This window comes from Salvelinus namaycush, chromosome 16 (genome assembly GCF_016432855.1).
Source record: "Salvelinus namaycush isolate Seneca chromosome 16, SaNama_1.0, whole genome shotgun sequence".
In the NCBI taxonomy this organism is placed as follows: domain Eukaryota; kingdom Metazoa; phylum Chordata; class Actinopteri; order Salmoniformes; family Salmonidae; genus Salvelinus; species Salvelinus namaycush.
In genome coordinates, this window is record NC_052322.1 from 32532901 (window position 1) to 32604207 (window position 71307).

The 71307-nt window shown below is 46.9% G+C and overlaps 2 protein-coding genes across 5 annotated transcripts; one reads left to right on the forward strand and one right to left on the reverse strand.

The window, feature by feature from the left end:
* Positions 1-5329: 5329 nt before the first annotated feature.
* LOC120060767 (urotensin-2-like) lies at positions 5330-6430 on the forward strand. Its single transcript, XM_039010184.1, has 4 exons — positions 5330-5432; positions 5905-6030; positions 6154-6197; positions 6317-6430. The coding sequence occupies exons 1-4, from the start codon at positions 5330-5332 to the stop codon at positions 6428-6430; spliced, it is 387 nt and encodes a 128-aa protein (XP_038866112.1).
* A 20985-nt stretch (positions 6431-27415) lies between these two features.
* LOC120060769 (calmodulin-binding transcription activator 1-like) lies at positions 27416-40967 on the reverse strand. 4 transcript variants are annotated; one of them, XM_039010186.1, is made up of 12 exons: positions 40809-40961; positions 40378-40574; positions 40081-40159; positions 39576-39906; positions 38931-39418; positions 37984-38162; positions 37472-37703; positions 36543-36614; positions 36302-36322; positions 35742-35941; positions 30786-30860; positions 27416-27479 (listed from the first exon to the last, which is right to left on the reverse strand). In XM_039010186.1, the coding sequence occupies exons 1-12, from the start codon at positions 40959-40961 to the stop codon at positions 27416-27418; spliced, it is 2091 nt and encodes a 696-aa protein (XP_038866114.1). The 4 variants fall into 4 exon arrangements, with proteins under 4 accessions (XP_038866114.1, XP_038866117.1, XP_038866116.1 ...); XM_039010187.1 differs by lacking the exon at positions 36302-36322 and adding an exon at positions 30379-30409 and having other exon boundaries at positions 27447-27479; positions 38931-39121; XM_039010189.1 differs by lacking the exon at positions 36302-36322 and having other exon boundaries at positions 40809-40967.
* Positions 40968-71307: the final 30340 nt, after the last annotated feature.

Below are 71307 nucleotides of genomic sequence, written 5' to 3' on the forward strand. Positions count from 1 at the left end.
TGCTGAGCGGCCTTTCAGGTTATGTCGATATTGGACTCGTTTTACTGTGGATATAGATACTTTTGTACCTGTTTCCTCCAGCATCTTCACAAGGTCCTTTGCTGTTGTTCTGGGATTGATTTGCACTTTTCGCTCCAAGGTACGTTCATCTCTAGGAGACAGAACGTGTCTCCTTCCTGAGCGGTATGATGGCTGCGTGGTCCCAAGGTGTTTATACTTGTGTACTATTGTTTGTACAGATGAACGTGGTACCTTCGGGCATTTGGAAATTGCTCCCAAGGATGAACCAGACTTGTGGTGGTCTACAATTCTTTTTCTAAGGTCTTGGCTGATTTCTTTTGATTTTCCCATGATGTCAAGCAAAGAGGCACTGAGTTATAAGGTAGGCCGTGAAATACATCCACAGGTACACCTCCAATTGACTCAAATGATGTCAATTAGCCTATCAGAAGCTTCTAAAGCCATTACATCATTTACTGGAATTCTCCAAGCTGTTTAAAGGCACAGTCAACTTAGTGTATGTAAACTTCTGACCCACTGGAATTGTGATACAGTGAATTATAAGTGAAATAATCTGTCTGTAAACAATTGTTGGACAAATGACTTGTGTCATGCACAAAGCAGATGTCCTAACCAACTTGCCAAAACTATAGTTCATTAACAAGAAATTTGTGGAGTGGTTGAAAATCGAGTTTGGGGGGCGCTAGAGAGCGTGCTATGGAGTAGATGTGCTTTGCTCGAGCTCCGCTCTATTTTGAAACAAATTAGTATTTATCTTAACCTCTCACAACCTATAACTTCAAACAAATATGACAAAGGGAAAAGGCACCAAAAAAGGGGGCGCTAAACAAGATAATTTGAATGAGATAGACAACGAACCAATTTCAAGTCGCCGACCCACTAGGAGTTAGCTGAAGGGGCTAGCTTCCAAGAGTTCCCCACAGATCCTACTCAAAGTTACATACTGGCTGCCATAAACTCACTAAGCAAGAAGGTGGACACAAGGTTGGCTGATATCTCAAAGAGTATTGGGACTTTGGCCGAAACTGTGAAGGCAACTAAGGGAAGGGTGCATGAGGTTGAGCAGACGACAGTCGATCACGAGGCCAGGCTACAGGACATAGAGAAACTGTGCGCAACGCTAAAAAATGTCAACAAAACCCTGAAGGCCCGACTGGAAATGCTCGAGTCGCATTCAAGACGCCAGAACATCCGAATATGTGGGATCCAGGAGGACACTGAGAAAGGAAAACCCACTGAATTTGTCTCGGAGCTGATACTGGCATTGCTGGCGAGTGAACACTTCAAAACGGCCATCCTGATCAACCGCGCAAACAGATCTCAGGCAACGAAGCCGACCAAGGGCGGGCCACCAAGGCCATTCATTGTACGGCTGCACTATCCCCAGACCAGGGATCTCATCCTCAAGCTGGCTAGACAAAAGTTCACCCTTAACTAAAACAGAGCCAGGGTGTCTTTCTACCCAGATCTTACCTTGGAGGTGAGGAACCAACGGAAAGAGTATGATGAGGTACGCAACAAATGCAGGGAGGCCAACATCCGATATGGATTCCTCTTCCCAGCCTGGTTTAACGTGGCAGTCGAGGGATCAACACGTACGTTTGACAACCCAAAAGAGGCCGATCTGTTCTTGACAAGCAAGCTCCCTGGCTGAGGATACAGAACGGCTGTGTCAGCCGGCTAAATGGCCAAATACAGGCCAGGAATGTGTTTGAATTTCCGGCCTATGTCTTTTCGATCAGAAGATCAGAAATTGGGACTTATATGATAGGTGAGATGTTGTGGCTAATTGTTTAGCATATCATGTTTTAGCGCCACTCACCCCCTAACGTGAGAGTTAAGTGTTATTTAATATTAGTTTATATGCAGAGCATCTATAGACGATGAGTTAGTTCAAGCTGTATGTCTAGACACCCTAAGGTTTGTGTGTTAGCCAAGGAGTGCCAAAGAGTCACTCAGTAATGGGACGGGAAGGGGGATGGGGTCTGTGTTTTATGTTCACGTTTATTAATACAGGTGGCATGACAAGCTCCCGCAAGGCGGGACGTTTTTCTTCTAGGTTTTGTATGACAGCAACAATTTGCTCTAAAATAAGAAATGCCACATAGTGACAGAGCACAGAGTAGACCAGGTGGAATAAAGATAGTCAGCTGGAACTGTAATGGCTTAGGGCATGTCGTGAAACGAGCTAAGGTTTTTTCTCATCTTAAATCACTGGGGGCTGACATAGTGCTTCTTCAAGAAACTCATATTAAACGCTCCGCTCAGGCCAAGCTACGAGTCGGCTGGATCGGTCAGATATACCAGTCTAACTTTGATGCGAAAGCGAGAGGGGTAGCAATCCTGATAAGGAAAAACATTCCTTTTGTTTACTCATCCTCGATTTCAGATCCTAATGGTCGGTATATTATTGTGGCTGGTACACTGAATTCAAAACCAATAACCTTGGTCAATTTATATGGACCCAACTTCGATGATCCATTATTTTTTCAACGGGTATTTAAGGCCATACCAAATATCTCGGATACAAGTGTTATTGTTGGAGGTGACTTTAACTGTACGTTAGATCCTCTTTTAGATAAACAGCTATCAAAGTCACTTCAACAATCAAATGCCAGTGTCTGTCTAAATACATTGATGACAAACCTTAACGTTGTCGATATTTGGAGACTGACGCACCCAACAGACAGGGATTATTCTTTCTTTTCATCAGTTCATAAATCATATTCCAGAATTTACCATTTTTTGTTGGACTCCAAACTAATTTCAGCAGCTGAGTCGGTTACCAATCTACCCCGTTTAGAACAGCGAGGGACAAGTTCACAAGCCTTGGTATTGTAGTGACAAGAGACCTTGATCAGCGATTGCAAGCGAATTGGTACTTGAAAATATATCAGCTTAAACAAAATATAGATTTTTGGAAAACTCTGCCTATTTCCTTGGTTGGTCGTATAAACGCTATTAAAATGGTTGTCCTACCCAGGTTTCTTTACCTCTTCCAATGTCTACCCAATTTCATACCACAAAGCTATTTTAAGAAACTGGATTCAATAGTAACTCCATTTTTATGGGATAACAAGGCAGCCAGAATTTCAAAGAAGCATTTATGCAAGTACAAGATAGAGGGAGGCTTTGGCCTTCCTCACTTCAAACTGTATTATTTGGTTGCTAATCTGAACATTGTGTCTTTCTGGAGGGAAAGTTTACCTGGGAAGCGACAGAATGATATGCCTTCATGGCTTTTGATTGAGCAGGCCTCCTGTCAACGTTCCTCACTCCCTGCACTTGTTAATAGCCCATCATATGTGAAAAACGACACTTATGACTCTAATCCAGTCATTTGTCATACGCTTAGGATCTGGAAACAGATTAGGTATTTTCTTAACATACCCACTGTTTACATAGACAGCCCGATTAGCCTGAATCATGCTTTCCACCCTGCATTGGATGATGTAGTGTTTTCACAGTGGAGGGAGAAGGGGCTCACAACAATTGGTAATCTATACATAGATGGTCAGTTAGCTTCATTTCAACAATTACAGGGAAAGTTCAACATGCCAACAACACATCTTTTCAGATACCTCCACATCAGGAATTTCTTAAGGACACATATCCCACAGTATGGCATAAAGCCAAATAGTCCTACATTAGCTGGCTTGATCCTTGTCAAACCCCATTCAAAAGGGTCGGCCTCTAGACTGTATGATCTGCTACAGGCCCACATAGAGGTATCCACAGACACCATTAAAAGGGCTCGGGAACAAGAACTTGGTTCAGAAATCTCAGATGAGGACTGGGTAGAAGCTCTCAGGAATATAAACCACAGTTCAGTGAATGCCAGACACAACATTGTACAGTTTAAGGTGATACACAGGTTACATTACTCAAAAGTAAAACTGCATAAAATATTCCCAGACACCTCACCACTGTGTGAGAGGTGCAAGCAGGATGAGGGGACGTTGACCCACTTATTCTGGACATGCCCTAAGTTACATGCTTACTGGGCTCTCATTTTTGATGACTTATCTAAAGCCTTTGATAGAGTTCTAGCCCCAGACCCATTGATCACTCTGTTTGGTACAGTTGATGGGAATAACCAGGAAGGGAAAGCTGTCTCTCTTTGTACTCTATTAGCCAAAAGGCTCATATTGCAATTTTGGAAATTGGAGACTGTACCTACCTTTGAAATGTGGAAAAGATTTGATACAATGCCTCCAATAGGATTTAGTTTTATTTTGTGTATGTGTGAGTTAAGTTTTGTTTTGTCCTCTAAATTGGCCATCCCATTCAACAGTACAATGAATGTCATTGTTTCTATTGCTGTCTTTTTAATTGTATTTTTATTGGAAAATAATAAACATTATAAAAAAAATTAAAAAAACAACGTTTTAATGACTCCAACCTAAGTGTATGTAAACTTCAGACTTCAACTGTATATGTAAATATCTTTGTTAGAAATAATACTATATTTCCCTTGATGGAGTAATGCTGAATGTAAAATACCTCACCTTACCCCACTCTCCCCTCACCTTACCCCACTCTCTTCTCACCTTACCCCACTCTCCCCTCACCTTACCCCACTCTCACCTCACCTTACCCCACTCTCACCTCAACTTACCCCACTCTCCCCTCACCTTACCCCACTCTCACCTCACCCCACTCCCACCTCACCTTACCCCACTCTCCCCTATATAACCTCCCACTAACTGCTTTCAATGCATTGAACAGCGACCAATGAGTCCTGTGTTTGGGTAGGAAGCTGGGGTGAAGGAGCTAAATGCTATTCCATAAAGCCTGCAAGTCACGCATTGAGTCGGTTAATTTGATGAATGTGAAGTCACAGAGCATGTTGATTAATTAATAAAATAAACAGCCATTTGTCTGCCCTAGTCTATCCACCTGATCCCCCTCCACAGGCAGATGAGAGGAGGGCGTTCTGAACACCTGAGCAAATCCAATTTACAGATTCAGTAAAACTAGTCAATCAATCCACCGGGATGGTAAAATACGTCTTTGGCCCTGACGCATAGACCCACGGCCCTTTTTATAGTTCCCAATAACTCACCTGAGTGACTGGATGTTGATTTATCATACAGAGAGAGAGAGTGTGAGATCAGATGGGCCTATGGTAGTGTCACCCTATTGTGGTGACACTAAGGACGGCGTGGGGACGTGAGGTGGAGTGGGGGCAGTCGATGGGGTATATAACCTATTGGGGGACAGAGCAGAGAGAAGACCACTCTCTCCAGACCTCAGGAGGACCCATCACCCACCCAGAAAACCCAGACACAACCGGCCCGTGGAAATTATGTGTAACCTGCTCCTATCATGGACCTTCCTGCTGGTAGCCTCTGGCTCGCTATTGGCCCATCCCATCACAGACTCTGCAGAGATGCCCTACCTGGGTCCTGGTGAGTACCAGATCCTCCACCCTTATAAACGTACTCCTCAACAGGCCACGCTGCTGGGAAAGTCTATTGTACTATGAGGTTATTAGGCAGAGTAGTTCAATAGTCACAGATGTAATTAAGGCCTGTGTGAGTCTTAATTAAACTTCAATCAAACAAGTTGTAATCAGTGACCTTCTGTTATGGTATAATTGCTTTGAGACCTGGTTGATTGTGTCTGAGAACTGTAGCAGTGTTCATATCGAATGTGCAATATGATGTTTTCACTTTTAATGCCATCAAAGTGTCGCTGCTTCTTAGTCATTAGTCATTAATCATCATGGTTGGATTAACATAAACACAACTGTACCCTTATCATCGATTATTCAGTGGAGAGTGAAGAGCCAGAGTGTATATCTAGACTAGAATGCTGCGTGTTGACTGTGTATTGACTGTGTGTTAACTGTGTGCTGACTGTGTTTTCCTCTGTGCTCAGTATCTCTGGAGGATGGTGGTGCAGGTAGTCCAGACGAGCTGTCTTTCTCTGAGCAGACATACCTGCCCCAGTCTGGCCCTGGACTCAGATACTCATCCCTACTGTCTGGAGAGCTGAGCAGAGATGGTGAGATCACACAAACTAGTTGGACACCTGCCTAAACAGTTACATCATAAGTGTATAGACTGTGATACTTCAATTCAAGAGAAATATTACAACACATCCTCTCTCACCCTTCGTCTCCCTCAGGTCTCAGTGCAGCTGGACTACTACCAAGACAGATGAAGACAGATGTGAGTTTTTAAACTAATAGAAGATAAGAAGCATATATTGAGATACTATCATGTTTTTTTTGGGAACACCTGTTTGATGACTCATGAAGTACTACAGCTGTAATTCTTCTCTGTTTCAGGTGTTGCTGGAAAAACAGAGTCACCTAAGTCCCGTCAGTCGCTTCTTTGGCATCAGGAAGCCATTCAGAAAGAGAGGAGGCAACTCAGACTGTTTCTGGAAGTACTGTGTCTAACACAGTCAACCGTCCTTAGAGAAATGCATTCCCACCGTACATTATGACAAAGAGATGGGGCTTGTACTGAGACACAACCCCTCTATTGCACACGAAAAAGCATACACATACGCACATTTGTAAATACACACACACACACACACACACACACACACACACACACATACACGGATGCTGCACACAGACAGTGATGGACTGAATCAATATCCCACAGGTTGATATATTCTACAGTAGGGTTGAGGACTGTTTAGTTTTGATGCAGTTTTCTATATTTCCCTGTCATGCCTGTATGTTTAAAATATAACTGTTTGATGTTGCAACGTGACCAGGATGAAGAACTAAATGGCTGTATATTAAACAGAAATAAAATCATCTATTTGGAAAAGCTTTTGGTTGGATGTCTGGTCCCTGAAAAAAATGTCTGTTTTTAAAAGAGATTTGAATTGTTTTTCAACATTCAATGACTCATTTAACTACCAAATGCAATTACGCACCGTCTAATGTGACAAAATAATAATTGAAAAGAGATGTAAGAAGAACATGATATAATATCTACATTAGTCTTTATTTCAATCATAAGTGTATGTGGTTCAGTGTAGAAGACATGTAAATAAGTCCTACTGTTTACTGTAGTTCTGAGAAGCAGATATTTCGAATATCAGGTGAATTAGTAAATGATACGGAGATATAATCTCATTGTGTTGCAAGGCAGTCCATCGACCCCGGAAACAGTCCATCGACCCCGGAAACAGTCCATCGACCCCGGAAACAGTCCATCGACCCCGCAGGGATTCGACCAAAACGCAGCGTTGTGAAATGACATGGTTTTAATGAACAAGACGAAAAAAACACGAAACGAAATACACTTGAATGATTAACAAAATAACAAAACGGAGTAGACAGACCTGGACATGGAACTTACATAAATACACGAAGAACTCACGAACAGGAACAGACTACATAAACCGAGACAGTCCCGTGTGGCGCGACAAACACTGACACAGGAGACAACCACCCACAAACAAACAGTGTGAAAACACCTACCTTAATATGACTCTCAATTAGAGGAAATGAAAACCACCTGCCTCTAATTGAGAGCCATACCAGGCAACCCATTAAACCAACATAGAAACAGAAAACATAGACTGCCCACCCAAACTCACGCCCTGACCGTCAAACACATACAAAAACAACAGAAAACAGGTCAGGAACGTGACAGAACCCCCCCCTCAAGGTGCGAACTCCGGGCGCACCCCTAAAACTCAAGGGGAGGGTCTGGGTGGGCATCTGTCCGCGGTGGCGGCTCTGGCAGCTCCTGACTGGCTGGCGGCTCTGGCAGCTCCTGACTGTCTGGCGGTTCTGGCAGCTCCTGACTGGCTGGCGGATCTGGCAGCTCCTGACTGGCTGGCGGATCTGGCAGCTCCTGACTGACGGGCGGCTCTGGCAGCTCCTGACTGACGGGCGGCTCTGGCAGCTCCTGACTGACGGACGGCTCTAATGGCTCGGGACAGACGGGCGGCTCTAATGGCTCGTGGCAGACGGATGGCTCAGAAGGCGCTGGGCAGACGGATGGCTCAGAAGGCGCTGGGCAGACGGATGGCTCAGAAGGCGCTGAGCAGACGGATGGCTCAGAAGGCGCTGGGCAGACGGATGGCTCAGAAGGCGCTGGGCAGACGGATGGCTCAGAAGGCGCTGGGCAGACGGATGGCTCAGATGGCACTGGGCAGACGGATGGCTCAGACGGCGCTGGGCAGACAGATGGCTCAGACGGCGCTGGGCAGACAGATGGCTCAGACGGAGCTGGGCAGACAGATGGCTCAGACGGAGCTGGGCAGACAGGCAGTGCAGAAGGCGTTGGGCAGACGGCCGACTCTGCCCTGCTGAGGCGCACAGTAGGCCTGGTGCGTGGTGCCGGAACTGGAGGTACCGGGATGACGGCACGCACTTCAAGGCTAGTGCGGGGAGCAGGGACAGGGCACACTGACCTCTCGAAGCGCACTATAGGCCTGGTGCGTGGTACTGAGCTGGGGCGGGAAGGTGGCGCCGGATATACCGGACCGTGTAGGCGTACTGGCTCCCTTGAGCACTGAACCTGCCCAACCTTACCTGGTTGTATGCTCCCCGTCGCCTGACCAGTGCGGGGAGGTGGAATAACCCGCACCGGGCTATGTAGGCGAACCGGGGACACCATGCGTAAGGCTGGTGCCATGTAAGCCGGCCCAAGGAGACGTACTGGTGGCCAGATATGTAGGGCCGGCTTCATGACATCCGGCTCAATACTCAATCTAGCCCTGCCAGTGCGGGGAGGTGGAATAACCCGCACCGGGCTATGCACACGTACAGGAGACACCGTGCGCTCTACTGCGTAACACGGTGTCTGCCCGTACTCCCGCTCTCCACGGTTAGCCTGGGAAGTGGGCGCAGGTCTCCTACCTGCCCTAGACCCACTACCTCTTAGCCCCCCCCCAAGAAATTTTTGGGTTGTACTTGCGGGCTTTTCGGGCTTCCGTGCTAGACTCGTCCCCTCATAACGCCGGTTCCTCTCTCCGGTTTCCTCCGCTCTCCGAGCTGCCTCCAGCTGTTCCCATGGGCGGCGATTCACTCCAACTTTAGCCCATGGTCCTTTTCCTTCCATGATTTCCTCCCAAGACCATAAATCCTGCTTCGTGCGCTGTCCGTTAACCCGCTGCTTGATCTGGGTTTGGTGGGTGGTTCTGTAACGGCTTTCCTCCTCCTCTTCATCCGAAGAGGAGGAGCAGGGATTCGACCAAAACGCAGCATTGTGAAATGACATGGTTTTAATGAACAAGACGAAAAAAACACGAAACGAAATACACTTGAATGATTAACAAAATAACAAAACGGAGTAGACAGACCTGGACATGGAACTTACATAAATACACGAAGAACTCACGAACAGGAACAGACTACATAAACCGAGACAGTCCCGTGTGGCGCGACAAACACTGACACAGGAGACAACCACCCACAAACAAACAGTGTGAAAACACCTACCTTAATATGACTCTCAATTAGAGGAAATGAAAACCACCTGCCTCTAATTGAGAGCCATACCAGGCAACCCATTAAACCAACATAGAAACAGAAAACATAGACTGCCCACCCAAACTCACGCCCTGACCGTCAAACACATACAAAAACAACAGAAAACAGGTCAGGAACGTGACACCCGGCAACAGTCCATCCACTCCATTGGAAAAGCAAATATAAACTATTGGAACCAAGAATTAAAAATAACTGATATTGACACAAGATGGAGTGTTGGAACATAACTAATGAAATTACAGTTAACGAAAATGTACGCATCCAGTATGAACTAATGTATATAATGTATTATACAATAGACAAAGTTCACCAATTCTACATCACAAATGCAGAGTCATGTCTTAAGTGTAAAATGAACAATGACTCAATAATTCATGCCTTCTGGAATTGCTTTAAAGTCCATAAGTTATGGGCGGAGCTAGAAAGTGGAGAGTTGTCTGTCGGGAGTTTTACAATGTACATGTACTTTTAATCCATCGATCTGCATATTTCAAGACATGGCATATGATGGTGCGGTGAGATACCCAATAGGTTGGACCATACTTTTCTCGTCAATAATTTTGAAAAAAACGTTTACTTAAAACCTGGGAATCAAATGATCCTTCATCGTTAAGACAGTGGAAGAATCAAATGCATTATTATTTAAATATTGAAAATGTGTGGGCGATAGAGAAAAACAGAACAGCACCATTTGAGGCCATACGGCATAGAGTCTTACAAGCACTGGAGATAGATGCGGTGGGAACATGTGGGTCTAGGCGGGTGTGATGTCGTTGATGTTTGTGTGCATCTGTCTGTTGTCTTTTGTCTGTATATGTAAATAAATGAAAAGCAGGTTGAGACTTCTGGACAAGGGAAAGATAAAGAGGGGGAGGGAAGAATGGAGGGAGAGAAGGAGAGAGAGACATTCTAAGAGAGAGAGATCGTGAGCAGGAGAGATTATGAGAGAGAAACAGAGAAACAGAGACAGAGAGAGAGAGAGAGTCATTAACAGTAATTAAAATCAAGATCCTCTTTAATATGCATGGTGGTTGGACCACTTACAAGTACACATTACATAATACAAGTACAGCATTAATGTTATTTGTTGTTATGTTTGTCTTTCTGACCTGCTGCTGAGAAAGGCCTTTTGTATATAGAGACACCCAGCCTTGGGAGATCTCTCTTCTGCTAAGCACTGTGCCATGCTTCATCCTCACTGGTTGTCTCCAGCATGGTCCCCTCTTCACCTGCTGGCACCAGAGAGCCACTGACTGGAGGAGCTCTAAAAGCTATGAGATAGAGGCATGGACAGAAAGGGAGGGAGGGAGGGAGTATGGGAGGGGGAGTATGGAGGGAGTTAAGAGGGGAGGGGGAGTATGGAGGGAGTTAAGAGGGGAGGGGGAGTATGGAGGGAGTTAAGAGGGGAGGGGAGAGTATGGGAGGGAGTAAAGAGGGGAGGGGGAGTATGGAGGGAGTTAAGAGGGGAGGGGGAGTATGGGAGGGAGTTAAGAGGGGAGGGGGAGTATGGAAGGAGTTAAGAGGGGAGGGGGAGTATGGGAGGGAGTTAAGAGGGGAGGGGGAGTATGGAGGGAGTTAAGAGGGGAGGGGGAGTATGGAGGGAGTTAAGAGGGGAGGGGGAGTATGGGAGGGAGTTAAGAGGGGAGGGGGAGTATGGAGGGAGTTAAGAGGGGAGGGGGAGTATGGAGGGAGTCAAGAGGGGAGGGGGAGTATGGAGGGAGTTAAGAGGGGAGGGGGAGTATGGGAGAGAGTTAAGATGGGATGGGTGAGTATGGGAGGGAGTTAAGAGGGGAGGGGGGAGTATGGGAGGGAGTTAAGAGGGGAGGGGGAATGTGGAGGGAGTTAAGAGGGGAGGGGGAGTATGAAGGGAGTCAAGAGGGGAGGGGGAGTATGGAGGGAGTTAAGAGGGGAGGGGGAGTATGGGAGAGAGTTAAGATGGGATGGGGGAGTATGGGAGGGAGTTAAGAGGGGAGGGGGGAGTATAGGAGGGAGTTAAGAGGGGAGGGGGAGTATGGAGGAAGTTAAGAGGGGAGGGGGAGTATGGAGGGAGTTAAGAGGGGAGGGGGAGTATGGGAGGGAGTTAAGATGGGAGGGGGAATATGGGAGGGAGTGAAGAGGGGAGGGAGAGTATGGGAGGGAGTAAAGACGGGAGGGGGAGTATGGGAGGGAGTTAAGAGGGGAGGGGAGGGAGTATGGGAGGGAGTTAAGAGGGGAGGGGGGGAGTATGGAGGGAGTTAAGAGGGGAGGGGGGAGTATGTGAGGGAGTAAAGAGGAGAGGGAGGGAGTATGGAGGGAGTTATGAGGGGAGGGGGGAGTATGTGAGGGAGTAAAGAGGGGATGGGGGAGTATGGGAGGGAGTTAAGAGGGGATGGAGGGAGTATGGGAGGGAGTAAAGAGGGAAGGGGAGTATGGGAGGGAGTTAAGAGAGGAGGGGGGAGTATGGGAATGAGTTAAGAGGGGAGGGGGGAGTATGGGAGGGGGGTATGGGAGGGAGTTAAGAGGGGAGGGGGAGTATGGAGGGAGTTAAGAGGGGAGGGGGAGTATGGAGGGAGTCAAGAGGGGAGGGGGAGTATGGAGGGAGTTAAGAGGGGAGGGGGAGTATGGAGGGAGTTAAGAGGGGAGGGGGAGTGTGGAGGGAGTTAAGAGGGGAGGGGGAGTATGGAGGGAGTCAAGAGGGGAGGGGGAGTATGGAGGGAGTTAAGAGGGGAGGGGGAGAATGGAGGAAGTTAAGAGGGGAGGGGGAGTATGGAGCGAGTTAAGAGGGGAGGGGGAGTATGGGAGGGAGTTAAGATGGGAGGGGGAATATGGGAGGGAGTGAAGAGGGGGGGGGAGAGTATGGGAGGGAGTAAAGACGGGAGGGGGAGTATGGGAGGGAGTTAAGAGGGGGGGGTATGGGAGGGAGTGAAGAGGGGAGGGGGAGTATGGAGGGAGTTAAGAGGGGAGGGGGAGTATGGAGGGAGTTAAGAGGGGAGGGGGAGTATGGAGGGAGTCAAGAGGGGAGGGGAGTATGGAGGGAGTTAAGAGGGGAGGGGGAGTATGGAGGGAGTTAAGAGGGGAGGGGGAGTATGGAGGGAGTTAAGAGGGGAGGGGGAGTGTGGAGGGAGTTAAGAGGGGAGGGGCAGTATGGAGGGAGTCAAGAGGGGAGGGGGAGTATGGAGGGAGTTAAGAGGGGAGGGGGAGTATGGGAGAGAGTTAAGATGGGATGGGGGAGTATGGGAGGGAGTTAAGAGGGGAGGGGGGAGTATGGGAGGGAGTTAAGAGGGGAGGGGGAGTATGGAGGAAGTTAAGAGGGGAGGGGGAGTATGGGAGGGAGTTAAGAGGGGAGGGGGGAGTATGTGAGGGAGTTAAGATGGGAGGGGGAATATGGGAGGGAGTGAAGAGGGGAGGGGAGAGTATGGGAGGAAGTAAAGACGGTAGGGGGAGTATGGGAGGGAGTTAAGAGGGGGGGTATGGGAGGGAGTTAAGAGGGGAGGGGGAATATGGGAGGGAGTGAAGAGGGGAGGGGGAGTATGGAGGGAGTTAAGAGGGGAGGGGGAGTATGGAGGGAGTTAAGAGGGGAGGGGGAGTATGGAGGGAGTCAAGAGAGGAGGGGGAGTATGGAGGGAGTTAAGAGGGGAGGGGGAGTATGGAGGGAGTTAAGAGGGGAGGGGGAGTATGGGAGAGAGTTAAGATGGGATGGGGGAGTATGGGAGGGAGTTAAGAGGGGAGGGGGGAGTATGGGAGGGAGTTAAGAGGGGAGGGGGAGTATGGAGGAAGTTAAGAGGGGAGGGGGAGTATGGGAGGGAGTTAAGAGGGGAGGGGGGAGTATGGGAGGGAGTTAAGAGGGGAGGGGGAGTATGGAGGAAGTTAAGAGGGGAGGGGGAGTATGGGAGGGAGTTAAGAGGGGAGGGGGGAGTATGGGAGGGAGTTAAGAGGGGAAGGGGGAGCATGGAGGGAGTTAAGAGGGGAGGGGGGGAGGATGTGAGGGAGTAAAGAGGAGAGGGGGGGAGTATGAAGGGAGTTAAGAGGGGAGGGGGGAGTATGTGAGGGAGTTAAGATGGGAGGGGGAATATGGGAGGGAGTGAAGAGGGGAGGGGAGAGTATGGGAGGAAGTAAAGACGGTAGGGGGAGTATGGGAGGGAGTGAAGAGGGGAGGGGGAGTATGGGAGGGAGTGAAGAGGGGAGGGGGAGTATGGAGGGAGTTAAGAGGGGAGGGGGAGTATGGAGGGAGTTAAGAGGGGAGGGGGAGTATGGAGGGAGTCAAGAGGGGAGGGGGAGTATGGAGGCAGTTAAGAGGGGATGGGGAGTATGGAGGGAGTTAAGAGGAGAGGGGGAGTGTGGAGGGAGTTAAGAGGGGAGGGGGAGTATGGAGGGAGTCAAGAGGGGAGGGGGAGTATGGAGGGAGTTAAGAGGGGAGGGGGAGTATGGGAGAGAGTTAAGATGGGATGGGGGAGTATGGGAGGGAGTTAAGAGGGGAGGGGGGAGTATGGGAGCGAGTTAAGAGGGGAGGGGGAGTATGGAGGAAGTTAAGAGGGGAGGGGGAGTATGGGAGGGAGTTAAGAGGGGAGGGGGGAGTATGGGAGGGAGTTAAGAGGGGAAGGGGGAGCATGGAGGGAGTTAAGAGGGGAGGGGGGGAGGATGTGAGGGAGTAAAGAGGAGAGGGGGGAGTATGAAGGGAGTTAAGAGGGGAGGGGGGAGTATGTGAGGGAGTTAAGATGGGAGGGGGAATATGGGAGGGAGTGAAGAGGGGAGGGGAGAGTATGGGAGGGAGTAAAGACGGTAGGGGGAGTATGGGGGGAGTTATGAGGGGAGGGGGGAGTATGTGAGGGAGTAAAGAGGGGATGGGGGAGTATGGAGGGAGTTAAGAGGGTAAGGGGAGTATGGGAGGGAGTTAAGAGGGGAGGGGGGAGTATGGGAGGGAGTTAAGAGGGGAGGGGGAGTATGGAGGAAGTTAAGAGGGGAGGGGGAGTATGGGAGGGAGTTAAGAGAGGAGGGGGGAGTATGGGAGGGAGTTAAGAGGGGAAGGGGGAGCATGGAGGGAGTTAAGAGGGGAGGGGGGGAGTATGTGAGGGAGTAAAGAGGAGAGGGGGGGAGTATGAAGGGAGTTAAGAGGGGAGGGGGGAGTATGTGAGGGAGTAAAGAGGGGAGTATGGAGGGAGTTAAGAGGGGAGGGGGGAGTATGTGAGGGAGTAAAGATGGGAGGGGGGAGTATGGAGGGAGTTATGAGGGGAGGGGGGAGTATGTGAGGGAGTAAAGAGGGGATGGGGGAGTATGGAGGGAGTTAAGAGGGTAAGGGGAGTATGGGAGGGAGTTAAGAGGGGAGGGGGGAGTATGGGAGGGAGTTAAGAGGGGATGGAGGGAGTATGGGAGGGAGTAAAGAGGGAAGGGGAGTATGGGAGGGAGTTAAGAGAGGAGGGGGGGAGTATGGGAATGAGTTAAGAGGGGATGGGGGAGTATGGGAGGGGGGTAAGGGGGGGAGTTAAGAGGGGAGGGGGAGTATGGGAGGGAGTTAAGAGTGGGAGGGGGGAGTATGGGAGGGAGTTAAGAGGGGAAGGGGGAGTATGGGAAGGAGTTAAGAGGGGAGGGGGGAGTATGGAGGGAGTTAAGAGGGGAGGGGGGAGTATGGGAGGGAGTTAAGAGGGGATGGAGGGAGTATGGGACGGAGTAAAGAGGGAAGGGGAGTATGGGAGGGAGTTAAGAGAGGAGGGGGGGAGTATGGGAATGAGTTAAGAGGGGAGGGGGGTATGGGAGGGAGTTAAGAGGGGAGGGGGAGTATGGGAGGGAGTTAAGATGGGAGGGGGGGGAGTATGGGAGGGAGTTAAGAGGGGAGGGGGGAGTATGGAGGGAGTTAAGAGGGGAGGGGGGGGGGAGTTAAGAGGGGAGGAGGGAGGATGGACGGAGTTAAGAGGCGAGGGGGGAGTATGTGAGGGAGTAAAGAGGAGAGGGGGGGAGTATGAAGGGAGTTAAGAGGGGAGGGGGGAGTATGTGAGGGAGTAAAGAGGAGAGGGGGGAGTATGGAGGGAGTTATGAGGGGAGGGGGAGTATGTGAGGGAGTAAAGAGGGGATGGGGGAGTATGGAGGGAGTTAAGAGAGGAGGGGGGGAGTATGGGAATGAGTTAAGAGGGGATGGGGGAGTATGGGAGGGGGGTATGGGAGGGAGTTAAGAGGGGAGAGGGAGTATGGGAGGGAGTTAAGAGTGGAGGGGGAGTATGGGAGGGAGTTAAGAGGGGAGGGGGGAGTATGGGTGGGAGTTAAGAGGGGGAGGGGGGAGTATGGAGGGAGTTAAGAGGGGATGGAGGGAGTATGGGACGGAGTAAAGAGGGAAGGGGAGTATGGGAGGGAGTTAAGAGAGGAGGGGGGGAGTATGGGAATGAGTTAAGAGGGGAGGTGGAGTATGGAGGAAGTTAAGAGGGGAGGGGAGTATGGGAGGGAGTTAAGATGGGAGGGGGGGAGTATGGGAGGGAGTTAAGAGGGGAGGGGGGAGTGTGGAGGGAGTTAAGAGGGGAGGGTGGAGTATGTGAGGGAGTAAAGAGGGGGTGGGGGAGTATGGGAGGGGGTGATATGGGAGGGAGTTAAGAGGGGAGGGGGAGTATGGAGGGGGGGAGTATGGGAGCGAGTTAAGAGGGAAGGGGGGAGTATGGAGGAAGTTAAGAGGGGAGGGGGAGTATGGAGGGAGTTAAGCGGGGAAGGGGAGTATGGGAGGGAGGTAAGTGGGGAGTGGGAGTAGGGAGGGTGTTAAGAGGGGGAGGGGGAGTATGGGAGGGAGTTAAGAGGGGAAGGGGGAGTATGGGAAGGAGTTAAGAGGGGAGGGGGGAGTATGGAGGAGTTAAGAGGGAGGGGGGGAGTATGGGAGGAGTTAAGAGTGGAGGGGGGGGTATGGGAGGGATTAAGAGGGGGATGGGGGAGTATGGAGGAGTTAAGAGGAGGGGGGAGTATGGAGGAGTTAGAGGGGAGGGGAGGGAGTAAAGAGGGGAGGGGAGGGTATGAGGGAGTTAAGAGGGAGGGGGGGAGTATGGGAGGGAGTAAAGATGGGAAGTGGGGGAGGGTATGGAGGGAGTAAGAGGGAGGGGGGAGTATGTGAGGGAGTAAATAGGGGGGGGGGGAGTATGGGGGGAGTTAAGAGGGGAGGGGGAGTATGGAGAGAGTTAAGAGGGGAGGAGGGAGAGTATGGGAGGGAGGTAGTAAGATGGAGGGAGTATGGGAGGGAGTTAAGAGAGGAGGGGGGGGAGTTGGGAGGGAGTTAAGAGGGGAGGGGAGTATGGAGGGTGGGTATGGGAGGGAGTTAAGAGGGGGGGGAGGGGGAGTATGGGAGGGGGGGAGTATGGGAGGGAGTTAAGAGGGGAGGGGAGTATGGAGGGAGTTACGAGGGGAGGGGGAGTATGGAGGGAGTAAGAGGGGAGGGGGAGTATGGAGGGAGTAGTTAAGAGGGGAGGGGGAGTATGAGGGAGTAAAGAGGGGAGGGGGAGTATGGATGGAGAAGAGGGGGGGGAGTATGGGAGGGAGTTAAGAGGGGAGGGGAGAGTATGGAGGGAGTTAAGAGGGGAGGGGAGTATGGAGGAGTTAAGAGGGAGGGGGAGTATGGGGGAGTTAAGAGGGGAGGGGGAGTAGGGAGGGAGGAGTTAAGAGGGAGGGGGAGTTAGGAGGGAGTTAAAGAGGGGAGGGGGAGTAATGGGAGGGAGTTAAGATGGGGAGGGGGGGGAATATGGGAGGGAGTGAAGAGGGGAGGGGAGAGTATGGGAGGGAGTAAGAGGAGGGGGGAGTATGGGAGGAGTTAAGAGGGGGGGTATGGGAGGGAGTTAAGAGGGGAGGGGGGGTATGGGAGGGAGTTAAGAGGGGAGGGGGAGTGGAGGGAGTAAATAGAGGGAGGGGGGGGTATGGGAGGGAGTTAAGAGGGGAGGGGGGGAGTATGGAGGAGTTAAGAGGGGAAGGGGGGGGATATGGAGGAGTTAGAGGGGAGGGGAGAGTGAGGGAGTAAAGGGGGAGGGGGAGTATGGGGGAGGGTAAGAGGGATAGGGGAGTATGGGAGGGAGTTAAAGGGAGGGGGATATGGAGAGTTAAGAGGGAGGGGAGTATGGGAGGGAGTAAGAGGGGAGGGGGAGTATGGGAGGGAGTTAAGGGGGGGGGGAGTATGGAGGGGGGTATGGGAGGGAGTAAGAGGGGAGTGGGGAGTATGGGAGGGAGTTAAGAGGGGGAGGGCGGAGTATGGGAGGGAATTAAGAGGGGAGGGGAGTATGGGAGGAGTTAAGAGGGGAGTGGGGAGTATGGGAGGGAGTTAAGAGGGGGAGGGCGGAGTATGGGAGGGAGGTATGGGAGGGAGTTAAGAGGGGAGGGGGAGGATGGGAGGGAGTTAAGGGGGAGGGGAGTATGGGAGGGAGTTAAGAGGGGAAGTGAGGGAGGATGGGAGGAAGTTAAGAGGGGGAGGGGGGAGTAGGGAGGGAGTTAAGAGGGAAGGAGGGGAGTATGGGAGAGTTTAAGAGGGGAGGGGGGAGAAGGAGGGGGAGTAGAGGGAGGGGGGATATGGGAGGGAGTTAAGAGGGAGGGGGGATATGGGAGGGAGTAAGGGGGAGGGGGAGTATGGGAGGAGTTAAGAGGGAAGGGGGAGTATGGAGGAAGTTAAGAGGGGAGGGAGTGGGAGGGAGTTAAGAAGGGGAGGGGAGGAGTATGAAGGGAGTTAAGAGGAGGGGGGAGTATGGGAGGGAGTAAGAGGGAGTGGGGAGTAGGAGGGAGTTGAGGGGAGGGGGGAGTATGTGAGGGAGTAAAGAGGGGGGGTGGGGGGAGTATGGGGGGAGTTAAGTTAAGAGGGAGGGGGGAGTATGGGAGGAGTTAAAGATGGGAGGGTAGTATGGGAGGGAGTTAAGAGAGGAGGGGGGCGTTTGGGAGGGAGTTAAGAGGGAGGGGGGGAGTATGGAGGGGGGTATGGGAGGGAGTTAAGAGTGGGGGGGGGGGGAGTATGGGAGGGAGTTAGGAGGGGAGGGGGGAGTATGGGAGGGGTGAGGGGAAGGGGGAGTATGAGGGAGGGAGATAAGAGGGGAGGGGGGAGTATGGGGGGGGTAAAGAGGGGGGGGGGAGTATGGGGAAGATTAAGAAGGGAGGGGGGAGTGTGGGAGGGAGTTGAGGGGAGGGCGGAGTATATGGGAGGGGGTTAAGAGGGGAGGGGGAGTATGGAGGGAGTTAAGAGGGGAGGGGGAGTATGGAAGGAGTTAAGAGGGGAGGGGGGGTATGGGAGGGAGTTAAGAGGGAGGGGGGAGTATGGAGGGAGTTAAGAGGGGCGGGAGAGTATGGAGGGGGTAAAGAGGGGCGGGGGGAGTATGAGAGGGAGTAAAGAAGGGAGGGGGGGAGTATGGGAGGGAGGGAAGAGGGGAGGGGGAGTAGGGAGGGGGTTATGAGGGGAGGGGGAGTATGGGAGGGAGTTAAGAGGGGAGGGGGGAGTATGGGAGGGGTTAAGAGGGGAAGGGGGTATGGGAGGGGAGAAAGAGGGGAGGGGGAGTAGGAGGGGGTAAAGAGGGGGGGGGGAGTATGGGAAGGAGTTAAGAAGGGAGGGGGAGTGTGGGAGGGAGTTGAGGGGAGGGCGAGTATGGGAGGGGGTTAAGAGGGGGGGGGGGAGTATGGAGGGAGTTAAGAGGGGAGGGGAGTATGGGGGAGTTAAGAGGGGAGGGGGGGTTGGGAGGGAGTTAAGAGGGAGGGGGAGTATGGGAGGGAGTTAAGAGGGGGGAGAGTATGGAGGGGGTAAGAGGGGGGGGGGGATATGAGAGGGAGGTAAGAGGGGAGGGGGATTATGGGAGGGGGTCGAGGGGAGGGGGGAGTATGGAGGGAGTTAAGAGGGGAGGGGGGAATATGGGAGGAGTTAAAGCGGGGAGGGGGAATATGGGAGGGAGTTAGAGGGGAGGGGGGAGTATGGAGGGAGTTAAGAGGGGGGGAGTATGGGAGGGAGTTAAGAGGGAGGGGGGGAGTTGGAGGGATTATGGAGGAGTTAGAGGGGAGGGGGAGTAGGGAGGGAGTAAGAGGGCAGGGGGAGTATGGAGGGAGTTAAGAGGGGAGGGGGAGTATGGGATGGAGTATAAGAGGGGAGTATGGAGGGAGGTAAGAGTGGGGGGGGGGGAGTATGGGAGGAGTGAGTGAAGAGGGGGGGGGAGTATGGAGGGAGTGAAGAGGGAAGGGGGAGTATGGAGGGAGTGAAGAGGGGAGGGAGGGGAGTATGGGGGGAGTGAAGAGGGAAGGGGGAGTAAGGGAGGGAGTGAGAGGGGAGGGGGGAGTATGGGAGGGAGTGAAGAGGGAGGGAGTATGGGAGGGAGTGAAGAGGGGAGGGGGGAGTATGGGAGGGAGTTAAGAGGGAAGGGTGGAGTATGGAGGGAGTTAAGAGGGGAGGGGGAGTATGGGAGGGAGTAAAGAGGGGAGGGAGAGGAAGTAATTTGCCTATGTAACGTCTTTACACAAGCTACAGTCAATAATCCATTTAATAAAGCAGTTCTAATAGACTAACCACTGTGTTCCATGACATATTAAGCCAGAAACCTTGTTTAATATGTCATCCATGTCCATAAACAAGATTTGAGTCAGGATAAGCTCAGTCTTTGAATCGGTCTGCAACGGCTTGCCATCACATATCCAGAGGGACAGCACCAACAGTCAGCATTCCCAGCTTCATCATCTCTTCTTTGATATAAAGAGGAGCATCTCAAATGATCAGAGTCCTCAACACAAAGTATAGGTAAAATAGACATGCTCCATAGGCCTACTAGCATAACTAATATCAAGGCAGTAAGTACAATATAAACTTTTCCTTTCTAATACAGATAGAAGAACCCAATATAGTCCTACCTGAGTCACCTGTGTGTTGTTGATTATCCTGAGTTCTTGCTGATTGCAGTAGTGAGTTCCACTGAAGTTAAGTGAAACCTTGGTACCCCAACATTTGTTTTATAGTCTCCCCTGACCAATCCCTGAGACTCCTGGGCCACCCCTAGGCAGGTGATCTCTCAGCCCCTCACTGCATCCTGACGTGACGCTGTACCTGCCACATTCTCAATTAATCTACAGTAGACAACTGCCTATTCTCCTTCTCCATCCTGGACTGAAGAACTGCAGTCATCAGTGGGGACATTGACTGTATTACTCCAGTGACTCAGAACTATAGTAAGTGGGACCTCTGTGGATCAGTTAGTCCATAGTTTTGACCCCCCTGGCACTAGCTTGACTGCCTGACGGGCTAGTTTGGGACAGGCCAAGGTCACACAGAAAAATGGGCTGAGTAAGAGGTTTTGAGGGAAAATCATTGGGGCAGCAAAAGCAAGAGCTGTCATCTCTCTATCTAGTCAGAGCCCCCAGAAAGAAAACAAAATTGCATTTGACTCTTCCCACCTCCCCCACGTTGAGTTCTAGTCCCTAGCTTCCATCTGGCCGCAAGTAGAGACAACGAAAAGCCAGAAATGAGTTTATTCCAAATGCAATAATGCAACTAAATCAGATGTTGGACTAATCACACATTAACCTGTACATGTAGTATAATCAACATTTGTATGAAATTGTACTCATCCAGCCTACTGACTTGTAATCACCCTTTGCTATTCTGATGTTGTTTTTAAATATGTATTTTTCATCTGTATGTATTGTGTTTAGTGCAAAATGAATTGCCTCATTGAGGACATTCAAGTTTTCTGAATTTGAACCTTATCAACTGCGATTTGAGGTAAAACACCATATGCGTTTTTATTGCCACATTCTAGTCTACTGAATAGGATAATACTCTGTATGGGTGTGAAGTGAGTATCAGATAGACAGAATTCCATTATTCATGATATTACCCATATAACAGTGCATGTAAAATCTGAATTTACAGTACTAAAATGATGCTGTGTTAATATACTGCAGAACAATTAGTAGGCATGTAAATAAGTTGGCTGTGGGTTATTACAACAAAATGTGGCTAAAGTACAGGCAGTGGACGATACTGTAGAGGGAAAAGTACAGGCAGTGGACGATACTGTAGAGGGAAAAGTACAGGCAGTGGACGATACTGTAGAGGGAAAAGTACAGGCAGTGGACGATACTGTAGAGGGAAAAGTACAGGCAGTGGACGATACTGTAGAGGGAAAAGTACAGGCAGTGGACGATACTGTAGAGGGAAAAGTACAGGCAGTGGACGATACTGTAGAGGGAAAAGTACAGGCAGTGGACGATACTGTAGAGGGAAAAGTACAGGCAGTGGACGATACTGTAGAGGGAAAAGTACAGGCAGTGGACGATACTGTAGAGGGAAAAGTACAGGCAGTGGACGATACTGTAGAGGGAAAAGTACAGGCAGTGGACGATACTGTAGAGGGAAAAGTACAGGCAGTGGACGATACTGTAGAGGGAAAAGGAGACAAAATCAAACTTTGTTTGTTTTCTTCATTTTTTTCTTTTTTTATTATTTTACAGCAGAAAGAATATAAAGCATTCAGAAAACATCTTCCATATTTTAAGGGCATTTCAAAACGTTTTGCATGGCTTCAGCAGCTGAAATCTCTTATTATTATTATTTTTTACATATCCATCGAGTCAGTGACACTTGTACATGCACAATTACAAAAACAAAACTAACAAACAAGAAAGAGGGGGAAGAAAGAGGAGAAAGCAATACACATTAGGTGAACGTAAAAAAGGAGTGGTTGAAATAATAGGGGAAGGAAAGAAAGAGAGGGTCACAACAGGGAAAGACAGAGAGAAAGACAGTTATAGAGGAGAGGAAAATGTATCTAACACTAGTTCACATGCAAAGTGTCGAGGAACCACGACTTTGTTTAAAGAAGGGCCATTTTTTTTCTTCTTGGTTTGTAATTGATGAAAACGTGCAGTTCGGTAAAGGGGGCCATATAATTGCTGTCCATAAACTACTGAATGCTTGTCTTGCAATACTGGCATTTGCATAAGAGTACGTCAACTAAATGTGTCCAATCATTTTTATCTTCACTAGGTCTATAGGTCTCCACAAAATAATGCTTATTGCTCTGTGTCCACAAGTGGAAAACGTTGTGAGATGGTTTCTGCTCTGTGGTCCTGATGTGCCTACCTTTCAGTAGTTTGGGTGCATTGACAAAGGTAGAGGAGGAAAGGTAGTCCCTCAGGTCAATTAGCAGAGTGTAATGAAGGTAATCAAATCCATATGAAGTGCCTGTTTCTATAGCTAACCTGTCATACCATCCAGAAAATGGCTGTCAGCCATTCCTGAAGGGCTTTTTTCTGAAACAACTGTCCCTTTAATATCTGGTCATCTTCAACTGCCTCAAAGTCTCAGGAAGACCCCACTCAAATGTTTCAACATGTCATCACCCATATCTTAACTGAGATGAAATGTATAACTGAGAATAACTCGATAGACTATTTGAAGCTGTGTGTGATATTTTTATATAGCAAGTCCTTGTTTTACTGAGAAACATCAAGTCAGAGGAGGTCAAAGGTTGAAATGTTACTATACTCATTAGCATAGTCTATAAAAGAAAGTTAAGCATTTCCATTAGACTTTAAGCCATAGTGTCCCATAATGCAAACTCCTTTCTGTCTGAGCTATAGCCAAGACAGAAATAATTGACCGTACTGTCAATTGTGATCAACTTGTCTCAATTATAATTAGCTACACTACAATGTTTTGTATCCCCTATTTTTGATTTAGTGTCCTTACATCTCTCCTCAGTTCAGCTTACTTATCTGAGAGGAAATGGATAACAGCAATGTATCCAGGATCATAGTAATAATTTGCCTGTCTTGACCAGAAAGCTCTGTTGAGGGGCGTTGCATCTTCCTATTTCAATACAGTATGTCCTCTCTCTGCAGTGAATCACCAATCAGTGTCCTGCTCCACTTCCTCCTCCCCATTTTGGCACCCTGAGTAAAAGACGGAAGGGAGGTCAGCCGTTCCCTAGGACTAGGAGCAGGCTAGGAAAATAACACATGATGAGCTCCATCTGCTGAACTGTGTACAAGTGATACTGACTGTGCCTTGACATACCTATCTGTATATCTGGATGTGTCCAGTGCAGTGTACTGTTTCCTGTGTGTGTGTGTGTGTGTGTATTGTTGTCTAGTAAAATACTTGCAGTATACTGCCAAAAGAGTGTCCAAACTGTTCAGGTATTTGAAGTTGAGAGCACACTATCTCTAGATCCAAATGAATGACAAATAAAATGTGTTAAAAAAAAGTTTAAACTTGCTTCTAGAAAAACTTGCCCTCATGCTACCCCTGGAAATATGGTCAGTAAATACTGCAGATTGATCATAGTTTGTATTTTAAGGGTTCTCCTCTTCCCTCCAATCACATGCCCTCCGTCTTTCAGAGTTCTGTGACACGTCAAACCAACGTTCTTCGTTTTACAGAACAGCAAGTCTTTAAAAGTCTGACTACCGATTCTAGAAAAATAAGCATGCTTTGGGTGCAGTTCAGTCACCCAGTTAACTATTTTACCCATGCAAGCATAATAAAACCTTCTCATATGGCCACAGCAGTGTATTGGCTGGCATTCTTACCACTACCAGAATGATGAATGCAAGGCAATAAAACCACAGAAGTTATGGAATCTAATTCTCATGGTTTCAACAGGCAGTTCCAATAGAAAATGAAAACGCTTAGAATGTTGACAAGATGGAACGCGCTCCGTGGGTTAAGGGAACACTGCCACCTGACTGATTTTGGTGATGGTTTTGGATTGATATATTGTATGTACTTGATATACAGTAGTCCTAAAGAATGATGGATCACTTGCTATTGGTATCTCCAAAGCCATGTTTTCCTCCTTAGGTACCTTGCATGCTTCCTGACATTGGCTTTGTGCGATCAATCAGGATATGATTAGGCACTTTCTACATAAACACTCTGAAAATAGGTTTACATATCAAGTCTCTGTGAAATAAACACAAACATACAGACAAATAAACCCAGAGGTACATAAAAATAAAAACATCAGAACAGCCAACAGTGTCTGAGATGAAATTCAGCAATTAAAACATCAAAATGTAATTGTCCAATGGCATGTTCTTATAGGAATATAATATATTTCAGCAAAACTGCAAGAACCAGCAGACACTTATGGACTAGGATGAATACCATTGGATAGTCTCTATCATGCATTCATAGATACAGTATAATCAACTGGTATCAATGGGTCTGTTCCCACATCCCACATTTCATTTCATCATCTTTCAAACACTGCCCTCACATATCCCATTATGAACCAGATACATACATTGTATTCTTCCTCAGAAGTTGCTATAATAGTAGTGGTGCATCTTGTTACGTTTACAGATCACTCCCTTTGGCTCATTGACTTAGCTGCAATGATCCATAATGGTTCATGTGTTTCCCCATAACCCCATCCGTTCTTTTTTTTTTAGCACTTTCGATTGTTTAAAGTGTTCCTTCTGCAAGTAAATGACTCATTTACTTTTACAAAGAATACCAGCGATGCTACACATCATTCACTGTGGCCACATTACATGTTGACAATAAATAATTCTGGTCTGTCCAGACCCTGACAGCCTTGGTAAAGTTAAGCTTCAGCCCAAACTTAAAAACAAATGTCTTGTGTCAGCAGTTTGATAAGTTGATATCGTCTATTTCATCACCTGTGAGTTGTCCTATGAAACACATGTTCAATCAACCTCAATTATAAAAAATAAAAAAACAGGGCTGAGATTCCCATAGACAAGGTTGCCATTTACAATCTTTATATGAACACAATCCATACGAACATGCTAAGAGACATTGACACCACAACGCTTCTCTCATACGGATAAAATAAAGCACACATTTCTTTTGCATTTGAAATGTTACTGACAAAGTGATCCCTGTGTATTTGGTGATGATGGCAAAATAATCTTGGGTTGTTCTGACGTGTGATAATGGATAAGAAACGAGAGACTTAAAAGTTGCTGTAGAAATATTTCTCCCTCTGCAATGTGTATCTCTATCTGTGATTCGCTGCCAGTCGTGATGGGACCTTGTGGTCTTCAATGCTAGTGTCTATTTCATTGTATGATTATCTGTTCTGATAAGATTAACTTAATTCTCTTGTTAAGCAATATAGCATTCACATTACTTGGCACCATTGGCAAAAGATTCTTGGTAGCCCAAAACAAAAATGTAAACATAACCATAATTGTCTTAAGATAATTTTGCAGATTTCTCCTATCTCTAAATACATTATATATATTTTTTTTACTTTTTAGTATTCGCAATAATGTCATGCTTTAGCAAAATGTTCTTCTCAAGAACAATCAAAATAAAATAAAATACTCTTATAGTGAAATAGTTAGAATCATTTTACAGAGCATAGCCACTACTGCTTTTGTTTAGTGTTTTTTAAACCTTTGTTCATGTTTTTCATGCACATAGCTCATTTTTATCCCAGGTATTTACACTATATACAATCAATACAACCATACTTCTTAGGCATTCAAACAAAACTATACAAATATTCTGTTTTTGTCTCGTACCTGTTTTTGACCCCTTTTTAATGAATAAAATAATATATTTCTAAAATACAATCCCCTTTGGGTAAATGTTTTCCCTACGTACCTTCAGCCTTCTTTATATACAGAAACCGCTCAATTGTCAAAAATATGGATTTGTCTAACCCCTATTTTGGGACTAGCTTAGGGACCCCTCAAAGAATCTCTAAGACGTCAAGGCAATGTATGTGATCTTCCCCTCAAAAGCCCTCACAGGCCCTGAAGTTCATTTAAAAAGAACAACAATAACCTTCATGACTGTTATCATTACAACACAAAAGAGGCAAGTTTTCTTTCTTTTTAGAATACTGAGTAAACAAATAAGGCAAATAAAAAAGAAAAGAAGAGGACAATGTTGGTATCATTCAGTAACTAGAGGGTATGAATGACTCTTGGGGAAATAGGTGGGTACATGGGAGACTCTGTTGCATTTTAACATGAAGACAAACGCAAAACATTGAAAAACAGAGGTTACAGACCTAATTTCAAGCACGCAGGCGAAGACTTTCACCCATAGGCATGCACATTTGATAAAATAGACAACACATCATTTTTAGGAGACAAGTCAGTTATACCGGTAATGGGTATAAGCACGGAACAGATTCAAGCAAAGAGGAATTAAACATATATTTTTTTAAAACCACACAATTGAATCCCTTTATCTCTTGCCTCACAGTGCCCCCTAAACGAAGATAACAAAATAAGTCATTATTTTAATAAGCCCCGCCCATTCCTTCTCACACCCCTCCTACATTCATATGCAGCCCCACCCCTTCGGACTGACTGGCGGAGTAGAACACAGCGTAACAGAAGGACGCTTGATCTATTTTCAGTTACTATACTGAATGTATTCACCTACTGTTGATAGGGAGAGTAAGTTTGCAAATGGATCAATATATTACCGAGAATGTTTGGTTCATTAGATGACATGTTTTCTCCTTCAAATGGATGAATCAGTTCACTTAAAAAATTATGAAATACAATTAGAGCCATGTCCCAATGTGTTTCTGTAATGTTTCCTTATGTTCTGGCCGGCGTCTGTCCTCCATCCTAGGTGTCCTCCATCTTATCCTTTTGGTTTGATCCACTGATGGCAGGGTCCTTTTCAACATGTCCAACATTCCTCTTCCTTTACCATCTAAAAACCTAGACTCCGATACTCCCAAAAAGACAAAACAATCCATGAAAAAGTGCAAAAAATGTCATGAAGCTAATGTTCTGCCCCCCACAGCTTCTTCTCCTTTACTTTAGAATTCTACAGAAGAAGTTGCCACTCTCCAACATACACAACGATAGATAAACGTGAAAAATGCTGTTGTTGTTGTACATGTAATAGAAGTGGAATCAGTCACGCTGCCATAGTCGTAATAATAATCGCAGTGTTTTCACTGAACTGTTTATTTTCTTCTCTTGTAAAATGTCTTGGGTACAAAGGGGGGAAAGAAAAGGAGGAGAGTGATGTCACATTGTGAGGGGGCTCTTCTGAGGGTTCTCATGTTCCTTGGCCCTTTTCGATTCGTTCACTCTGAAACACAGACGGAGAGACAGACGTCATTTAAACAGGGGTCTATGATCACCGTCACAGATCAGCTCTCACTGGATGGTGATGTACTCTAATGTCTCAAACCATTCTCCTCCATAGATGACACCATTCCCCTCCATAGAGGACACCATTCCCCTCCATAGAGGACACCATTTCCCTCCATAGAGGACACCATTCCCCTCCATAGAGGACACCATTTCCCTCCATAGAGGACACCATTCCCCTCCATAGAGGACACCATTCCCCTCCATAGAGGACACCATTCCCCTCCATAGAGGACACCATTCCCCTCCATAGAGGACACCATTCCCTCAAGAGAGGACAAGAGACATGGAGATCGACACAGCCCTCGTCAATGGGAGCTGGTGCTGGTCTGGAAAGAAAACACTGATAAATCTGACAACTATCAACATTGATAAAGACTTATTTGGATAAGATCTCGTTCAGTCTAAATGATTCTGTTGAATCACTAAGTCTTACAGCTCACTGAACCCATTCCTTCAATACTCTAGATTTTCTAACAGGTCAACATTGAAACTTGAAAACGATTCTTAAAGCAGTTTGATTTACTTTTAGACTCTTGAGAATATAATGTGATTGAAATAAGGTGTCTTGATAATTTACCTCTCTCCAAAACAAATCTCAAGAGAGGAAACAGTCCCTTGACAATTCCACCAAATATTTTTTGGGCTGAAAGAGACCATCAAGGCAGGCAGAGGTTAACTAATTGGTTTGTATTTGGAACATTGCTATGCACCAAATAAATGACTTTATCACTCCAGAATTGTGTTTAAATGAGTTTAATCAGAGGACTGTATTATCGTGTCTATCACTAAATGATGAACTACTAACACAATTGAAAACGTAACGCATTCAATTTGCGAAAGAGGAGAACATGTAATAGATATATTCAGACAGAAATATCCTATCCAATCTTGTATTGTGTTTGTATTGCATTATGTACACTGGGAAGTGACAGTACCTTGGCATTCCACTTGTGAACCATGTCCAAACTGAGCCAGAGCCAAACTGACGGCTCAGTAAACACCACACCTAATCAGTGTGTACAATGGACTCAGTAGATCTCACCGTACTGTAAGTCATTAGCCAATTACTGTGTTATATCATAATCAATATACCTACTGGCCCGTGGTGCTTGTACTGCTGACCACAGGAACACTATGACTGGTGTATTTGCTCTGTCTGGCTTTACCTTCTATACTGCTTCTGAGAAAAGTCTGCTCACATGCATTTAGGATGAGTGGACAATGAGTGGATAGGACCAAGGTAATGTCCGTTTTTTACCATTCAGGACCACATTTTTATCACCAAGGACCAGTTTTTACCACTGAGGACCAGTTTGGAAACAAGTGTTTTAACTTGTACTTTTAAGTGCTGTCCTCTGGGAATATATTGTACATATTGTTGTATATGTTTTTTACCCAAATAAATTCAATTCGGAATGCGTTACATTTCACATGGGTTTACACGTGTATCAACCCAAAAGTCCTTTAACTCTACAGAGCTCAGTGGTGAGCCCCCACCCACACTGCTATTTCTGTAGGTTTAGTGATTCTCAGTGTGCTACTTCCTCTTCCCCTGGGGTGTGAATCCATTACTGGTACCACTACTGCTGTTCTAACTCCCTGGAGGTGCATGGCAGGGACTTCCCATCGTTTGCTTGGTACTGCTAGTCTGACCTATTTGTGCTATCACATCTTTATAGTACTGTAGCTACCTCACCTGCTCTCAAAGCACAGTAACCCATACCGTACAGTAAGGATTTTTCAGATACAGAGGAAGTTAAGTTATCTAGGGTATAGCCTTATCAACCTAGCAATTTGTCATATAGAGATTGTGCTGATATATTACAATGAATTGATTCACACAATGAATTGATTCATACAATGAATTGATTCATAAATTCAAAATTCCCCCTTGTCTAAGAAGATGAACGACAGTGTTTGTGAGTCATAAAGATGATGACGCTGATGATAACCGTCACATACTGTCGGTATTTTTGTCAATATGCCCGAAGACTTTCCGGGGGAGTAGTCGGACAGACAAACCGTTTCCACCCATGAAGAATTTCTTAAATATTTTCAGTGATGATGCAAGTGTCATTGAACCAGGCCTGAAATAGTGACAGATACCAATGCAATGCCGAAAGGAGCTCGTACAAGACAGTTTCGACAGTTTGAGTGAACAAAACCAAAGGGGATCAAGCCCTCCCTCAACTCTGTCATGTGGGACGCAACAGGACAGACAGTAAGACAGACAGCTGTTTGGGAGAGAACATCCGGTCCATAGCATGCCTGGGGGTACATGTTAAAGAGCAAGGCCCGTAGAGTCATGCAACATAGTAAACATGACAGAGAAAACAACCTTCCGTTCTGTAAATAGGCATTTTCACAACCACATAAATAAAACAGAAGAACAATTCAACTCCTTTCCAGAGAAGAGACAGAGGTGCCTGTTAAGTGTTGCGGTGACATAGTCATTCATAAGCGGTGGTTAGTTGGTTTAATAAGAGTAAAGTTACGTCTGCTCTGACTCTGAGCTTCTCAGTCAGTCCACCTGTGGCTCCAGTAGGCAGCCATCATGCAAGCAGGCATCAAGCAACAGTGATGGACAAGATACAGGGAGGGGGAGAGAGAGAAAGAGAGAGGGAGAGAGGGAGGGAGAGATGAATGGAAAGAAAGTGAGAGAGAGAGAGAGAGAGAGAGAGAGAAAGAGTGAGAGAGAGAGAGAGAGAGAGAGAGAGAGGTCAAGGACTCAGGATATATAACTGTATTGTTAGATAGAGAGAGGCAGAGACATACAGTGTAGACAGGGAGGAGAGAAAGAGAAGGACGAACTGAGTTGCTGAGGCTGCACTCACCCGCTTGAACAGTCTATGGTCCATCAAGGGGCTTCGCATAAACAGCAAAACAATACCAGACAGCTATTAGCACACAGTAGGCACTGTGAGGGAAGGAATGGGGGCGAGGAGAGGAGAGGTGGGGGCCAAATACAGTGGAGGGGAAGAGGGGGGTGTCTGAAGTGTTGTATATAACCCACCTAGACCTTTTATCAACCCCAAAATAAATAAAATAGACAAATGAAAACAGAGAACTGTCCCTCTCATCTGTGCAGACTCCTTCTTGCCATCTAACGTGTAGTAAACCATTCATATATCTTGCAAATCCCTACACTGAAAGAAGGTATGTATTTGGTAGTGTGTGTGTGTGTGAATATAACAAACATATTTGGAAACCCATACGAGTTAGTGTTGTGGGCGGGGCTTACCTGTGGCGGCAGCGGCGTAGAAACCTCATGATCTTCCTGGCAGCCTGATCCTGCCTCTTAGTGAGCAGACTACTTCTACAAGACACAAGACAAGAGGGAACATTGGCGTTTGAGAGGGTCCACAATATTCAAAGATACTGTGGTTGTTTGGAGCTAGTGTAGTTTACAATGCTTGTGCTCTTTTTCAACCATGCTTTTAACCTTGACTTTGGAGATTCTGTATAGCATGGATACTGTCCTCTACAGTACTCCAGAGCCTTGGTGTCTTCATCAATATAAAACATATTTACAGAAGTCGTATGTTCAAAATCTCAACCAATTATGCATGAACACAGAAGGCCACTATGATCCTAGGGACTGCAAATGGGACTGCGGTCGTTCGTCCCTTATAAATTGATTTCCCCAAGTGAAGTCTGCAACGTTAAAGCGGCAGTCAGCAGTTCCCTTCTCCCCACCCCTGTTCCATAAAAAAGCTGAGGGATGGAGCTGGAGAAATGTATCACTCTCAAATTCATAGATGAACTAAGCTCATGAGGCATTTATAAGTTATATTCTTCAAGAATCATCGGTATATATCATTCATTTATAAGTCCCAAAATAGATGTAACAACTGCAGACTGCCACTATCCTGTAATGAGGCCCGCCTCCTGTATCTGTGTATTACTGTGTGTGTATCTGTGTATTACTGTGCGTGTATCTGTGTATTACTGTGTGTGTATCTGTGTATTACTGTGTGTGTATCTGTGTATTACTGTGTGTGTATCTGTGTATTACTGTGTGTGTATCTGTGTATTACTGTGTGTATCTGTGTATTACTGTGTGTGTATCTGTGTATTACTGTGTGTATCTGTATATTACTGTGTGTGTATCTGTGTATTACTGTGTGTGTATCTGAGTATTACTGTGTGTGTATCTGTGTATTACTGTGTGTGTATTACTGTGTGTGTATTACTGTGTGTGTAGCTGTGTATTACTGTGTGTGTATCTGTGTATTACTGTGTGTGTATCTGAGTATTACTGTGTGTGTATCTGTGTATTACTGTGTGTGTATCTGTGTATTACTGTGTGTGTATCTGAGTATTACTGTGTGTGTATCTGAGTATTACTGTGTGTGTATCTGAGTATTACTGTGTGTGTATCTGTGTATTACTGTGTGTGTGTATCTGTGTATTACTGTGTGTGTATCTGTGTATTACTATGTGTGTATCTGTGTATTACTGTGTGTGTATCTGTGTATTACTGTGTGTGTATCTGTGTATTACTGTGTGTGTATCTGTGTATTACTGTGTGTGTATTACTGTGTGTGTATCTGTGTATTACTGTGTGTGTATCCGTGTATTACTGTGTGTGTATTACTGTGTGTGTATTACTGTGTGTGTATCTGTGTATTACTGTGTTTGTATTACTGTGTGTGTATTACTGTGTGTGTTTTACTGTGTGTGTATCTGTGTATTACTGTGTGTGTATTACTGTGTGTGTATCTGTGTATTACTGTGTGTGTATCTGTGTATTACTGTGTGTGTATTACTGTGTGTGTATTACTGTGTGTGTATCTGTGTATTACTGTGTGTGTATCTGTGTATTACTGTGTGTGTATTACTGTGTGTGTATTACTGTGTGTGTATTACTGTGTGTGTATCTGTGTATTACTGTGTGTGTATTACTGTGTGTGTATTACTGTGTGTGTATTACTGTGTGTGTATTACTGTGTGTGTATCTGTGTATTACTGTGTGTGTATTACTGTGTGTGTATTACTGTGTGTGTATTACTGTGTGTGTATTACTGTGTGTGTATCTGTGTATTACTGTGTGTGTATTACTGTGTGTGTATCTGTGTATTACTGTGTGTGTATTACTGTGTGTGTATTACTGTGTGTGTATTACTGTGTGTGTATCTGAGTGTGTGTCAATGCGTTTAGCTACTTGAGGTTATGCTGCTGTATGTTTGTGTGTGTGTTATTTTAATCAATAAGGCATGAGGGGGTGTGGTATATGGCCAATATACCACGGCCAAGGGTTGTTCTTACGCACGATGCAACGCGGAGTGCCTAGATACAGCCCTTAGCCATGGTATATTGGCCATATACCACAACCCCTGAGTTGCCTTATTGCTATTATAAACCGTTTACCAACATAATTAGAGAAGTAAAAATAAATGTTTTGTCATACCCGTGGCTGTCAGCCAATCAGCATTCAGGGCTCGAACCACCCAGTTTATAATGTGTATTTAACTACCTGAGTTTGTGTTGCTGTGTTTCAGTGTGAGTGTGCTACTGTGTGTGTGTGTGTGTGTGTGTGTGTGTTGCTGTGTGTGTGTCACGGATCCCCCCGGTACTGCTGCTAATTCTGTTCACCAGTTCCGGAGGTCGACGTCACCGGCCTTCTAGGCTGCACTGAACTGTGTTTGTATAAATGTGCCCTTAGTTTCCCCATTGGCTGTTGATTATTGTTCCCATGTCCGTTGGTCGTGTGAGTACCTATGCATTGTCTCAACCTGTGCTGCGTGTTTTGTGCATTGTGTATTACGGGTCTCGTCCTGTGTCGTTCTACGAGGTTTACCCTCGCTCTTCTGTTTGGGTACAGCCCAGTGTTTTGTGCATTGTGTATTACGGGTCTCGTCCTGTGTCGTTCTACGAGGTTTACCCTCGCTCTTTTGTTTGGGTACAGCCCAGTGTTTTGTGCATTGTGTATTACGGGTCTCGTCCTGTGTCGTTCTACGAGGTTTACCCTCGCTCTTTTGTTTGGGTACAGCCCAGTGTTTTGTGCATTGTGTATTACGGGTCTCGTCCTGTGTCGTTCTACGAGGTTTACCCTCGCTCTTTTGTTTGGGTACAGCCCAGTGTTTTGTGCATTGTGTATTACGGGTCTCGTCCTGTGTCGTTCTACGAGGTTTACCCTCACTCTTTTGTTTGGGTACAGCCCAGTGTTTTGTGCATTGTGTATTACGGGTCTCGTCCTGTGTCGTTCTACGAGGTTTACCCTCGCTCTTTTGTTTGGGTACAGCCCAGTGTTTTGTGCATTGTGTATTACGGGTCTCGTCCTGTGTCGTTCTACGAGGTTTACCCTCACTCTTTTGTTTGGGTACAGCCCAGTGTTTTGTGCATTGTGTATTACGGGTCTCGTCCTGTGTCGTTCTACGAGGTTTACCCTCGCTCTTTTGTTTGGGTACAGCCCAGTGTTTTGTGCATTGTGTATTACGGGTCTCGTCCTGTGTCGTTCTACGAGGTTTACCCTCGCTCTTTTGTTTGGGTACAGCCCAGTGTTTTGTGCATTGTGTATTACGGGTCTCGTCCTGTGTCGTTCTACGAGGTTTACCCTCGCTCTTTTGTTTGGGTACAGCCCAGTGTTTTGTGCATTGTGTATTACGGGTCTCGTCCTGTGTCGTTCTACGAGGTTTACCCTCGCTCTTTTGTTTGGGTACAGCCCAGTGTTTTGTGCATTGTGTATTACGGGTCTCGTCCTGTGTCGTTCTACGAGGTTTACCCTCACTCTTTTGTTTGGGTACAGCCCAGTGTTTTGTGCATTGTGTATTACGGGTCTCGTCCTGTGTCGTTCTACGAGGTTTACCCTCGCTCTTTTGTTTGGGTACAGCCCAGTGTTTTGTGCATTGTGTATTACGGGTCTCGTCCTGTGTCGTTCTACGAGGTTTACCCTCGCTCTTTTGTTTGGGTACAGCCCAGTGTTTTGTGCATTGTGTATTACGGGTCTCGTCCTGTGTCGTTCTACGAGGTTTACCCTCACTCTTTTGTTTGGGTACAGCCCAGTGTTTTGTGCATTGTGTATTACGGGTCTCGTCCTGTGTCGTTCTACGAGGTTTACCCTCGCTCTTTTGTTTGGGTACAGCCCAGTGTTTTGTGCATTGTGTATTACGGGTCTCGTCCTGTGTCGTTCTACGAGGTTTACCCTCACTCTTTTGTTTGGGTACAGCCCAGTGTTTTGTGCATTGTGTATTACGGGTCTCGTCCTGTGTCGTTCTACGAGGTTTACCCTCGCTCTTTTGTTTGGGTACAGCCCAGTGTTTTGTGCATTGTGTATTACGGGTCTCGTCCTGTGTCGTTCTACGAGGTTTACCCTCGCTCTTTTGTTTGGGTACAGCCCAGTGTTTTGTGCATTGTGTATTACGGGTCTCGTCCTGTGTCGTTCTACGAGGTTTACCCTCGCTCTTTTGTTTGGGTACAGCCCAGTGTTTTGTGCATTGTGTATTACGGGTCTCGTCCTGTGTCGTTCTACGAGGTTTACCCTCGCTCTTTTGTTTGGGTACAGCCCAGTGTTTTGTGCATTGTGTATTACGGGTCTCGTCCTGTGTCGTTCTACGAGGTTTACCCTCACTCTTTTGTTTGGGTACAGCCCAGTGTTTTGTGCATTGTGTATTACGGGTCTCGTCCTGTGTCGTTCTACGAGGTTTACCCTCGCTCTTTTGTTTGGGTACAGCCCAGTGTTTTGTGCATTGTGTATTACGGGTCTCGTCCTGTGTCGTTCTACGAGGTTTACCCTCGCTCTTTTGTTTGGGTACAGCCCAGTGTTTTGTGCATTGTGTATTACGGGTCTCGTCCTGTGTCGTTCTACGAGGTTTACCCTCGCTCTTTTGTTTGGGTACAGCCCAGTGTTTTGTGCATTGTGTATTACGGGTCTCGTCCTGTGTCGTTCTACGAGGTTTACCCTCACTCTTTTGTTTGGGTACAGCCCAGTGTTTTGTGCATTGTGTATTACGGGTCTCGTCCTGTGTCGTTCTACGAGGTTTACCCTCACTCTTTTGTTTGGGTACAGCCCAGTGTTTTGTATACGTGTTTGTTTTGGGTGTATTAAAAACCCCATTGTGTATTCCTGCACCTGTCTCCAAAATCCTTTATACCAGCGTGACAATGTGTTTAGCTACCTACGTTTGTGTTGCTGTGTGTATGTGTGTGTGTGTGTGTGTGTGTGTGTGTGTGTGTGTGTGTGTGTGTGTATACATACCTGAGTTTATGTTGCACCAGGGCGGCGGCGGCTCCTCTGCGGTGGGGCCTGAGCCTGCCAAACTCCTTGTAGCCGCGGTAGTATTGCTGGATCAGCACGGCCGCCCGCCTGCTCTGCTGGAACTTCTTCTGCTCATGGTAGCTGCGGAACTTACTCTGGATAAGAATGGCGGCCTGCGTCATCTTCTTATAAAGTGCATACTGCCACCGAGAGGACCAGAGAGAGGAGGAGACGGAGGGTCAGGAACAGGAGGTTTGGAAACGATGGCCTCAAATGCACACATCTCTTGTCTGATTCACACTATATAGCCAAATCAAGTCAAGCCAAACTGGGCTGACCTGGTGACGCATTCACTCTAGTTGCTGGAACCGTGCTGGAAAAGATAGACTAGCCAGTACGGTTAAGGTTGGCCCTAGAGTGTGAATCAGGCACAATACTATATAACTGGACTTAGGAAAGGTGCTGATGTAGGTTGAGTATCAATATAACCAAGTCAAGTGTGATGATCAAGTGAACTTAGGTTGCATTGTAAGCACTCTGAGACAGTGAAAATATGTTACCTTCAAGGCTATCCATGTAAGCTTGCAAACAAAGAAAATGTGAGATTGTGAATCACGAAGAGACATGAACAAGGTTCAGTCTGCGCCTAGAAAAACAGACTAAACTGAATAAAGTTAAAGGCTTTCTAAAAATCCCTAATAAATGTACTGCAATCAGTCCTACATCTATCCACTGTCTGTAAGATAATGCAATATGTAAAAGCATCCAACTATTGAATCTCCATGTGTGTGCCCAGCCTACCTGTTTGTACTTCTTGTAACAACGCTGAATGACGGCCGCAGCTACTTCCTGTTGATCTCTGAATGGGCGTCCCTGTGAGAGAGTAGGAGAGGTCAGAAGTCAGAGTATAGGAAGTGGCGTAGTCTATTATAGAGTGCCACGGCTCCCTGAGGTCTCTTCCTGGGCCCAGGGCCCTGGTTGTCTGGAGGACAGAGGGAGGACCTGGGGTTGAAGAGGCTGCGGGAGAGGCTCCATCCTGGGCTGGGAGAGAAGAGAGGTAGGTGGTGGTGCCAGCCCAGAGTTCTTCTCCTCCCCAGTGTCAGCTGGCAGAGGGGTAGAACAGATGACAGTGAACGACAGTGAACAGTTTGAGACGTGGAAACTCATTAAAGCCAGCCATGGGGGGGGTAGCAAGGTGAGGCGTGGGGAGGCTGGGCAGGGTATGTGGAGCTGGTTAAGGACAGGAAGCAGCGGGCTCCACACACATAATTTAGAGTAAGAGAGAGAAGAGAAAGGGAGAGAGAGCTTACAGGGAGCAGGGAAAAGGGAGCAGTGCAGGCGTTCCTTAAAGCAAGGCCATGCTCTGCTCAAAGCAGTCCTTTCCCATGCTGAAACCACAGGGACCACAGAGTTTGAGTGTGTCTTAGTGAGACACGCACAGAGAGAGGAAGATATGAGTGTTAATTAACATAATCCATTGATGATTACTGGGTGAGGGTCCTCACAGCAAAGATAATGTCTTGTGCACTCAGCACACTCTGACACAGACCAGGACATAGTTCTGTTCATATAGCAACCTTTCCAGATTCAAGGGACCCATTCATCATTTCACCTGATAACATTAAGGTCAACACCACATCAACATAGAGTGCCAGTCCTAACAGAGATGCTGTACATTGTTTAGGACAGCAGGTATGATACTGTGTGTGGTACCTCATCCAGGCCTGTACCTTGTACTTGCGGAAAGCAGTTTGGACCAGACGGGCGGCCTCGTACAGCTCCCTCTGCTCAGGGTCGGACAGGGTGAGCTGGGCCAGGTCTCTCTCCACCTTGCTGTTGGAGGCCTGGAGGAACTCGCTCCAGTCGGCCGGGGGGGGCAGGGTGGGCCTCTCCATGGACCCCTCCCTCAGGGGAGACCCCCCTGGGCTGGAGGACGGAGCGAGAGGTCCACTGTACAGAGATCTGAAGGAAGACAGAGAGGGAGGGGCAGGGGGTTGGAGGTGACACTTTAAAAAGTAATCAGCTAAGCATTGCTGTCAGAAATGTAGAACCAATACACTACTGCTATGCCATGCACAGGAAATCTTCTGCAAAACATTTATGGTCCGTTTCCCAGATCAGAATTAAGCCTACATATTCTCCATTGAGCATGCTTTTTAGACTAGATATAGACTTAATCTGGGTACAGAAAACCAGACCAGATCACATTCAGTCCAGAGTGTGGCTCTGCTGTGTTGCTTACCGTAGATGTATAATGCTGGGCAGCTGTTCCACGTCTCCGAGGTAACTGGCCAACCAGCTCATGGTGTTGCTGACCCCAGTACTGTCCAGGGGCACCCCGTCCAGGGCCACAAAGTTCTCCCTCTTGATCCTCTCTGGGGTCGCCTCAATGATGTGCTCTGCCAGAGTCATCATGTTCACCTGCAGGGGGAGAATCCCCCAGGATTGAGTATACTGCAGATCACACACTTAGCATATTGGTAACTTATTGTCTGTCGGTTTGTTCTGTTGCTTTACAATGACGTGCTTTTTGGTTCCGGTGCATCACAATGTGGCAGGAAGGATGCGTCATTACATCCCCATTTCATCTTAGATGTTTGCAAGTTTAGAATGACTTCTAAGAAACAATGAACATTAAACATGACAACGATCGTGATCGTGACAATGAAGACGATGGTTGTTATTGTTGTGCTTCCCTCCTCTGCCCCTCATCTCCCAGGCTCAGCCTCAGTGTGACTGTGATGGATGGCAGAGGGCTCTCTTGGCTGTGAGAGCCGATCAATGGATGGAGTTTATTATGTGGTGATGGAGGTCCACCCACTGCCGGAGAGGCCTGTGTATGTGGGTGTGTGTGTGTTGACTTCACACGTCAGGGGATCCAGTGGCACGGCCCAACAGAGCTGCCAGCGGTCAATCACAATCTTCTTGTCATGTATATTCACTGGTAGTCCAGATCTACAGACGTGAGGTCCATACTATGACGTGCTATGGATAGTGTTGTCTGGTAAATAAGTGTGAATGTCTGTGCAATGAGCAGGCCAATAGACAGGGTTGGCAGTGCAGTGAGTGGTAAACAGTAGAGTCACTGTCTTGAGTAAATATATGGTAAAAAGCAACTATCTCCAGTAAAGATATGATAAAGAGTAACTAGAGTAAAGAGACAGTAGAGAGTAGGGTGAGTTAACTGACCTGCAGGTCGTTCATCTGTGTCATACAGTCCTGGTTCTCCAGATCTTCTCTGTAGGACAGCAGCTCAGTGTCCACCATCTCTCTCTCAGCCATCACCAGCATGTTCCCCAGCTGTTCCCTCTGTCTCAGCCTGCTAGCCAGCTTCTCCTTTCCCAGGCTGCTGCCCCCAGAGCCCCCCGAGCCCTTCCTGCCTGAGCCCCCACTGGAGAAACCCTCCCTGGAGCGCCACTTGGCTCCTCCAGCTTCTCCAGCACTTCCCCCACCGGAGAGGCTCTTGTCTGGGCTGAGGCCCTCATGGGACAGGCTCTTGGGGCTGAAGGACAGCTTGTGTAGCTGCTGCTGCTCCAGGCTCAGTGGGACAGACATGGCCTTGTCGGGCCGGGCCTGGAACATCTCTGGGTTGGGCTTGTGTTTCTTGGCCAGGGGCAGGTCTCGCTGGCACTCACTGCTGTAGTAGTTGGAGGGCTCGGATCGTGGCCTTCTCAAGTCTGCAGAAGGGATACAAGATACTATTTTAGAGACATTTAAACAAACAATATTTCCAAAACTATTTTGTCTAAAGCTCTTTTCTATTGTCCCTTAACCCCACTGATACCAGTGTGGGGCCTCAGTTACTGCCTCTCCTGTCCTCCAGTCTGCTCTGACCTGGGTTGAGGTTGCTCGAGGTGGCGCCTCCTTTCTTCCCGCCGGGCGCCATTACGCCGTCGCTGGCCCATGTGACCATCCAGCTGTCTGAGGTGGGAGCGTCGTGGGGGGTGGGGGAGAAGGACATGCGTGTGGTGGGGGGCAGAGGTGCAGGGGGCTGCTGTTCCTCTCTCTGCAGCTGCTCCAGACACTCGGCCAGCTTGGTGTGGCCGCGGGAGCGGGCGATGGACAGGGGCAGGCGTCCCAAGGAGTCAGGGATGGCCAGGGCCCGTCGGTCCCATTTATACAGGACCACTGCCGCTTCCAGGTGACCTAGGGCACACGCCCACATCTGGAGAAAAGACAGCAGTGGCACAGGTCACAGGTCAGAGGAAAGGTGCCAGCATGCCTGTGGTAACTTAACATTCTTGGAAAAGTTCATCTTACAATTGAATGATTTATGAAAGTCTGCAGCATTTGAAGACTCCTGCAGTGGTTTCATGAGATACAGCTCTCTATATCTTACCAGAGGGGTGCAGGAGAAGTGGTCCACATTGAGGGGGTCTACCTCCAACTCCAGGTCAATGCTGTCTGCATGCTTGGTGCTGTTGGAGGATAGAACAGAACACTGTACTCCCAGACTGAACTACCTCTGGCTCAACCACAACATTATCTACATAGATTAAAACTTTATTTACAACTTTTGAATACATTATTTCCTGGTCCTAAACCAGTTCCATAATAGATATTTATATGTCCCAAGGTCTCTCTGTATATTACTTTGATAAACAGACAATCAGAGGTGTCTGTGGTTCTCACTCACCGCCACTTGATGAGTGTCTGGATGAGGGTGGCGTAGCCCTGCCCAGCGGCCAGGTGGAGCAGGGTCATGCCCCTGAAGGTCTTGGAGTGGATCAGGTGTTTGGACTTGGCCCAGCAGGCCCGGTTCATCATCTTCTCACACACCACCACCACACGGCTCTCAAAGCTGCTGCCCGCCTGACCCTGCCCTGACACACACTGACAACACACACAAACACAACAAGGGTTACTTTCAACTACAACACCAACACTTTACAACACCTGACTTCTCAAACAGAAACATACAGTACGTTCTTTCCTTGTAATCCTCCATAAGCCAAATATCTACCAAGTACATACAATATCAAAGACATTTCTATATCGCTGAATACATCACAAAGCCATTGCTCCATCAATGAAATAGTGCATTTCCTACAGTATGATTTACTTTACCTGTGTCTGGCTGTTGTTACCACCACCACCTCCTCCTCCACCTGCTCCTGCTCCTCCTCCTGCCCCTGCACCTCCTCCACTGCTCTGCTGGTGATGGGAGGCCATCTCTGCCATCCGTCTCTCCATCTGCTCCAGGCGCTCCAGGATGGACATTCTGAACTGGTTATCTGCAACATAGACACATAACACACGTCAGCATCCATAGACCTACAGTATGGTCACCAGTGAAACCCAGTACTATGGTGCCATATGGTGCCTATGAAGGCATCTGTATAAATCGGAAGGTATCTGCAACCAAGACGCATAAACACGTCGAACAATAACATCAATCATTAACTTCAGCACCACAATTGCCTTTACTTAACTTCTCTAGGATAGGGGGCAGCATTTTCACGTTTGGATGAAAAGCATACCCAAATTCAACTGCCAGCTACTCATCCCCAGAAGATAAGATATGCATATTATTAGTAGATTTGGAAAGAAAACCCTCTGAAGTTTCTAAAACTGTTTGAATCATGTCTGTGAGTATAACAGAACTTATTTAGCAGGCGAAACCCCGAGGACAAACCATTCAGATTTCTTTTTTTTTAGGTCACTCTCTTTTCAATGGATTTTCATTGGGAATAGAGATTTCTAATTGACCTTCTTGCAGTTCCTACCGCTTCCACTGGATGTCAACAGTCTTTAGAAATTGGTTGAGGGTTTTCCCTTTGTGTAATGAAGAAGTACGGCCATCTTGAGCGAGGGTCACTCGAAGTGTCCTGTTTGTTAGAGGCGCGTGACCAGAAAGCTAGCTACAGTTTGTTTTAATCCTGTATTGAACACAGATCATCCCGTCTTCAATTGTATCGATTATTTACGTTAAAAAATACCTAAAGTTGTATTACAAAAGTAGTTTGAAATGTTTTGGCAAAGTTTACAGGTAACTTTTGAGATATTTTGTAGTCACGTTTCACAAGTTGGAACCGGTGTTTTTCTGGATCAAACGCGCCAAATAAATGGACATTTTGGATATATATCGACGGAATTAATCGAACAAAAGGACCATTTGTGATGTTTATGGGACATATTGGAGTGCCAACAACAGAAGCTTGTCAAAGGTAAGGCATTAATTATATTTTTATTTCTGCGTTTTGTGTCGCGCCTGCAGGGTTGAAATATGCTTCTCTCTCTTTGTTTACTATGGTGCTATCGTCAGATAATAGCCTTGTTTGCTTTCACCAAAAAGCCTATTTGAATTCTGACATGTTGGCTGGATTCACAACCAGTGTAGCTTTAATTTGGTATCTTCCATGTGTGATTTAATGAAAGTTTGATTTTTATAGTAATTTATTTGAATTTGGCGCTCTGCATTTTCTCTGGCTTTTGGCCAAGTGAGACAGTAGCGTCCTGCCTAAACTCAGATTTTTGGATATAAATATGAACTTTACCGAACAAAACATACATGTATTGTGTAACATGAAGTCCTATGAGTGTCATCCGATGAAGATCATCAAAGGTTAGTGATTATTTTTATCTCTATTACTGCTTTTTGTTACTCCTCTCTTTGGCTGGAAAAATGGCTGTGTTTTTCTGTGGCTATGTACTGACCTAACATAATCGCAAGGTGTGCTTTCGCCGTAAACCCTTTTTGAAATCAGACATGTTGGCTGGATTCACAACAAGTGTAGCTTTATTTGGTGTCTTTCATGTGTGATTTCATGAAAGTTAGATTTTTATAGTAATTTATTTGAATTTGGCGCTCTGCATTTTTACTGGCTTTTGGCCAAGTGGGACGTTAGCGTCCCACATATCCCAGAGAAGTTAAATAACCTTTAAGGCCCATCAATCTTGTGCTAATTGCTGCATGCACACTAATTCAGTCATTCATAAAAATGCTTTTTTCCTCTAGTAATCTGGACTGGATGATTGACCAGGGAGTGGATGGAGACTTGGTGAAAGTGTCCACCACTGCACAAATGCTCACACACACACGCACGTGTACACATGCTCACGCACACACATACGTGCACAAACGCGCACGCACACACACACACACACACACACACACACACACACACACACACACACACACACACACACACACACACACACACACACACACGGTCCTAGACACTCTCGGAGGAGAGTCTGCAGATGGACTCTCTCTCCTACTGAGGAACTAACTCTAATCCATTATGACTGAGTTTATCATTCCTGCTGTGTTCTGCCTCTCTTGGCCACATAACACTACCTTTGGCTTATATGGTAGGACGGGCTGAGAGCCACTGTACAAAATCACTCAACAAGCACTCGTCCATAGTCCTTGAGAAAGGCTTTCCATAGATTGACAGATGGAGGCTATTAGGCTGTACAGTTACTAAATGCTGCTGGCAAATAGTTTTCCAACTATGAGCAGTGTTAACCAACAGATCTACAACGTGGACTGAAAGAAATGCTTCTGGAATTACTGTTCAAAACATAATAAATGCTGAGTCATTTAAAAGTGCTGAATGCCATAACAGTGAATTACAAGCATACAGAAAATTACAAGCATACAGTGTATTTTATGCTTGAAGCCACACAAGTAAAATCAAATGATGATGACTAATTGGGGGAAAAACTAGTGGGTAATGGGTAATGGGTAGTGGGTAATGGGTAATGGGTAATGGGTAGTGGGTAATGGGTAGTGGTTAATTGGTAGTGGGTAATGGTTAATGGGTAGTAGGTAATGGGTAGTGGGTAGTTGGTAATGGGTAGTGGGTAATGGGTAATGGGTAGTGGGTAATGGGTAGTGGGTAGTGGGTAATGGGTAGTGGGTAGTGGGTAATGGGTAGTGGTTGGAGTAGGACTGCACTCACTGCTCTCCATCAGTTGACATGCAGTTAGTGTGCTTTAGTCCATTACACCAACATAAAGAAGAGAGCTCTATGTTCAAACACACGTACACACGGACGCACACATCCACACACACAGACAGACACACACATCCACACACACAGACAGACACACACATCCACACACACAGACAGACACACACATCCACACACACAGACAGACGCACACATCCACACACACAGACAGACACACACATCCACACACACAGACAGACACACACATCCACACACACAGACAGACACACACATCCACACACACAGACAGACGCACACATCCACACACACAGACAGACACACACATCCACACACACAGACAGACACACACATCCACACACACAGACAGACACACACACATCCACACACACAGACAGACGCACACATCCACACACACAGACAGACACACACATCCACACACACAGACAGACACACACATCCACACACACAGACAGACACACACACATCCACACACACATCCACACACACAGACAGACACACACATCCACACACACAGACAGACGCACACATCCACACACACAGACAGACACACACACACATCCACACACACAGGCAGACACACACATCCACACACACAGACAGACACACACAGACAGACACACACATCCACACACACAAACATACACACACGCAGACAGACACACACATCCACACACACACATCCACACACACAGACAGACACACACATCCACACACACAGACAGACACACACGCACACATCCACACACACAGACATACACACACATCCACACACACAGACATACACACACATCCACATACACAGACAGACACACACATGCACACACACAGACAGACACACACGCACACATCCACACACACAGACAGACACAGACAGACAGACACACACATCCACACACACAGACAGACACACACATCCAAAGACACAGACAGACACACACGCACACATCCACACACACAGACAGACACACACATCCACACACACACACACACACACACACACACACACACACACACACACACACACACACACACACACACACACACACACACACACACACACACACAGACAGACACACACATCCACACACACAGACAGACGCACACATCCACACACACAGACAGACACACACATCCACACACACAGACAGACGCACACATCCACACACACAGACAGACACACACATCCACACACACAGACAGACACACACATCCACACACACAGACAGACACACACACATCCACACACACAGACAGACGCACACATCCACACACACAGACAGACACACACATCCACACACACATCCACACACACATCCACACACACAGACAGACACACACATCCACACACACAGACAGACGCACACATCCACACACACAGACAGACACACACACACATCCACACACACAGGCAGACACACACATCCACACACACAGACAGACACACACAGACAGACACACACATCCACACACACAAACATACACACACGCAGACAGACACACACATCCACACACACACATCCACACACACAGACAGACACACACATCCACACACACAGACAGACACACACGCACACATCCACACACACAGACATACACACACATCCACACACACAGACATACACACACATCCACATACACAGACAGACACACACATGCACACACACAGACAGACACACACGCACACATCCACACACACAGACAGACACACACAGACAGACACACACATCCACACACACAGACAGACACACACATCCAAAGACACAGACAGACACACACGCACACATCCACACACACAGACAGACACACACATCCACACACACACACATACACACACACACACACACACACACACACACACACACACACACACACACACACACACACACACACACACACACAGACAGACACACACATGCACACACACAGACAGACACACACGCACACATCCACACACACAGACAGACACACACATGCACACACTCACATGCACACTCGCACACAAACGCACACACAGACCGATGTGCACAGATTGTGGGATGGGATGGGCACAGTGAGTCCATTGCAGCAGGGAAGGCAGGCAGGGAAGGCAGCAGGGAAGGCAGCAGGGAAGGCAGCAGGGAAGGCAGCAGGGAAGGCAGTAGGGAAGCAGCAGGGAAGGCAGTAGGGAAGGCAGTAGGGAAGGCAGGCAGGGAAGGCAGGCGGGAAGGCAGCAGGGAAGGCAGTAGGGAAGGCAGGCAGGGAAGGCAGCAGGGAAGGCAGGCAGGGAAGGCAGCAGGGAAGGCAGTAGGGAAGCAGCAGGGAAGGCAGTAGTGAAGGCAGTAGGGAAGGCAGGCAGGGAAGGCAGGCGGGAAGGCAGCAGGGAAGGCAGTAGGGAAGGCAGTAGGGAAGGCAGGCAGGGAAGAAAGTAGGGAAGGCAGTAGGGAAGTCAGGCAGGGAAGGCGTGTGGAACACTGCATTTGCATTCCTCATTTAACCACAGTGAGGCTGTTTCTGTGGCAACCTGCTACCGAGCGGTAACTAAGTGACAGGAATATGCCTGTGTGTGTATGGTTCCTCTCTCCCTGCGGCATTGGCTTATTGATGAATGGGAAGAGGAAGACTCGGAACACGAGTAGAAAACGGGTCAGAAAATCCCACAATGGAAAAACTACAAACATACATACATGTACATCCATTCTCCATCACTACGTCATAATAACGGTCGTACATTATCTTCCTGAGGGGACACTGCAGTAACAACATAATGACTTCCTAAGTGGGGAGCTGCCACAGCAGGGTCCCTGTGACATTTACACTACTGGCGTTTCCTGGCAGTCAGTCTCAGGCAGAAGCTCTCCGCCCTTCAGGGAGTGAATGTCATGCTTGCGTTCACTATAAGTCAAGTAATTGTTACTGTTAGAGGAAAAAACATACAGCCAATGGCCAGTAAATTACTTCTATCACTGATGATGTGTAGTAGATCTAGAAAATCTAATGGACGTTCATCCCACATACACACCATCCTTATGTCTCTCCTCAGCTCTCATCCTGTCACCAGCCACTGCTGACACTTAAATTACAACCCCCTCCCCCCCACCATCGTGCTAGCTTTAATCACCTCTCCATAGGTGGCTGTGGGCAAAGTGATGATGAGGGCTGCGGAGGTGCATCAGCCAGCCCATACCCTAGTGGTAGGAGGGGGGAGGTAAGGGTCAGAGGGGTTAAGTAGGTCACAGCCCTGTAGCATTTCTAGCCACCAGGGTTATGCTCTCTGAGAGAGGAAGGATGAGAGAGGAAGAGAGGGGGAGAGAGACGGTGGCGGGGACAGGAGGAGAGGACTTAGCGGCAGCAGCAAGCCTGGCTGACATGTCTTTGTTCAGACCTAGTGCTGCAGTGTGCTGCAGTGCAGATGATGTCATCTCAACCTGCTGCCTGCTGCTCTGAATGCGATGCACGTATACTGCAGAGGGAGGAGGGAGGGAGCACAGAGCGGGAGGGAAGGAGGGAGGGAGCACAGAGTGGGAGGGAAGGAGGGAGGGAGGGAGCACAGAGCGGGAGGGAAGGATGGAGGGAGCACAGAGCGGGAGGGAAGGAGGGAGGGAGCACAGAGCGGGAGTGAAGGAGGGAGGGAGGGAGCACAGAGCGGGAGGGAAGGATGGAGGGAGCACAGAGCGGGAGGGAAGGAGGGAGGGAGCACAGAGCGGGAGGGAAGGATGGAGGGAGCACAGAGCGGGAGGGAAGGATGGAGGGAGCACAGAGCGGGAGGGAAGGATGGAGGGAGCACAGAGCGGGAGGGAAGGAGGGAGGGAGCACAGAGCGGGAGGGAAGGAGGGAGGGAGCACAGAGCGGGAGGGAAGGATGGAGGGAGCACAGAGCGGGAGGGAAGGAGGGAGGGAGCACAGAGCGGGAGGGAAGGAGGGAGGGAGCACAGAGCGGGAGGGAAGGAGGGAGGGAGCACAGAGCGGGAGGGAAGGAGGGAGGGAGCACAGAGCGGGAGGGAAGGATGGAGGGAGCACAGAGCGCTAGGGAAGGATGGAGGGAGCACAGAGCGGGAGGGAAGGAGGGAGGGAGCACAGAGCGGGAGGGAAGGATGGAGGGAGCACAGAGCGGGAGGGAAGGATGGAGGGAGCACAGAGCGGGAGGGAAGGAGGGAGGGAGGGAGCACAGAGCGGGAGGGAAGGATGGAGGGAGCACAGAGCGGGAGGGAAGGAGGGAGGGAGCACAGAGCGGGAGGGAAGGAGGGAGGGAGCACAGAGCGGGAGGGAAGGAGGGAGGGAGCACAGAGCGGGAGGGAAAGAGAGAGGTGAGCACAGAGTGGGAGGGAAGGATGGAGGGAGCACAGAGCGGGAGGGAAGGATGGAGGGAGCACAGAGCGGGAGGGAAGGATGGAGGGAGCACAGAGCGGGAGGGAAGGAGGGAGGGAGCACAGAGCGGGAGGGAAGGATGGAGGGAGCACAGAGCGGGAGGGAAGGAGGGAGGGAGCACAGAGCGGGAGGGAAGGAGGGAGGGAGCACAGAGTGGGAGGGAAGGATGGAGGGAGCACAGAGCGGGAGGGAAGGAGGGAGGGAGCACAGAGCGGGAGGGAAGGAGGGAGGGAGCACAGAGCGGGAGGGAAGGATGGAGGGAGCACAGAGCGAGAGGGAAGGAGGGAGGGAGCACAGAGCGGGAGGGAAGGAGGGAGGGAGCACAGAGCGGGAGGGAAGGATGGAGGGAGCACAGAGCGGGAGGGAAGGAAGGATGGAGGGAGCACAGAGCGGGAGGGAAGGAGGGAGCACAGAGTGGGAGGGAAGGAGGGAGGGAGCACAGAGCGGGAGGGAAGGAGGGAGGGAGCACAGAGCGGGAGGGAAGGAGGGAGGGAGCACAGAGCGGGAGGGAAGGATGGAGGGAGCACAGAGCGGGAGGGAAGGAGGGAGGGAGCACAGAGCGGGAGGGAGCACAGAGCGGGAGGGAAGGAGGGAGGGAGCACAGAGCGGGAGGGAGCACAGAGCGGGAGGGAAGGAGGGAGGGAGCACAGAGCGGGAGGGAAGGATGGAGGGAGCACAGAGCGGGAGGGAAGGAGGGAGGGAGCACAGAGCGGGAGGGAAGGAAGGAGGGAGCACAGAGCGGGAGGGAAGGAAGGAGGGAGCATGTATCCAGCCAAACAGAACTACAACAACACTCTAACATCACCAACAGCCTCCCTTGTGCCTTGTTCCTCCCTCTCTTGACAGTGTGTAATAGAAGACGTCTACACTGGTCACTAAGGCTGCAGTGACACAGAGCTCTGACTGACAGGGAGCCTGGCACATCATATGAACAGTAGCTGACTAATCCCTTACCCCAGAAAACACATGCAGGCATGTATTAGCTGACAAACAGGAGCTGCTCAAACTGGGTTTGTGTGTTTGAGTGAACAACGGTTTTGTTTCAAATCAAATGAAGGACAGGTCAACATATTCTCATTCTACATGCTGCTTCATCCTATAAAGCTATGGTTGACAGTTTGAAATACACTACATAACCCCTTAAATGGTTAAGTGAGAAGGGAACAAAAGCACTAGCATAATCACTTCAGGTAAAGTCTAAAGCTTCTAGTAATGTGTATGAGGACTTGAGCCACAGGTTTGGAGCAGCACAGTAGAGAACATCTCCCTGTCCTAGCTGAGGGACATGAGGACAGGCCACTATCTATTTCACTGCAGATACACACTGCCCAGGTTGAGAAGGTGCAAGACAGGTACACACACACACACACACACACACACACAAACGCATGATAGACCGTGTGATATGTGATAGACCGTGAAAACTAGGTACAAGCTCTTATTTGCAGTAAATTAGCTCTCAATGTATAATGTAGTAGCATGGAGTGGAAGGCCACGGGAGACTAGTTAGGCATCAATGATGAATATTCTACACTTTTAGTACAAATACTGAGTCACAATGGTCTGGATGCCAGGCTAACAATACTGAGTCTCAATGGTCTGGATGCCAGGCTAACAATACTGAGTCTCAACGGTCTGGATGCCAGGCTAACAATACTGAGTCTTAATGGTCTGGATGCCAGGCTAACAATACTGAGTCTCAACGGTCTGGATGCCAGGCTAACAATACTGAGTCACAATGGTCTGGATGCCAGGCTAACAATACTGAGTCTTAATGGTCTGGATTTAGAGCAGAAGTGTCAGCTGACACCTTCCTCCTCACACACCAACATGTGGGTCCGTTAATGCCACTCAACCACTGTTCTACAGCTGGACCCCATCATTATCTTTATGTGACTACTGTAGCAAACCACCACATGTACTGATCTAGAAAGGCTGGGTCCAACCTCTGTGTGAATACTGTAGCAAACCACCACATGTACTGATCTAGAAAGGCTGGGTCCAACCTCTGTGTGAATACTGTAGCAAATCACCACATGTACTGATCTAGAAAGGCTGGGTCCAACCTCTGTGTGAATACTGTAGCAAATCACCACATGTACTGATCTAGAAAGGCTGGGTCCAACCTCTGTGTGAATACTGTAGCAAATCACCACATGTACTGATCTAGAAAGGCTGGGTCCAACCTCTGTGTGAATACTGTAGCGAATCACCACATGTACTGATCTAGAAAGGCTGGGTCCAACCTCTGTGTGAATACTGTAGCAAACCCCCACATGTAGTCTAATAGACAAGCTGTGGCTATAGCAAACCCCCGCATGTTCAGTAGTTAGAAAGACTGTGGTCCTACCACCCTCAGAGTCTGTGACTGTGCAGCATATTCTCCTGATTGACAGAAGCTGGTATTTGTGCCTGTCTAAAGGAAGAGGTTGCTAGGCCATCTGGCACAGGCCCACACAGCTGGGACCCATGGGTACACTGATAATCAAAGGCTAAGTTGCCTTCTTTCTTTGGCATAATGACCAGCTTTGTTTGTTCTGTCCATTGTGGAGGGTTTCTTTAATAGGGTTTCCTCTTCCTTCAGCTTGTAATGGGTTTATGTGCAGTATTCTTTCTCCTGGACAGAGTATAGGATATTGATGAGAGGTTTGAAAAGACCAAAAGTTAAGACCACAGAAACAAGTTAATTTTCGTAATTTTTTGAGGAGAGTGCATTTATCTGAAAACATTGACCCCACAAATGTGTCAGCTTGACCCAACAAAGAAACAACAACAAGGGTCGTCATTGGTCAAAATCAGAAGAACACCAGACCTTTCCTATTACGAACACTACATAGATAGAATCAAATGTCCTGTAGTGATTATAGCAGGTTAGCGTTTTTTGTCATGAATCTTGTTCTGGAGGCAGCTCTGCAGAGTGGTCACTAGTTGGCACAGCCACAAAGTCATAAATTCAGATTTTAAACCTAACCTTAACCACACTGCTAACCCTAATGCTTAACCCTAACCTTAAATGAAGACCAAAAATAAAAAAAAATCATTAATCTTTACAATATAGTCAAATTTTACTTTGGCGCTGACCCATCTAGCAGAAATAGCTCAGTTCTGCCTCAAGGACAAGACTCATCCCAATAAACATCTACCTGCGTGATTATAGGGGTCAATGAGAGGAAAAGTGCAGTCTATTGATGCAGCTTTTATTATTGTAATTGTAATGTTGCTTTGCACCCTCGGCTGCCCTCTGTTCTAACATCTCCAACCTAATGTGTGTGTGTGTGTGTGTGTGTGTGTGTGTGTGTGTGTGTGTGTGTGTGTGTGTGTGTGTGTGTGTGTGTGTGTGTGTGTGTGTGTGTCTGTCTGTCTGTCTGTCTGTCTGTCTGTCTGTCTGTCTGTCTGTCTGTCTGTCTGTCTGTCTGTCTGTCTGTCTGTCTGTCTGTCTGTCTGTCTGTCTGTCTGTCTGTCTGTCTGTCTGTCTGTCTGTCTGTCTGTCTGTCTGTCTGTCTGTCTGTCTGTCTGTCTGTCTGTCTGTCTGTCTGTCTGTCTGTCTGTCTGTGTGTGTGTGTGTGTGTGTGTGTGTGTGTGTGTGTGTGTGTGTGTGTGTGTGTGTGTGTGTGTGTGTGTGTGTGTGCCGAAGGGGTGAATCAAAAACAGAAGACACATTTCCATCTCGAGTGGACTAATAAAGTTTATCCATCTCTAACCTGGTTCGTAACCCTCGGGACCTTCATCGCACATGAATTCTGCAGGAGAAAATCCATCTTGCATCGATTGCACAGTAATGGTTAACAAGTACAGTATATATCAGCAGAAAACCAGGATGTAGGCTTCTCACCTTCTCTTGTAACATATTAGTATTGACTAATGTAAAGCAACAAGTTTAGCTGAAGCTTTTCCTCTATCACTGTATTATTCAGATAGAATCAGATCATTCATGGAACAGGGTTCTTCTACACTCTACATGATTCTACATACATAACAATAGAGGAGCACACAGCTGCAACAGAAAGTCAATGGCTGCTTTATACTTCACACATAAGTCTGTTTAGCGGCTCATAATATGACAGTCCCGCTTGGCAAGGTTGGAAATAAGCTAACCAGGTAGCATGCGCCTGACCTCATGGCATCAGTCCAGCTCCAGAGGTGAAGCAGCTCAATTTCAATTCAACGTCAAGACTGACGAGGTACTCTATATTTCAGACTGCTCTGCTCTCACAAGCCAGTGAACTGCCACGAGAAGAGACAACAAAGGGGAATTACTGCTTGGTATCTGCTATTACAGAAAATGACAAATACCTGCTGCGCTAATTACTACACAAAACCTATGATTATATCAAACGTGCACTGTAGAATGTAGCACAGAAGAAATCACACTAGACTTTTACACGTACAGTGATGTCCGAAATGATTGACACCCTTGATAACGATGAGCAATAATGACTGTATAAAATCTATAATTCAAATACTGAGCTATATTGTATGCTCAAAAACCTGGGGAAATTATATTATTTTATGCTAATAATATTGCTCGGAGAAAGAGATTTTGTTTAACAAGAAATAAACATCTAAAAAAAGTAGGGGTCAAAATTATTGACACCCCTAAAGATTCTTATAAATAAAGTAGTCAAAAGTTTGGTATTAGGTTGCATATTCCTAGCACGCACATCAAGCTTGTGGCTCGACAAAATTGTTGGATGCATTTGCAGTTAGTTTTGGTTGTGTTTCAGATTATTTTGTGCCCAATAGAAATTCATGATAAATAATGTATTATGTCATTTTGTATTCACTTTTATTTTAAATAAGAATAGAATATGTTTATAAACACTTCTACATTCATGTGGATACTACCCATGATTACAGATAATCCTGAATGAATTGTGAATAATGATGAGCCCGAAAGTTACACTGAGGGTCAAAGATCATACCCCCAAGACATGCTAACCTCCCCTGTTACAGTTAATGGTGAGAGGTTAGCATGTCTTGTGGTTATGGTCTTTTACCCTCTGTAACTAGCCCTAACGTATCCTATTCATAAAACCATGAAAATGCTATCCTAAAGAAGACACATGGATTGACACTATGATAAACGACAACACAAATACCCTTATGCAGCTGTATGAAGGCACAGCTTACACTTGTTAGTCAGCTAAACAGAAGCAATTTCTTAATTTCTTGTTCTTTCTTAAAACATTTGGATTGTATTGCTAGATATTACTGTTCTGTTGGAGCTAGAAACATAAGCATTTCGCTGCACCTGTGATAATATCTGCAAAACGGTGTACGCAACCAATAAACGTTGATTTGATTTAAATCACTGCATGTGTCACAGCAATGTAACGTCATCTGTCTGTGTCAGTAATAGTTCTGACATGTGGTATGATATGACAGCATCTTGGCAAGTAATAGTCCCCCACTGATATGTGTTGGAAACACACAACTATTGACAGTATACTGTGCTCAGCCTGAGTAAATGGTAACAGTAAAGGGTTAGCTATTAACATTTACCAACAACTATAACTTATGGTAGAGCTATTGAAGAGGCACACAGACACATTTGCTAAAAACGTTTTATGTGTGGGAACTTGAATTGGGTCATCACAAATTGTCTTAAGGGGATGCATAGAGAGAATAAACAAATTGCCTTAAGGGGATGCATAGAGAGAAGACACAAATTGCCTTAAGGGGATGCATAGAGAGAAGACACAAATTGCCTTAAGGGGATGCATAGAGAGAAGACACAAATTGCCTTAAGGGGATGCATAGAGAGAAGACACAAATTGCCTTAAGGGGATGCATAGAGAGAAGACACAAATTGCCTTAAGGGGATGCATAGAGAGAAGACACACATTGCCTTAAGGGGATGCATAGAGAGAAGACACACATTGCCTTAAGGGAATGCATAGAGAGAAGACACAAATTCCCTTAAGGGGATGCATAGAGAGAAGAAACAAATGAGTCATGTTCTCCAAAGAGCCAATTCCTCCCTCCACAGGTTTCTGTAAAGCCATGCCCAGAGGCTGGCCATTCCCAGGTAAGCATTTCCACTTCACTGGAGCTGCTCTCATTCTATCAACCATTTCTGAATGGAGTAGACAAACTCCTGCAGCAGTACATTATTACAATTGCATTTGAAACATACTATGGTAGGCACATTATAATAGCTTCTCTGGTTTCTGTGTGTTGCTATCATTAGTTTAACAAGAATTGACATCTGCCAATGTCTTACGGGATAAACTGACTGCAACATGCCACTCTGAAGTTCTGTTCTACTTTTCACATAGTCAATACATGCAGTTATGTGACACCAACTCGACAGGGCTTTTTAGGGGGTAAAGAACGTAACTTATATTTTTGCAGAGGTGGGCGAGTGATAGGCTACATTCAGAGTTTACATTCAAATCAACAGATCTGTTACAGTTATTAAACATGACGGGAAGAGCTAAAATAATATGATACTAAGTGAACTGCATACTTTTCACAAATAGACGCGCGCTAATGTCGCTGTCCAATGACCCGTGGTGCTGAAAACGTTCTCGCAGACAATAAACTACGCGAGCGCTCATTTTGCTATTCACTGCATCGTGTTTCTTAAACTCAAAAACAAGTTGACCAGGAGGGCTACAGCAGGGTACCTTTTGCGTGCTTACTTGATGCTAGAAAACTAATGAATAGTAACTGACTTCTTTAGTTCTCGCGTGCTCATAATACAGACCATACAACGAGACAAAACCAGTTTCACAACTGTGGCATGTTGTAAGATATATATGATTTAGCGACCGAAGCTAAAAAGATAGCATGACCGAACAACAGGATGCGACAGCCACCTAGCCTGACTCCCCGATACTTTTAAATCACATGATCAACAAGAGGGGGGAAATGCGCTATTAGAAACCCGTGAAAAGCTATTTAGTAACAAAACCCTTCTGCAGAATATCGTTGAAGCCATGAGACAAAGTATTTGAAGTGTCCAGTCATCAAAAAGGCATCTCTAGTAGTTGTATCCTAGCAACTTCCTTCACCTACACGTGAAAGCATCACCGCCTTGCTACCGACATTTTCAGGCTTTTTGAGAGTATCTCGTTCGTAGGCGATACATAAACTGTCGATAACCTACCTGGCTTTTTGAGTAATACTTATGCTGTGATATTAAGCTGTGAAACCATGCTACCATTTGAAGCCTATGCATGTTCTGGATAGTGCCTAAACCAATGCTAAGCTACAGTTTAATTGACTAAGCAAATAAAACTGAAATGGCATATAATGAGACAGAGTCAAAGAGTACAGTGGTAGTTCCACACTAACTACTCTACTGCTACAGTGTGAAATGAAGGAGACAGTCACAGACAGTGAAACTAAACATTTTGAGAAAGCACACCACAAAACATGACCAACAATAGTAAACGAGCAGACTGGCTGCTTAACCTGAGGGTATAACTCGTCTTGAAACAATACAGAGTTAATGTACAGTCAGGCTTGGAGTAATACCGCTAACGCCTGTGTAACTTAACTTCTCCTGTTAGTCGCCAGTAGATAACACACAGATACACCACAACACCGTCCACCACAAATATGAAACTAAACACATCTAACCTTCTACTTCATTTTCCATTGGTAGAATCCCCCTGAAAAGCCAAACTGTTTTCCTTCTCTTTAGGAAAAGCAGATGTCATTCACTGGCATCCTGACAAAAGTCCAAGCATGCTGCATTTCAATTATGTGCACAGTTTCCCAATTCCCACAGTTTCTAGGTAATGAATGATGCTATGAGTAAAAATATCCTTGACGTGTAGAAGCTCGATAGAGCACTCATCAACAATAGAACAAAGTGAAAGAGCGACGTGAGGGAAGATAGAGAGAGATAAATACCGCTCACTACTCTTCCCACCATAGCCCCCTCCCCTTCACTTCTTTCTCTCTCCGACCCCCTCCTTCCCCTCCTGCGCTTCTCTCTACTCCGTCCCTCACTAGCCTGCAGTAAAATAAAACGTATCGCCAAGAGTAGACGTTGTCGTGCGCACGTGCCGCAGGTAAACAGACGCCCTAGTTTTCCCTTCAAGCCGTCGAGCTTTTAAAAGCTCGCGCCAACTTGGCGCTCTCGTTAGTATTTATAATGTTACTTTTACTTTTTAATGTTCAACTGCCGACCGACACAGACCTGAGGTGGGTACATGTTTTGTACAATTCGGTTTTTCTCTCGTTTGATTTTATCTTATGGGGAAAATATTCGACGCATCCTGATATGTATCCTGCAGCTAGGCCTACTTCGGTTCATTGTCCCTGAAAGTGAGTAGCATTCAAAGGATTCGTTATCTCCCGTGGTAAATGTCAGCTCCAGTCTATATCGAAATGATTCATTTGGAGCAAACCGCTTGTTGCCCTGTCTGCGCTAATTTACCGTATTTAGCCTACCTAACATGCACACCGTGACCATGCATTGTGTAGACCACGGTCAGTCTCTTGGTTTGTTATGCGGGTTGGTAGATAGTTTTACTACAGCTCTTTACTTTCAGATTAGATGGAGAACCAACCGGAGAGGTTAGCAGCTCTGTGTGGCTTAATTTGGCGCGCACTGTCTTCCTAATGAACCAGTACCCGATTAGCGAGTGCCACCGGGACCGTCCAGGACCATGGACAGAGAATGATTAGTGGGTTCTGATTAGCCTGTTCTGCAGCTCCCATATCTCAGTGTTTTCTGTCCTGCCCATGGCTCCGTACCTGCAGTGCTGCAGAGGAAAGGAAAAGCGCTCCTCCCCCACTCTGCATTATGACAAATCAAGGAAGGCAGGAAGGCAGGCAGCTGTGTACGTACCATTAGCACATCATAGCACAGTTTCAAAATGAACGGATAAGGGAAAGAGAGCCCAATAGCTTTAGCTTATACCCTACTGACAATTTAAACTCTTATTATTATTATTATTAAAGAATGGGAATTAAATGATGTAGGTTAATGAGTGATAGAATTATGGATCAATACAGGCACACAAATGGTTAAGTGTCGTATTACATATATAGTAGCTCTGGAATGGTGTCTTTTCTAGGTTACGTTTATCTGTGCTGTAGCACGTGCAACATTTCATTAAATGAAGCATGTAAAGGCAGCGGTATACAATGCATTAGGTGGAAATATGAACATCTATATCGTACTATATTCTTTATTTTAATATAATAAATTGTGCAGCTGTAAAATGGCTACATATTCACTGAGTCTACAAAACATTATGAACACCTGCTCTTTCCATGACATAGACTGACCAGGTGAATCCAGGTGAAAGCTATGATCCCTTATTGATGTCACTTGTTAAATCCACTTCAATCCGAGTAGATGAAGGGGAGGAGACAGGTTAAATAAGGATTTTTAAGCCTTGAGACAATTGAGACATGGATTGTGTATGTGTGCCATTGAGGGTGAATGGATAAGACAACATATTGAAGTGCTTTTAAAAGGGGTACGGTAGTAGATGCCAGGTGCACCGGTTTGTGTCAAGAACTGAAACGCTACTGGGTTTCTCACACGCAACAGTTTCCCGTTTGTATCAAGAATGGTCCACCACCCAAAGGACATCCAGCCAATTTGACACAACTGTGGGAAGCATTGGAGTCAACATGGGACAGCATCCCTGTGAAATGCTTTTGACACCTTGTAGAGTCCATGCCTCGACAAATTGAGGCTGTTCTGAGGGCAAAGGGCAGGGGGGATGATCCTGGATGATAGTATTGTATCACCTTGTTCTTTTTTCTCTTGTCACTAAGGTTACTGGCAATCAGTATGTTATTCATACCAGCCACTGCAGTCCTGCGTAAACAGCATTAAGAAAACCACAATTGATGCACTTTGATTGACATTGAGTTGAGTATTTCTTAAATAGAGCATTGCAACAATGTTGTATGTAAAGAAAAGGGGAACTCGCATACCTTCAGTCCTGCCAGGTTTATGTAAAAAAACACTATACTAAATAGAAAGGAAATCTACAGCACACATACATTTGCTATGTTGAGTTTTTAAACATGAATGGATCAACTGACACCAGTCTGAATCAGTTTATCTCACCAATCATCTGGATCCAATCTGGATCAATTCACCTGAGACAAGTGACCAAGGGATGGCCTGTTCAACCACCCAGGTCCCACATGCTACCCTATTCCACACATAGGACTCTGGTCAAAAGTAGTGCACTATATAGGGAATAGGGTGCTATCTGGGACTAGACCAGCTGCTTCAGGGCTCTGTTGATTCTAGCAGGATGAACTTAACAAACACCATTTAGTATTTATGAGTATCATCAGGACAGGCATGAGGCAACAGAGGCATACATCTGAAAAGCCAGCATGAAATCTTTGGACATGAACAGAGTGGAAAAATACATCAAATAAATGATTACCATACATGGCAAATGAGAGGATCCAAAATAACCGGCAAAATGCAACCACAAGCCAATACCAATAGCAAGACAATATCAAGGCAGAGAGCGGGAGAGGGGAAAGGGTTAATAGAAGTAGTAAGGTAATAGATCAGACTCTGTTTTCCCTCAGCTCCTTAGCTTAGTGTGGAGTGTAGAGTAGTGAGACTGGTTCTATGAATGGACCTGTGAGGCAGAGAGAGTAGGGTGAGTGTACTGTATGAATGGACCTGTGAGGCAGAGAGAGTAGGGTGAGTGTACTGTATGAATGGACCTGTGAGGCAGAGAGAGTAGGGTGAGTGTACTGTATGAATGGACCTGTGAGGCAGAGAGAGTAGGGTGAGTGTACTGTATGAATGGACCTGTGAGGCAGAGAGAGTAGGGTGAGTGTACTGTATGAATGGACCTGTGAGACAGAGAGAGTAGGGTGAGTGTACTGTATGAATGGACCTGTGAGGCAGCTACTGCAGTGTGTGTGTGCGACTGTGCATTGACAGGCTAAAGTAGGGCATGGTGAAGAAAGGGGAGGAGAGTACAGGAGCGGGCTGACGGGACAGCTGCATTGCAGACGCCCCTTGAGGGAGTGGGATTGAATAATCAAGAACCACCGGCTCCCAGGCAGATGTGGTGCGGTGCGGCGGAACCAGTGTATCCCTCCACCATTCATTCATACAGTACACTCACCCTACTCAAGTGCCTCACTTCATTGCAGTCTAAATATACTAATTCACAAGACTTCCTGCTGCGAAGTCCTTGAGCCCTAGTCTTCATTGTGCAGCTAATCAAAATTCCCATGTGTGCCGAACAACATACACTCATGTATGTCATAGTGGTTCGAGGAGATCTATTTGCAGTGATGCCAAGACTCTAACATCCATGATCAACTAAGTCGATTCACTGCAGCTATTAGATATGGATCCTGACATGTCTATCAGAACACAATAGCATCGTCTGAAAGACACAGGACAAGGACTGGTGCTCTTCATGGTACTGGGCAATGGTCCAAATCAAACCCAAGATGAACTGAGTTTCTACTACAGTTGATCCACTGCAATTGGGTCTTTTCCACGAACGGAGTGCCTTTTCACTTTGATATTTTAAGTAGGAATTTTGCACCAATATTGAAGATTGAAAGCCTGTTTTATTAAACCAAGTGCCCTTTAATATAGACCACATGAAGAATTCATTCAATCAGGTTTTTTTATGTATGAATAAAGACTAAATGCTGCATTTAGACATGTCCCTCTGTGACTTCTAGGACGATTTCAACCCACTGAACCCCAACATGTATCCACGTTTTATCATTATTGTAAAGCCTTCGTTATTGTTTCTTTGACAAAGTCATTTCTGGAGATGATTATTTAATTCATGTGATTAGTGATTCATCTAATCACATGAAAGGTCTGTCCCTCATTTTAATGTCAACCCTGTCGCGTGAACTGAACTCTGGTTTTAATATGCTGTAACGATACATGCATATTTTTTATGTTCAAAAGATCTAAAAGGCAAATGATAATGTAAAAGCAAGAGCTGGTTCTACTGTTTTTGGCCATTTTCTAGTGTTTTGTGGTGGAAAACTGAGGGGGTCGAGCATAACACGTCAACCCTGTTCCCCATAGATAGACAGGCTAGAATTTCTTAAGCAATTACAATTCATGTGTAATTGTAATGAAGCTTGCATTCAATTGCCCCTCCCTGTTGCACACAACAAGCTTCCATTTCCCCTGACATGGGATTTATGGCTGATTAAATCGTTAACCCTGTTACGGTCAACCCTGTTACGGTCAACCCTGTTACTTTATGTGGCACTTAATAGTCTCTTAGTGTGGTCATTTTGGTATTTAACCTCTTGAGATGGGAAAATGTGTTTTGTATTAAATTGAACATGTGCTCTGTATGGCAGAATGTTAAACCTAGGTGAAATAAAATCTTTACACTACCCAAAAGGTACTCATTTGACCCAACTATTGATCCTGACATCAGAAAACATTGAAGACACAGAACAAGACTAGTGTTCTCCATGGTCCTGAAATAAAACCTGATCCCAAGATCCCAATGGAGTTGACTCACTGCTGCTATCACACCTGATGACTGATGACTAGTGTTCTCGATGGTCATGAAAGCCCATAATGAAGTTGATTCACTGCATATATTGATTCCGAAATGTCTATCAGACCATATTATTAACACTACAGGATCCTCTCACAGATACAGGACAACAGGAAAAGGACTAGTACTCTCCAATGTACTGAAATCCAACTCAATCTTCAAGTGATTACTGTCCATCATGGACCAGCCACCACACAGCCACATGCCTCTAGAACATACTGTAATATAAATACACAGGTAGTTGTGATTTGTGACACACAGAGCAGCAACACGACAGCACAGCGGAGAGTCATTTAGGATGAGCCAGCAGATAGCACTTCTCTGGTGCCCAGGGCAGAAGGACAGGGAGAGCAAGAGAGAGAGAAAAAGAGAGAGGGGGAAGCAGAGAGAGAGATAAAGAGACACAGAAAGACATAGTGAGGCAAAAAGAGAGAGGAAGAGAGACGGGGAAGGAGAATGAGAGAGAAAGAACGGGGGAAGCAGAGAGAGAAAGAGAGGGGGAAGCAGGGAGAGAGAGAAAGAGAGAAGAGGAAGCAGGGAGACCGAGAAAGAGAGAAGGGGAAGCAGAGAGAGAGAAAGAGAGAGGGGGAAGCAGAGAGAGAAATAAAGAGAGAAGAGGAAGCAGGGAGAGCGAGAAAGAGAGAAGGGGAAGCAGAGAGAGAGAAAGAACGGGGGAAGCAGAGAGAGAAAGAGAGGGGGAAGCAGGGAGAGAGAGAAAGAGAGAAGAGGAAGCAGGGAGAGCGAGAAAGAGAGAAGGGGAAGCAGAGAGAGAGAAAGAGAGAGGGGGAAGCAGAGAGAGAGATAAAGAGACACAGAAAGACATAGTGAGGCAAAAAGAGAGAGGAAGATAGACCGAGATATCTTACCGTCCAGTGAGAGCCAGTCGTGTTGTGAGGAGGGCAGTGAGGGCAGAGCGCGGGCTTTGTACTCAAACACCACTGAGTTAGAGATGATCTGGTTACTGGCAGTCACCTGCAGTGTCACCAGCCCAGTGTCATGAGCTGTGGACAGAGACAGACAGAGGGAGTCCGAGTCAGACACTTCACTGACAACTGCTACAACTCCAATGCTCCTGACTCTGACCACCTGTAGACCTCCTTGGAACATTATATTCTTCTTCTTAAAACTTCTCAGTGGCCAGGGAGACAATCTCAACTGAGGAACAGAGACATGAGTACAGACCTTCATGTAATGTATGCTGATCTAAGTCTAAAAGATAACGACTGATATCCCTGGTAGGTACAGTACACTGTGTTTCCAGTCAACCCTGGTGGAAGGATCCAGAGGGTGTGTCAAGGCCAGGCCACTGAGACCAGTCTTACCTGGGCAGTAGCAGCGCAGCACCCCAGGCTGGATGAGAGAGGCAGGGACAGATATCTGATCAAACAGGCAGTTGTAGTTAGAGCTGGCCTCCTGCCATGGACCAGTGATGAGCACCTTCACTCCTCCCTGAAACAGATATGCACACAGACTCACAGCGCGGGAAACTAGATAATCTGGATCTATACTGGGTATTAGGGAGCAAGTGTGAATTTGGCCATGATTTAATGTCATGCTGCCATCTTGTGGGGAATAGTAGGAATAACGTGAACACAGTGACGTAGTCTCAAAATGCTGCCACCTAGTGGTGGAAGAGTGTCATTGGCATTACACAACCGTTTAATGTCTCTGCTATATTTACTGCGTTGCCGTCCTGTGGTTGGACAGTGATATTACAGCCATTTTTCTGTCTGACCAAAGTGGTTGCCATCTTGTGGATGAACAGTGTCCTTGGCGTTAAACCGACGTTCTCTGTACATACAGTACACTCCCCTCCCTTATTTATTTGGACAGTGAAGCTAAAACTTTTAATTTGGCTCTATACTCCAGCATTTTGGATTTGAAATGTTTTATAAAAGGTGACCGTACAGAATGTCACTTTTTATTTGAGGGTATTTTCATACATATCTGTTTTACCGTGTAGAAGTGAAAGCACGTTAGACTATCTAGTCCCCCGATTTGAAGGTGTCATTACTATTTGGACAACTTCACTTAGTGTATTCAATTTAGTCAAAGGTTTAGTATTTGGTCCAATATTCCTATAGCACAGAATGACTACGTCAAGCTTGTGACCCTGCAAACTTGTTGGATACATTTGCAGTTTGCTTTGGTTGTGGTTTGGATTATGCTGTGCCCAATAGAAATGAATAGTAAATAATGTATTTTGTCATTTTGGAGTCACTTTTATTGTAAATAAGAATAGAACATGTTTCTGAATGCTTCTGCATTAATGTGGATGCTACCATGATTAAGAATAATCAAGAATGAATCGTGAATAATGATGAGAGAGAAAGTCACAGAGGCATAAATATCATACCCCGAAAATTGCTAACCTCCCCTGTTATTGTAATGGTGAGAGGTTAGCATGTCTTGGGGGTATGCTAACCTCCCCTGTTATTGTAATGGAGAGAGGTTAGCATGTCTTGGAGGTATGCTAACCTCCCCTGTTATTGTAATGGAGAGAGGTTAGCATGTCTTGGAGGTATGCTAACCTCCCCTGTTATTGTAACGGTGAGAGGTTAGCATGTAATGGGGGTATGATATTTTTGCATCTGTAACTTTTTCTCTCATCATTATTCACAATTCATTCAGGATTATTCGTAATCATGGCAGCATCCACATTAATGTAAAAGTGTTCAGAAAGATATTCTATTCTTATTTACAATAAAAGAGTCTCCAAAATGACACAATACATTATTTACCATTCATTTATATTTCCATGGGGTGGCAGATAGCCGAGTGTTGGGCCAGTAACCGAATGGTTGCTGGATCGAATCCCAAAGCTGACAAGGTAAAAAGCTGTCATTCTGCCCCTGAACAAGGCAGTTAACCCACTGTTCCCCGGTAGGCTGTCATTGTAAATAAGATTTTGTTCTTAACTGACTTGCCAAGTAAATTTTTTAAATATATTTAAAAAAAATAAAAATACATGTTTGCCCATTGAAGAAATGCTCAGAAAGGGACTTTTTGGACCTGAATGTCAGAACATTCAAGAGATAAAGGTGCTCAAAGTTGACCTATTCTGCAGACCCCACCATACCATGAGACATCCATGTCGTCATCACTGGGAAATATAAATGGTTGAGATTGATATTATTTAAAAGCTTACAAACAGGGTTGTCAAACTATTTTATGATTTTAATATATATATCTTTTTTACCTTTAACCTTTAAATATTTGCACATGTAGTAGCTTAGATGCTAATTGACATCATCTGAGGTGTTTGTGTTGTGCCCGCCATCAGTTGAGACACAACATGCTCTTGAATACAGGGTGGGTGTCATTTCATTCATAGAAATAGCGTTCATAGAATGGACCTATCCCTTCAGACCACTGCAATTTAGATGGTACACCATTGACATTTAAATTGAATTGACATTTTAACTTCTAATTACTACCACAAAGATGACCACCGGTCCACCCACCGTCGAATGTTAACCTAAATAGTCATGTCTATTCTACTATCTATATTTCTATGATTTCAATATGTTTCCAATGGAGGACAGTATAATTTAAAACAACAGCTATTCTCATTCAAGTCAACATTCTCTTATGTGTGGACCTCCAACCATCTTTGTAGTACTATTTGAAAGTTGACATTTAAATTTGATTCCACTTTTTAATACATTTATCAGCCAAAACATGACACCCACCTTGTATTCAAGAGCATGTTGTGTCTCAACTGAGGGTGGGCACAACAAAATATGTGAATATGAAACAAATTGGAGTGTAAGTAAGCGTTATTAATTGACGTTGAAGGTAAAAAAAGGAACATTTTATATGTATATGTTTTTTCTCCAGAAATTATAAAATAATTTGACAACCCTGTGTTGTAAGCTCTAAATTCTATAAATCTCAACTGTTTATCTTTTCCAGTGATTAAGAATCGATGTCTCATGGTATGGTGGGGCATGCAAAATAGGTCAACTTTGATTACCTTTATCTCTTGAATGTTTTGTCACTCAGGTCCAAAAAGTCCCTTTCTGAGCACTTCTACGATGGGCAAATATGTATCGAAGGTTTCGTTCAAATCAAAAGGGGTGCTGTCAAAAAGTGACTGAATTCAAATGGATTTATCCCACAACATAATCTGAAACACAACCAAAACAAACTGCAAATGCATCCAACAAGTTTGTTGTCACAAGCTTGATGTAGTCATTGCGTGCTAGGAATATGGAACCAAAATACTTAACTTTTGACTGTAAATGCAATACACTATAAGTGAATTTGTCCAAATACTTATGACACCTTCAAATGGGGGACTAGATACATAAAGTCATCATTTCTAAACGGTAAAACATATGTATGAACATACCCTCAAATACAAGGTGACATTCTGTTCTGTCGCCTCACATAAAACATTTGATGTCAAATCCAAAATGCTGGAGTATAGAGCCACATTTAAAGTTTTATTAACATCACTGTCCAAATAAATACATAGGGGAGTGTACTTTATTGAGCTGCCATCCGGTGGTTGGACAGTGCTACTGGCATTACACAGACTCCTTTACTCTCTGTTTTGTACTTTATTGAGCTGCCATCCGGTGGTTGGACAGTGCTACTGGCATTACACAGACTCCTTTACTCTCTGTTTTGTACTTTATTGAGCTGCCATCCTGTGGTTGGACAGTGCTACTGGCATTACACAGACTCCTTTACTCTCTGTTTTGTACTTTATTGAGCTGCCATCCTGTGGTTGGACAGTGCTACTGGCATTACACAGACACCTTTACTCTCTGTTTTGTACTTTATTGAGCTGCCATCCGGTGGTTGGACAGTGCTACTGGCATTACACAGACTCCTTTACTCTCTGTTTTGTACTTTATTGAGCTGCCATCCTGTGGTTGGACAGTGCTACTGGCATTACACAGACTCCTTTACTCTCTGTTTTGTACTTTATTGAGCTGCCATCCTGTGGTTGGACAGTGCTACTGGCATTACACAGACTCCTTTACTCTCTGTTTTGTACTTTATTGAGCTGCTATCCGGTGGTTGCACAGTGATATTACAGTTCATTCAAACTATGTTGATATGTTCAGGTAACTGCCAAAACAAAGGAAACGACAACATAAAGATTCTAAATAGGGCGTTGGACCACCACGAGCCAGATCAGCTTCAAAGCGCCTTGGCATCGATTCTGGAACTCTGTTGGAGGGCATGCAACACCATTCTTCCACAAGAAATGCCATTATTTGGTGTTTTGTTGATGGTGGCGCCGTTCCAGAATCTCTCATAAGTGGTCAATTGGGTTGAGATCTGGTGACTGAGACATCCATGGCATATGGTTTACATAATTTTCATGCTCATCAAACCATTCAGTGACCTGCGGATGGGGGTATTGTCATCCTATGAGTGCATAGCAATGGTAGCCAAACTATTGAGCAACTGGGTCTACCAAGCATTTTTTTCTGTACTTTTTACAACCTGTTTCTCCCCAATTGGTAGTTACAGTCTTGTCCCATCGCTGAAACTCCCATACGGACTTGGGAGAGGCGAAGGCCGAGAGCCATGTGTCCTCCGAACCGCGAACCTGTCAAGCCACACTGCTTCTTGACACACTGCTCGTTTAACCCGGAAGCCAGCTGCACCAATGTGTCAGAGGAAACACGTCCAGCTGGCGACCGAAGTCAGCTTGCAGGCACCCGGCCCGCCACATGGAGTCGCTAGAGCGCGATGGAACAAGGAAATTCTGGCCAGCCAAACCCGCCCCTAACCCGGATGACGCTGGGCCAATTGTGTGCCTCCTCATGGGTCTCCCGGTCATGGCCGGCTGTGACACAGCCTGGGATTGAACCCGGGTCTGTAGTGATGCCTCAAGCGCTGCAATGCAGTGCTTTATACAGTTGCACCACTCTGGAGGCCTCCTGCCCACCATTTTTATACATGACCTTAAGCATGATGGGATGTTAATTCATTGGTTAGAAATTGCTCAGGAACCACACCTGTGTGTAAGCACCTGCTTTCAATATACTTTGTATCCCTGGTTTACTAAAGTGTTTCCTATATTTTGGCAGTTCAGGTTGGTTGAAGGAGATCCATTATTTCTGTCTGACCAAAGTGGAACTTGAGAAATTGCCTCTCTGTATGCGTTTACCCAATCACAACGACAAAACATCTTTGTAACTACATTTGGTAACTCAATTGGAGTGTAATGCTTTGTGAAATAAGGAGTATATGCACTGCTAGTGTGGTGGAGGCTCACCTCAGGGTAGGACCACTCGGGCGAGTAGTCAGTGACCATGAAGAGTCTCCCTGTGGCCTGCAACATCCCCAGAGCCCCGTGGGCCACGGCTGCAGACACCACCTCCGCCACGTCCATGTATGCCAGAGAGCCTGACTCCGTCCCTGCACCCCCAGCCCCGGCACCCAGAGACTGAGGGCTGCAGCAGGGCTGGAGACAGAGCTCTGAGGGGCTGTATCCTGCCCCCCGGGCCCCTCCTACCCCTCCGTCCTCCTGGCCCTGCTGGGGAGCTCCGCTAGGCGTGGCCTGACCGTCTGAGCCGTGGTTGGCCACCAGCTGGTGGTTGTAAAGAGCTCCCCCGGCCGCCATGTTGGTTCCACTACCGTCCACAGAGATGAAGTCATTGATGAGGTCAGAGAACTGGTTTCCAAAGGAGATGTCGAAGTGGTCCAGGCTGATCTCCATGCCTCCCCCTCCTGCTCCCCCGTTAGAGCCCGTTCCAACCAGGCCCTGGTGGGGCCCCACGGTGTTGTAGAGGCCCTGGACCATCCCAGCCCCCTGGAGGAGGGGCTGCAGCTGCTGCTGTGAGCGATTGCTGCCGTCGTTGTTGATGCCATTTCCATTATGCATGGTCACTCCTTCCCCTCCTCCTCCCCCTCCCTGACCTCCTCCACCGTTGGCCTGCTGCAGGTAGTGCTCTGTCCCTCCTCCCTCTGGGTTGCCTCCTCCACAGGCCTGGAGGTGATCTCCAGGCTTCAGTAGGCCCTCTCCGTTCTCTGTTCCCCCCGCCTGGCCTGAGCCCACGCTGCCTGGCTGCTCCAGACCCACCACCTCCTCATGCTCTGGCCCCAGCCCAGGGAAGCCCCCCTGGTACTGCAGAAGCTGGAGAGACCCAGGCCCCTGCCCTGGCCCCTCGGTGGGGGAGCCCCCGTTGCAGTTGGCCCTGTGATGGCTCTGGTGGTGGTGGTGGAGGTGGCCATTAATGCCAGGGGAATCCGTCTTGACCACCTGCAGGCCCATGTAAGCTGTGGAGTCGTGGGAGTTGTGCTCCATCAGGTGAGTCTTCTGGCCCATGGAGGACCTGCCCTGCTGGGCCTGGCCGGGCTGCTGGGTGTCCTGGAGGAAGAAGCTGGGCGAGTGGCTCTGGTGGGAGAGGTGGGGGCTGTTCATAGCCTGGCCATAGCCCACTGACCCAGCCCCGGAGGAGTATTCCTGCTTGGCATCGATGGCACTGAAGTCCATCTGCTCCAGGGTGGTGCTGGGGCTCAGGCCTCCTCCAGAGGGCAGCAGAGAGCCTGCAGGGGTCAGGCCGAGGGAGCCCTGTGCTGAACCAGCCCCAGAGGAACCAGCTCCACCTCCTCCACAGCTCACCACCGCCCCCACCTGATAGCCCTGATCTGTGGCCAGCTGCTGCTCGAAGGACATGTCCTCCGTCTTGATGTTCTTCACCAGAGCAGAGTTGAAGCTGTATCCAGAGTCTGACATGGATGGAGAGCGCTGCATACTGCCGTTGGTGCCGTTGGAGGAAGAGGAGGAGCTGCCGCCCCCCTTCAGCCTGCTGCCCCCGTAGGTCTGGCCCTGCTTGGGGTTGTTGAGGAAGCAGTCAGGGTCAAAGTTCATGGTGGTCTCAGGTATCTTCATGCCTCCGGCATCCAGGCTGCTGGACAGGACCAGCTCCTCAGACACACCGGCTGCAGAAAGCATGGACAGCCCATCTGCTCCCCCTGCCCCCCCGGGACCCTCCCCAGCCCCTCCGCTGGGGAAGGCAAACTTGTGGTTGTCTGCCACCACACCGGACAACACCAGGCCCTGGGAGGCTGCGTCGGGGCCCATGAGGTGGGCGTTGGGGCCCCCATTGGGGGACATGCTGTAGACGGGGTCCCCGGTCACCTCGGACATGAATACGCTCTGGGACAGGCTGGACATGACGGAAGCCACGTGGCCCATGCCCGTCACCACGGGACTGTCAGCCATGTCTGGGTCGCTGTTCAGCCCGCTGCTGATGGACACGGGGGAGTTCTGGGTGGTGTCAGGGACCTCCACCTGGTTGGTAGAGGACACCTCCGTGCTGTTCTGGTGCAGGAGAACAGGCTTGGGAATCTTGCCATTGCGTTTCTCCCTGGCGCTGCCCCCTCCCCCTCCGGAACTTTTCCCTCCCCCTCCATGGCTGCTGTGCTCGGTCTTGCCCTCGGACACATCGTTGTTCTGGACCTCAGAGTGACCGCTGCTGTAGCCTCCACGGGGGTCCACCTTGGGGGAGATGATGCGGTGTTTGGCGCTGTTGCACTTGTGGTGCACGCTGCTCCCTGCGCCTGTTAGAGGGAGATAGGAGAGGTTACTGAGAGATAGCTCGAGATACAGTAGAAGTCATCAGTCATTTAGAAAGAATGCAGAATAGTACAGTGAATCTCCACTTGTCACTTCAGTCTCACTGTATTGATTACTTTCATTTTACTCCTGGGACTCTTTCATACTCTTGCTTGTGCCTGTCCTTTTTTCCCGTTAACGTTACGACTGCGGAAATGTTTGTAATCACCTGTCAAACACACCCCGGTAATGGCTGAAATGGGTTCAATGGAATACATTGTCTACAAGAATATTAGTTGGAGATTTAATGAACCGTCTCGACACGTCACAAGAAAGAGAAGGAAGATAACTTTATTTTGATGGGTGTTCATTTTTGGTGGAATTTAAAAAAGTTATCATATAATACAGTTTAAATATTTACAAATTACAATGAACTAAAAAATATAAACGCATGTAAAGTGTTGGTCCCATGTTTCATGAACTGAAATAAAAGTTTACTATACTCACAAAAAGCTTATTTCTCTCAAATGTTGTTCACAAATTTGTTTAATTCCTTGTTAGTGAGCATTTCTCCTTTGCCAAGATAATCCAATCACCTGACAGGTGTGGCACATCAAAAAGCTGATTAAACAGCATGATCATTATACAGGTGCACAAAAAAAGGTCACTCTAAAATGTGCAGTTTTGTCACACAACACAATGCTACAGATTTTGAGGGAGCGTGCAGTTGGCATGCTGACTGCAGGAATGTCTACCATAAGCCGCCTCTAACATTGTTTTAGAGAATTTGGCAGTACGTCTAACCGGCCTCACAACTGCAGACCACGTGTAACCACACCAGCCCAGGACCTCCACATCCGGCTTCTGAGCTCAGCCACCCGGACAGCTGATGAAACTGTGGGTTTGCACAACCGAAGAATTTCTGCACAAACTGTCAGAAACCATCCCAGGGAAGCTCATCTGTGTGCTCGTTGTCCTCACCAGGGTCTTGACCTGACTGCAGTTTGGCGTCGTAACTGACTTCAGTGGGAAAATGCTCACCTTCGATGGCCACTGGCAGGCTGGAGAAGTGTGCTCTTCACGGATGAATCCCGGTTTCAACTGTACCGGGCAGATGGCGTCGTGTGGGCGAGCGGTTTGCTGATGTTAACTTTGTGAACAGAGTGCCCCATGGTGGCGGTGGGGTTATGGTATGGGCAGGCATAAGCTACGGACAATGAACACAATTGTAATTTATCGAAGGCAATTTGAATGAACAGAGATACTGTGACGGGATCCTGAGGTCCATTGTCGTGCCATTCATCCTCCGCCATCACATCATGTTTCAGCATGATAACGCACAGCCCCATGTCGCAAGGATCTATCTGCAGACAATTCCTGGAAGCTGAAAATGGCTCAAGTTCTTCCATGGCCTGCATACTCACCAGACATGTCACCCATCTGGGATGCTCTGGATCGACGTGTACGACAGCGTGTACCAGTTCCTGCCAATATCCAGCAACTTCACACAGCCATTGAAGAGGAATGGGACAACATTCCACAGGCCACAATCAACAAACAGCCTGATCAACTCTATGCGAAGGAGGTGTGTCGCGCTGCATGAGGCAAATGGTGGTCACACTAAATACTGACTGGTTTTCTGACCCCTACCTTAAGGTATCGGTAACCAACAGATGCATATCTGTATTCCCAGTCATGTGAAATCCATAGCCTAATGAATTCATTTAAATTGACTGATTTCCTTATCTGAACTGAAATTGTTTCATGTTGCGTTTATATTTTTGTTCAGTGTAGATGCGCTGAAATGAAAGCAACTTTTGAAAATGAACACTCGGATTCTAGAGATATTATGTCTGATTTTGCAAATAATTTTCTTTTTTCTTTTATTTAACTAGGCAAGTTACTTAAGAACAAATTCTTATTTACAATGACGGCCTACCCCGGCCAAACCCGGACGATGCTAGGCCAATTGTGCACAGCCCTATGGGACTCCCAATCACAGCTGGTTGTGATACAGCCTGGAATCAAACCAGGGTCTGTAGTGACGCCTCTAGCACTGAGATGCAGGCCCTTAGACCGCTGTGCCACTCGGGAGCCCCAAACAATGTAAAGTATGTATGGATAGGGGTAATCTAGAGCCAATCGTGTTGATTTTTAATGTATCCTGCTATTGACACACTTGTTGAATTATGCAACAGAACGCGACTACAACAGTAATTCATGAGGTAGTCTAGACAGAGCAGGTGAGTGCAG

Bases quoted from the DNA above. Each gene is read 5' to 3' on its own strand.
- LOC120060769 (XM_039010186.1), bottom strand. From the start codon at position 40,961: ATGTCCATCCTGGAGCGCCTGGAGCAGATGGAGAGACGGATGGCAGAG. The intron at 40,575-40,808 runs GTAAAGTAAATC...GTGTGTTGTCAG, and splicing joins GTAACAACAGCCAGACACAG to TGTGTGTCAGGGCAGGGTCA. The intron at 36,615-37,471 runs GTACAGGCCTGG...ACTCTCTCACAG, and splicing joins CTGCTTTCCGCAAGTACAAG to GGACGCCCATTCAGAGATCA.
- LOC120060767 (XM_039010184.1), top strand. From the start codon at position 5,330: ATGTGTAACCTGCTCCTATCATGGACCTTCCTGCTGGTAGCCTCTGGC. The intron at 5,433-5,904 runs GTGAGTACCAGA...CTCTGTGCTCAG, and splicing joins GATGCCCTACCTGGGTCCTG to TATCTCTGGAGGATGGTGGT. The intron at 6,031-6,153 runs GTGAGATCACAC...CGTCTCCCTCAG, and splicing joins TGGAGAGCTGAGCAGAGATG to GTCTCAGTGCAGCTGGACTA.